The following is a 58,869-nucleotide window of genomic DNA, read 5'->3' on the forward strand; positions in this document are numbered from 1 at the left end:
ATCACTGTGCCCAGTTTCCACCCTGGCATTTTTCACACCAGAGTTAAGGTGGCACTGGCAGATGTATCCACCATTATGGCTCTGGCTCTATAAATCCCTAGAGCCTCCGTTGCTCATTAATCTAGCAGTGTGTTTAGGATGACTGGGACACAGATGGCATTGAACTAGAGCCACTGGAGCCCTGCTAGCTCTTCAGTAGGCCTGGCTAGTTGTCACCAATGGGGTGTGAAGGTGTTTAGAGCTGAGCAGACCTCCAGACCTCCATGTCCTGCAGAGTACCAGATAAGCAGCCTCTTTCTATCTCGCTTTGAGGGAGCCTGGAGGGGCTGTCTTGGCTAATTAGAGAGCCAGGAATCAGTGGTTACATTCCACTCACTGTACTAACATCATATGCTCAGTAAGCTGTAATCTATCAACTGGAATGAAAAGAAGGACACACCTGTATGGCAGGAACTGGCTGAGAATGTCATCTGTCCCTCGTTGTAAGATCGTAGATGGAATTCATTTGTATTGAATCAACAGACAATCTATTGTCAATCTAGTTCATGTTCAGTGGCTATTGTATACGTGTGTTCATATACAAGCCTGATGACTGCGCAGGTCGAAATGCACTCATGGTTTGTGCTTACAGCAGCTGAAACACTGTCCAAGTGGACTGTCTGGTTCTCTGTTTCTGGAATGACAAACTGTAGCAAGAGACCTGATTGGTTGACCAGAATGAGATGGCTTGATGCAACCTGGGCATAACAGGTGCCCCACTAGCTATTCAGGACTCATGGAGGTCCCACCCTGGTCCCTCCCCCTTCCTTCCCACCCACCCTTAGTAGCTGAGAGCAGCTGCTCCAGCATACAGTAGAGCTGATCTGCAGTAGCCACGGCTCCAGATGTCTCTGCTGGGAGGTATTAGTGGAGGGTCATGCTCTGGAATTTACTGCAAAACTTCCCCATCCTTCACTGCCACCAGAATGCGCAGACCCCCCTGGAGTTTGGCCCTGAGACGAGTTAGGGGGAAGCATTTCAGTGCGACACCTACTAGATTTTTGTAGACCCTAGCATTAGGCCTAGGCTATATGTGTATGAGGTATGGTGAGTTTTAAGGGAAAGCACTGATTAATAATGGTTTACTGACTGTAGTGGCTCCCACATGTGTGACAGGTCCAGTGAAATCCCCATCCAGTGAAATACAAACCTTGTTAAAGCTCAACTCTGTTTGCTTTTTAAAGCCAGGTGGTTATGGCGATGGTCACTTAAAGGTCAGTGGCCGAGAGAATGGGCAATCTATTACTCGGCACTGACGGGCACTATTTCCACCACCAGGTGTGGTGAGCGCTGTGACAGCGATTGTTAATGGATGGCATGCCACTAATATGGCGCAGATGTCTTCACATGTGGTTCCCCCACCGCCGAACGGTTTCATTGGAGTGAACGAATTAGGCAGGCGGCCGCAGAACTGAAACTCAGACACAACCGGAGGTTGTTCCTTAGGGCACATCGTAGCAAAACGCTTCGCAAGAAACAAAGATACATGTCTTATTGGAGATGTTCAAATAGTCCCTCCCTGTTTCAGTCAGTTTTCTTCCGTTTGGTGCCGAATGAATACAACCCTGACAATCAAAAGTGATAGGCCTACTTCCTCTCTCATAACTGTCTGTATGGATATTCCTTGAGAAAACCTATACCAACATGCTGTTTAGAGGCAGATCTCCATTATGGAATGTATGACAATGTATGCTATTACACCACATGTTTACTGAAGAAAATAGGCAGGTTGGTTGAACAGCTGAAAAATATAGGCCTACATCAGGAACATGATTGTGTCCAAAATGGCACCCTATTCCCTATATAGTGCAATACTTTTGACCAGAGCCCTATGTGTTATGATCAAAACTATTCCACTACACAGGAAATCGAGCGCTATTTGGGACGCAAACCTGGTTTGAGGAGCATTTAGCTAATGACAAGAACTGAGCCCTTGGTCATGGTGAAAGGATGCAAATTGCTGAGTCATAAATCCTCATCTTGTCATCCTCTCGATTTGTCTTGTCTGAGGTAAGAGGGTTTGCAGAGAAACACGCCATCAGGCCCACAGGGCTTTCATTCTCTCCCCTGTCTGGTCTTGTCTGGAGAGCCAGAGCAATAGGACAAATTGTTATTCTGTAGGGAAGACTGATGGTGCAGCAAGTTGAGCAGTGCTTTCACTTTTATCAGAAAGGAAGATATATTGAGCAATGCATACACGTATATGGCTTGGCTTTATGTCTGTCCTGCTTACGTTTTGCTTTTGGCTTTGCTATCCCCCTCTTTACCTGAGGATGGGATTGGAAGCCTCTTCCTTATAGGAAACATATTTCTGGCCACTGGTCTTATCACAAAAATAATGTCATGTTTAATAGTATTAAAAACCTCCACCACAATAATACATCTGTTGGCCGTCTGCTGTAAAGGGTTATGTGTAAGGGTTCACGTTGGTAGGACTATTTCAGTACATGGGTTCAGGGCACTTTACTCAGAAGTCAAATGGACTACGAAACAAATCAATGAAGTTGATATTACACACAAGTATGTAATACTGAACCGACGTTTTGGCACAAAGCCTGCGTTTACCCAGGCAGCACAATTCTAATTTGTCTTTTGACCAATCAGATCAGCTCTTTTGCCAATAATTGGAGAAAATATCTGAATTGGGCTGCCTGTCTAAACGCAGCCATAGTGACTGCCTGAGGGCTATGACTTCGTTGAAACAGGTTATTTGTATGCAGTGCAATCAGCGCAAATAATGGCAATAGTGAGCGGTAACACAATCTTAGTGGTGTATTCTGTGATTTTTTAAACAATTCATTTCTGGCTTCCATTCGATAATATCCAAAAGAATTGAATGAAATACTCTTTTATTGAGTGTTTATTGAGTGTGGTTTGTCTGAGGCTGAGGGAGGAACCAACATGCAGCCAACTAAGCCACATTCCCTCTCCCACTCCCCACCACAGAGTGAGACATCCGACCAGGTAGGATCATAGCCTGACAGATAGAAGCATCAGGGAATACCGGGGCCCCGTACACTGACATGGAATCTGAACCTTGGAAGGGCATTTGAGAACTACTTGCAAGCCAATTGATCCCATTTATTTTAGATGTCAGGCTTATGAACTCTACTTTCAGCCATTTATTCAACATAGGAACATAGCATAGGTCTATGTCAAATCCTCTTCAGTATAATGTGTGGCTTCCATAGTGTTCATCAGTATTCCAGTTAAAGTTCCGCAGTGAAAGGATTCCAATACAATCTTAGAAAAAGGGTTCCAAAAGGGGTTCTGCGGCTGTCCCCATAGGATAACCTTTTTTTTTTGTTTCAGGTAGAACCCTTACTGATTCAAGGTAGAACTCTTTTGGGTTCCATGTAGAACGCTCTGTGGAAAGGGTTCTACATAGAACCCAACAGGGTTCTATCCTGGAACCAAAAGTGTTCTACCTTGAACCCGAAAGGGGTTCACAAAGGGTTCTCCTATGGGGACAGCCTGTAGTGCTAACATCCTTCTTTGAGCCACTTAACCATAACATTAGCTTACTTAGAAAAGGGAAGAAATAGGTCAATGGAATGTACAGTACATAATGTTAAGTACATGCAAACAACAATACTGTGTGTCTACTCAGATTTACCTAGTGCAAAGGGCTTGGAGATATTTTTCAAATGTTTTCCCCTCCAGATAATCCAGCCAATATAGACGGAATAATCCATTTGTACGCATGCATGCACACACTGTCGGTATAGGTCGTGCATTGTTGTATTAATTCAATTACATAGCAAGATGATAGGAACGGGAGGAGGTGTTAAGTAACACGAATAAATATATACAGCTAATCATTTATGGTTGAGGCAACATCTATTCCTAAGGAGAGCTTTAATAGCATGGAGATGTGTGACTTTTAGTTTAGACTTCACATTGCATACACAGCGCAAGTGGCAAGTGAGTAGGATGCAGAGCGTGGAAACAGACCCTCAGGGCCTGCAGAGGCTAACATGGCCCACAACAACCCATTATTATTTACAGCTTTGATACAGGTGTAGGATCTTAATTGGATCACCCTGTTGCAAGAGAACTTTCCTGCATGGAAGACATTTTCAACGTGCAGTGTATTTGAGGTTTAAAAAGGCTTCTGAAGTTTGGCATTTCCACTTTGAAAATGCAGACCTGATTTTCCCTTACGAAAAATGTATCAACCCCTACAAAAATAGCCATGAATTTAAATCCACATAATAATTCAAATGTCCTGTTTGTTGCAGGATTATTTTCCTGTTGTTGCAAACTGGTTCAAATTCAGATCCTACGTTTGTATAGGGGCTGCAACTGTAAAAACATGAGGAATATGGCGGCAGAGGACGATAAAAAGCATAGCTGCTGACAAAGAAAAATGTCCTAGCTTTTGCTTTCTGCTCAACATCTCTCTCACAGACCTTCACCAGAACTGACAGTGGACATAAGAATATTATCAAGGCATTGCGAAGGATCACCTCAGAACCAGGTTATTTGTCCTATCGTACCAACACCTCGCCACTCATTGTCATTGCCAAACAATATTTGGCTCGACAATGAAAGCAACGGAGTTGGCAAGAGAACAGACAGATCTGGGACCAGAGTATGAGAAGGAGGCTTCAGGTGTAAGAATGAGAAAAGGATCTTACAGACGCTCCATGTACTGTATGATAAGATGTATTCTGGAGATAAGCAGCTGAACTGTTTTGAACAATACAATAAACCAATCCGGCCAGCACAGTTTAGGCTCTTCAGTGATCCATGTGTAATAGCGTCCTCTGGCTGAATGGCTGGGATTGCTTATAATGGCCTAACAGGTTAACAAACCATGCAGTGCTATGGTCAATGTCCATTTGACATAGTATCAGCCAGGTTGGACTTGTATTCCTATCTAGGGTGGTGAGAGCGACCCCCTACGTCACAATGATGAATGACCTCATGGCGATGACTTTAAAGAGAAAGAGGCAACCGACAGAAACCCTAAAATGCATGAATGGTGACGAAGTGCAATGCCCATCGCAAGTGAATCCGTCGTGCTACAGTGGGATACCCTCACGCAGAGATGGGAGAAGTGTGCTATTGTCATTTGGCACTCAAGCTCAAGGGCTATTTTGTAGTGGTTAAAACAGACTGATTGCCTCGCTCACCATTGTCTCACACAATGGGGAAGCACAGAACTCTTGTGTATTAGTATACGTGGCTCTGAGGCGACCTATTTTGCACTTTCCTTCTCTCAAATAGGATCATTCGGTCAGAGGAGACGCGGTATGAAGCTGACTCACAGGGCAGTGTTTCATTTGTCCTGTAAAGTAATTACATTTCTCTCAGTAGCTGCGTCCCAAATGCCACCCTATTCCCTATGTAGTGCATTACTTTTGACCAGAGCTCTGTGGTTCTGCAGGTAGTGCACTGAAAAGGGTGCCATTCAGGACGCAAACAGTCTGTCTGTAAAATAATCAGTCAGGCCACTGGCTAGATCCATGGGACTACAGTAGCCGGCTGGCTAATCTGGCACAGACATTTTCACACATGTGGATGAATGTGCATTGCCCCTGTCAAATACACCTAATAAAATCAAGTGAAGATGAATGGGAAACAACTACTATAACAGGGATATCATACCCAATGTGTGCATTTGTTTGTATTATATGCAATAAATGAAGAGAACAGCAATAACCTCCAACCTGTGTGCTCTCATAACTTACCCTCTGAACCACTGGGACACTGAGTAGCCAATGGTTACTCAAGCAGGATTAAAGACCTCAGATTCACGGTCGTTCCAGACATCTGAATTCTGTGCAGAATATATCATTTTGAGCCCCATATTTACTTGGCTCGCAGATGGAAAAGTCAACAGAAAGTCTCTCAATATGAGACCCAGAGAGACCTGTCATGGACATTTCATTGGCAGAACACAGTTGTTTTCTTAAGTTCTTTATTGTTCAATGAATCCAAAGACAATGGCTATTAATCTGAAGTGTAACAAACCGCAGCAAAAACAAAGACTACTCATTCACACAATATTCGAATAGATCACCCCCTGTAACACACATCTCAAAAATATACACACTGTATACTGTAAACGTACAGCTGAAAACAGCGTATCATAAAGACATGAAAAATAGCACTTTATCAAATAATATGGCGCTATATCGTATGTAACGTCACCTAATATGTGTGCATGTCAGCAACTGAAAGTAAAATTGAAGCATTATTAGTGCACAGATAGGAATGGGATAAGACAGACGGAAAGCGGTAGAGTTGTGTTTGATGATGCTTAGTACAATTGGAATAATGTGGATAAACGTGGGCTTCAACAAAAGCATGCTTTCACAGTATAACGATACAGCTGATGGTAAACGCTGTGAAGGGAGAAACCAGTGTATCACTGAGTGGAATTAAAAAAATGTCAAAAATAACATTTAACTCTCAGATTTTGTCCATCAACCATTGTGCTGTTCTACCAATAGAAAGCCTCCGTGATCTGTAGTCCTGCATTTTGCAAGCACGCACGCACGCACACACCAAACACACACACACACACACCACATTACCCCACATCAGCTATGTCTTGCCTACATTGGACACCTAATCAACAGCCAACAGCCCTCGCGAGGGCAGAGCAGTCACTGTACTGCTTCAACATAGCGATCCCAGATCCACACACGGCCCGTCTGCACGTCCTCCTGTCAGTCACCATCTAAACCTAACCCTGTCAGTCATCATCTAACCCTAAACCTGTCAGTCACCATCTAACCCCAACCCTGTCAGTCATCATCCTCTTTGCCTATCTCTTCAGGTAGCGGTGTGCTGAAGTCCTGAAAACATGTTCTGAAGTAGCCAACCAGGGACTCAGACAGGTGCTGTTGGCTCTGCAGGGACAGGAAGTGGCCCTCGTCTGGGTAAAGCTGTCTCAAACAAAGGTCCAAGGTCAAACACAAGGTCATTGGGACTGTCATTCCTGTAGTGAAGTGTGGTTACTCGTTTATCAGTTAGAAGGAACAAGAAAGTCAATTCATGTTTTTCGTATTGTGTGTGTGTGTGTGTGTGTGTGTGTGTGTGTGTGTGTGTCGCAAATATATTGGCTAGCAATCAAAATCACTTCAATAATCACATTATGTAATCACTCATTCAACATTTTCATTCAAATTTGTGGATCACGGCTCGTACCTGCATTGTGTAGTTCGCTCCAACTTTGATCAAGTGCTTAATCAACTCCGCTGAATGTTGGAAATGAACATTTGCTGAGAAAAGAACAAAAAAACACCAATTGGTTTCGCAAATTGTCTTTGAAAACAACACAAGGCCAACCGCTGATTACGACGTACTTAGGATCGTCTATTTTCCATTTCTGTTGGACAAAAGGGTAATTACCATCAGCTGTTCCGTGAATCAACAGAAAATCCGGTCCTTGGGGTCCTTTCATCATGTTTCCTTGCAGTCCTTTCATATTTGGAAGCACTCTAGAAACCTTAGAGAATAGACATGGGAGACAGTGTAACCTCAAGGTTTTCTATTTTATTGAACCTTGATCTTGACAGGGAGTCATGCAGAGACCAAGGTCTCTTTCACAGATGAGCCCTGTAAACACATCAATACACATCAATACACACTTCAATGTTCCCATCAATATTCACACCAATATACACATTAATATACAGCATACACATCAATATACGCATCAATAGTCACATCAATATTCACACAGCAATATTCACATCAATATACACTATAAACATCAATATACACATAAATATGCAAAACAAACCCTCAGGTTTGAAGAGAAAACAATATCTGAGGGAAAACCAACCACAGCAGTGAATAAAGGATTTGTGAAAAGATTACGATATACAACTAGCCTTGTTGAATCAGACTGCTCACTTATTCCTTCACTTCACAATCAATGCTGAGCACAGTGTCCAGTCTGGTTGAGCCAGGCTACAATACAGGACTGGATCAAACCTGTCTAGCACCCCCAGGGGATCCAGTGTGTTGCTTCATTAACAGAATGTGTTCATGTCTTTTTCCATCTACCTCTCAGGACTGTATGAGTGATGCCCTGCTGTTTGTTAACAATCATTTTGACCTGCTTCTCTGGACTAGCATAATTTACATTTTAAATGGCTTGAACTGTGTGGCCCACATATCAACAACCCACTTTCAGGGAGACACTTTCACCGATTACACTGTAATCTCACACAAGTTATTATTCTGACTCATGAACAATACCTGGCCCATGAACACCCAACACACACGCACACGCATACACACACACACACACACACACACACACACACACACACACACGCTTCAGTGTGACAGTTCCCACTGTTCCCCAATCTGCTGTGATAAACTGTAGAACCCACAAATAGAAAACCATCAATAACACCAACAGATTGACTGTGATAAACAACTTACTTGATATCTGTTGTCGTTCTTTGAAGTCAGGCCAAAGTACCGCTCTGAAAATGCCGAAGCTTCGTGTAGAGAAAGTACACAACGTTTCAAAAAAAGTATTCAGTTCTTTCAACTACAATTTCATTGATAATCAAATTTGTACAGTATTTCATGTCATTTGTTGTGGAAAATGTACTCACACAAAAAACACAGCACCGGTCTCCCAATCCTTGATTGAGCCTAAACCTAGACTGAAAAGCTATTTCAATGGAGATTGTCCATTCAGCTTGCTTTTCAATCCAGGACTAGGTTTAATCTGTCAAGGAAGCTGAACGAAAGGGTAAGATCATGAAAACATTACTCACCGTAAAGTTTCCAGTCAACCACTGGGGAATTAGCAGCTGCACACTTAATCAGCGCAGTGGACCTCAGAAGCATCAAGGTGAGGTAAGCACCGTATCCCTGGAAAGAGAAGAAACACCTTCACTTGTTGAACACGCCCGTGAGTGTGAAGCATGGTGATCAACTGAAAGACAGCAGTTAAACTTGCCTTTCCGTAGATTCCGATCCGCGCGCGGTCAATGTATGGGAGTGTCATCAAGTATCTGTAATAAGTCAATAAAAACAACCCAAAACCGAATGACTAATTATTTTTCCAGACATTTCATGAGGGCTTTAACACAGATGACTGACAGGGAAGTTTAAGAGTGTACAACCATGCCATACATTTTCAATGGATTTCAATGGAAAGGGGAAAATACTGCATCCTGTCTTATCTTATGGTATTGTATTATATCATATTGTATGGCATCGTATCACACTGTATATCACATCTCATGTATTGCATTGTATATAGTGTATTATCATCTAGTAGTGTATATTGCATCGTATATTTCTATTTTATTTTACCTTTATTTAACTAGGCAAGACAGTTAAGAACAAATTCTTATTTTCAATGAAGTCCTAAGAACAGTGGGTTAACTGCCTTGTTCAGGGGCAGACCGACAGATTTGTACCTTGTCAGCTCGGGAATTCGAACTTGTAACCTTTCGGTTGCTAGTCCAATGCTCTAACCAGTAGGATACCCTGCCACCATATTGTATATATATATATATTCTTTCTGTATACCGTCCATAATGTCTATACATCCCATCATATGTAATTAAATATATATATATTATACACATATATATATATATAGTTGAAGTCGGAGGTTTACATACACCTTAGCCACATACATTTAAACTAATTTAATCCTAGTAAACATTCCCTGTTTTAGGTCAGTTAGGATCACCACTTTATTTTAAGAATGTGATGTGTCAGAATAATAGTAGAGAATTATTTATTTCAGCTTTTATTTCTTTCATCACATTCCCAGTGGGTCAGAAGTTTACATACACTCAATTAGTATTTGGTAGCGTTGCCTTTTAACTGTTTAACTTGGGTCAAACGTTTCGGGTAGCCTTCCACAAGCTTCTCACAATAGGTTGGGTGAATTCTGGCCCATTCCTCCTGACAGAGCTGGTGTAACTGAGTCAGGTTTGTAGGCCTCCTTGCTCACACACGCTTTTTCAGTTCTGCCCACAACATTTCTATAGGATTGAGGTCAGGACTTTGTGATAGCCACTCCAATATCTTAACTTTGTTGTCCTTTAGCCATTTTGCCACAACTTTGGAAGTATGCTTGGGATCATTGTCCATTTGGAAGACCCATTTGCGACCAAGATTTAACTTCTGAGGTGTTGTGAAAAACGGAGTTTAAATGTATTTGGCTAACGTGAGTGTAAACTTATGGCTTCAACTATATATATATATACACACACACACACACACACACACTCTGGGCTCCAACATAGCTCATCCTAATATTTCTATGTATTTTTATTGCATTCTTTTACTTTTATATTTGTGTGTATTGTTAGATATTGCTACACCCGTAATACATCTGTTAAATATGTGTATGCAACCAGAAAATTATGTCATATCTCATCACGTCACATGCTGGTCGGAGGTTACATACTCCAATGCAGCTATCTGGTCCTGAACATCCACGGTACCCAGGCGCTGGTGGACCTGCTGCAGGACTCTCAGGCCCCGGAAGCCTGTCCCCCTGCCATCCAGCCTGGCCACAATCACCTCATCACAACTGACCAGCACCGAGTCCCAACCCAGCTCATACTCATCACTCACCGACTGACTGCCAGGCCCACCATCACTAAGAGAGGGGCGGAAGGGGGAGGGAGAGAAAGAGAGAGAGAGAGAGAGCGAGCGAGCGAGAGAGGGTGGTTGATTCAAGCTTCTCAAACAAGCTAACTCATTTAAAGTTCCATATTATGTGAAAACATCTTCCCTGAATTAAAGAAAGCGTAATCTCACATCATGGAGTTGGAGTTAGAAAACCATTGTGTTTGTTCTCAAAGTAAAGTTTTCAGTTCTAAACGTATTGCTGAATGAAAATGGACTGAAGACTGTGTAACTATGTTAGAACGCTAGGAAAGAGGAGCGATGCTTACACAATCAAAAGAAGGCCATAGAGAAGAGATTCAGAAAAGTCAAGGGGATAGGTGAGTTTCAAAGGCAGCTCTGTGAGAAGAAAATATTGAATTACAATAGTTATTAAAATAAAGAATATACTGTAGCGAGAGAGCGAGAGAACGAGGAATAAAGCGTGACCGGCAGACTATATAGCAGAGAGAGAGAGAGAGAGAGAGAGAGAGATAAAAATGTAAAAATAAAGAAATATACACAGAAAGAAATGGTTAGTTACCAAAGTCTTCACTTGGAATAACCCTGACATCTGACTTAGAGATCTTTTTGATTTCCAAGGCAGCTCTCAGAGGCATGTTGTTGTCCAATATAAAGTAAGCTGTGAGGATAAAGTGTGAAAGTAACCATTATCACACTGTGTGTAAAGGGACACAAGGACACTGATCATATTGGGTATTAAACTGTGATGGGAAAATCAATCAACAGATTGTTTCAAGAAGCAGATTCATTTGAGTTTGACATTTTTCTAATACAGCTGGCTGACTTCACATAGGCCACTGCATCTAAACCAGACGCCCTGTGATCCTTTGTTTTAGACGGTCAACAATCACATAATTTCAGTACAATTATGCCTCATATTCAGGATCATTGAAAAGCACCCAGGCATAAAAAAAACAACAACTCAATACCATTTGCATTAAAAACACTTCCCAGATGCTCGTTTAAACCTTGCCAGAACATTTCATTTGGACAGCTGTTGAAAATCTATTTCACACGATGTGAAACACAGCCAACAATCCCGTGGCCAAATATGAAATAGGAAGCATTAAAACAGACTGGAAACAGTACAGTACAGTACAGGAGACGAGAGTTCATATCAATATTTAGTATTACTCACTGTTTACATCATTAAAACTCTGCAGCATCACAGATGGAGCACCGGGACCTGTGGAACAGAAGATACACTAGCAATACTGCTTTGCATCGTTTTGAGACTGAACAAACACTATGATATTCTAACATGGTTTTATAGTAGTATTGTAGCTACCCTAGCCTATGTAAGCCCAACGACGTCACCCGTGGGATATAGTTATTAGAGCAGTGGTTAGGAGACCCGGGCGCCATCTGCTACTATATCATAAAATACATAATGGCATAATTGACATAATTACTCCCTAACCATATCTCATACATTACCCAGAATAGGTTGGGTTTTACTACAGTGGCTGTAATATATCCACATAAAGCTGTATTTCTCTGAATGATTTCCAGAAGGAAAAACACAGACCAGGCTCGTACCTTTACACTGTAGAATAACATGCTGTTTGTTCGGGCTGATGTCTGCATCAAAGAACGTGCATGCTTCCTGGTTCATCTCACAGGTCAAACATCGTTGAGAGAACAGACCAATAGTAGACGCACTGAAAGAGGGATTTATTTATTTTTGTTTAGCACTTCTTCACATTCTTGAGATAATTGCATTTCAACAATGTACTACATCTATGCAATACGAATTGGCAAGTCAAACTGGAGCTGAATAGGGCTAACAGCTACTAGAATGCGGCTGAAATGTCTGGTGATACTGAGCAGAATATTTTCACCATGCGCATTTCTTCACGGGGGAAAATGTTTTAGAATCATTTCTCACCTGTACACGTGTCTCTTTTGTGGGGAGTCTTGAGTACCGATAAAATATCTATGTAGGTGAAAGCAGAATGACTTTAACTAGGGCAAGTGCAGGAATCTATAGTAACCAATAGAATAGTTCCAACAGAAGAGATGTTTGAAAAGAGAAAGAAAGGTCAACACTTGTTGGAGCTCATATCTGTGACATGAAATATGACATGAAATTGTTCTCATAACTGATCTGAAAGGATCTGACACACTTACATGGTTTGCTCCCCCTCATCATAGGCTAATATCTTGGTGACCTCCCAGTTGCCTGACGTCAAGTGACGGGCATCATTTTGATCACTTCTGAACTGAGAAAAGACAAATTGTGATTTTTTTCAATAAAAAAAACATGTAAAAAAAAAAAAGGCAAAGTGAGCACTGAAAAAGCCGGAGAATGACAAGATAACCATGTGCTGTATGACAGCACCCACCGATTTGGTGAACATGGCAATATGATGGAAGTCTCCTTGTCCCCCCTGCTTCACCGGTATGGTCAGGAAAAACCTACTCCCGTCCTTTGAAAACACTGGCTCCTGGTTCTGAGGACATTGGATTTAAGGGACAGTCAACGTGCATCAATTTCCTCTTGACTATTAGCATATAGATACAATACTCACTGTTTTAAAATTGCAGCACAATTTGGAGCAAATCGAGCCCACAATAGCATTCAAATAAAATGCTACTCGGTGGAAATATGAATTGCTAATATTATAGAACATTTACATTTCAGTTTACCTGTCTGGTGAGCCAGAGATCTGAAGCTTCCTCATGTTTCTGAAATTCAAGTGAAGGAACACGTCTTAGATCCAAACATGGAGTACGACACTGACGACACCAATAAAACCCATTTCTAGTGAGGACCATCTTAGTGTAGGTGAAGGAAAAACCCACCTGTACACAGGATCCAACGGTGGCATCACACACAGTGATGAAGGACCCGTTCTGGGGCCGGTTGAGCCATCGAACCGCTGCATGGGTGTTGCTGATCCACTTCACCATACTCACATAGTGTTCTCTGGGTCGACGTCAGACAAACATTCAGACGTATAGCAACTACTTCTCTGGGCCAATTGAATCATATTTCTGAATGATGGTTGTGTACTTGTGAATAGCACTTGATCAAACATGCACTGTGTCATGACGTTGCCCTCTTTGGGTACAGCAAGCCCCATCCCCCTCTCCCTGTCTCCTACACACAGGCTGCTGTGGTCAGAGAGAGGTCGTAAATTCCCGGAGGAGATTATCTCCTCATGGCCATAGTATAGAGACAGAGTGAATTTTCATAGAGAACAAAGGAATTTCTTCCACCTCACAGAACTTGAGGTCCGAGCAACATTCATGTTCTGGAGAAGGTATAAAAGATCGATGAAGAATCCAGCTACGAACTGGTCCGTTTGGTACAATTGTGTGAAACTCATGGGAGACAATACGGCAACATTGCCATAATGCTGTTTATATAATAGCCTCAGATATGAGGTTTACATCTAATTGTTGTATAAGATGAATGAGTGAAGGTGATACTGTTTGATTTTGGACTGTTTAATGAAGGAAACTCCAATTCCCTTTTGAGTTTAACTAAATCAGAGGACCACCCATGAGCCCAGTTAGGGTCGGGCATCCTGGGACAGGCCCTTTTCTGCAACTCCCGAATAAAAAACCCACTTTGAGAATTTCTCAACAGACCATGTTTCTCTCCATTACGAGAGGACAAAGGTTGCAGACCAGCTTACCTCGATAACGAGAGGGCCAAGGTTTGAGACCAGACTGCTGAATCTCTTAACCATCCCACGTGGTTAAACTCTTAGACTATCGATACCGACAGAATAAGTCTTTAAGTCTTTGATATTAATTACAAGTCTGCAGCTAGGAATTCGGTATCATTGAATGCGAAGACCGACAACCGCCAAAACATCTATCCATAACGACATGAATGAATGTCACTCTGAACTATCCAATCTAACCACGACAGAGAGGGCGGACCTACTCTCCAACAGAAACTAACTTTTCATCAGAGATCCCGACGACACACTGAGCGTAAATATATATATATATTGATTGCAATTGTTCCCGAATGAGTGAGCGTTCATGTGCAAAGGATTAGCATTTCAATTGTTATAATTATCAACTGTGTGTTGTCTTATCTCAGCTGACCCCCACTTCCCTTTTGCACTTCCCTTTTGTAAACCGATCCATGCCGGTTTAGCCGACTAGGGCACATTCCCCTATCATTTCTTGTAACCATATTTACTTTGTTTGTTTGTGTGTGCACTTCTGTGATTGTTTAGTTAGTTAATAAATAAATTATTTTAGACAATTGATGTATGGAGAACTCATAGTGAAGACTGGGTTCGTGCAGATAACCAACAATTTACGATGCTTGGAATGAGACTAATGTGAGGTAAAATAAATAATTCATTAATTCAGAAGACTATTGATCAGATATGAAAATATCTGAAAAGTTATATTAGGAAAATTATAACTTTGACTTCCTAGTTAATTACAGTTACATGATTAATAAGTTTAATCGCGTAATAGTAATTACAGAGAATCTTTGATAAAAACTAAAAAGTCTTCATTTAATGATAGTAAAGACACGACAACTGCAACAATCAGGGGCAGACTGGCTGGTTCATTTTTAGTCTATGGGCCTCTTTAACTTGGATTTTTCATGCAAAATGATCAATTTCTGGCTAATAATGGGGGAATATAATTTATGAATATAATGGACAGGTGTGGGGGTATCAAGGAACAAATGGGCCGGTGTGTTAGAAATGACAATACCGATTTTTGGTCCCTGTCTGCCCCTGGAAACAATTAAACATGCATACATACAGATTCAATTGTTGAATACTGGTCAGAACGGTTAGTAAAGAAATAACATGCAAACACTAACCTGACATGCCTGGTGGCACCACAACAATTACAAATGTAGATTAAAAGAACTAAGGGGCTGCCAGAATGATGTGTCTTCCTCACCTTCCTTTCAAGCCATCAGGTGGTACCAGCTCCTGAGTGTGTGTGGGGCCGTACAGGTTCACCACCAACAGCCTGACTGTAGGATTGGGCTGGCCAGCCTGTCAGCAAACAGATCCTCATAAAGTCAATTATTAAGTATGCTGAGAAAAACAAATACTGTCGCTACACCGCTTTCAAACCAAGGTTCATAAACAGTGGATATTCAGCAACTCATTATAAACTATGCTAACTATCAATGTTTCAAATGACCTCACAGGTTATTATCTTCTTAACATCTTTGTTTTGCCTGGACCATTTGGATGTCTGTCCTAGCTTAACATCTTTGTTTTGCCTGGACCATTTGGATGTCTGTCCTAGCTTAACATCTTTGTTTTGCCTGGACCATTTGGATGTCTGTCCTAGCTTAACATCTTTGTTTTGCCTGGACCATTTGGATGTCTGTCCTAGCTTAACATCCAACCAGAGATCATCTCAGAGATGACCGAGCAAATCATACATTTTTTGAAAATCCCTGGAGGTAAGGAATGAACTGGCAGAATATCATTGTGAATACTTCATAAAGGCAGGCTTCTTTGTTCAGACAGATTTAGATGTGATAGAAGTAGGGCTGGCACGGTAAACAACGATTATGGAGGAAGAACGTTATGTCTAAGTCGACAAACTTCACCTAAAAGCAGTAAGTAAGAGTAAGCCTGATTCACATCTAACAGCCGATGTAAGGAGAGATGAGAGAAGATAAAACTAGCCCGTTTGGTGTTCTGGAACGAACAGCTGACTGTAGACAGCCGGGCATTCAAAAAGACCAGACGTGCAGTCAGGAGCCAGAGGAGAAGATGTGCTTCTTCTTTTTTTGTTGCTATTCGAACAGTTATACTTGTAACTATAACCGTGACCATTTGGCTGACAAATAACCGTAATCCAAAATTCCATAACCATCACAGCCTTTGTTAGAAGCGCTATTACCTCCTCCTATAAAATCTGAGCAGTGTTCTGATCATTTTGTCTGGTCATTTATTCAGTTTCCAATTTCCCTTTTGTTGAGGCTCCATAAACACTTGATCTATCAGAATATAAGACCTTGATGTGTGCAGTATTTGTAACCAACTCCGTGCACAGGATAATCAAGATAACTGGACAGCCATAGTTGTTGTTTCGACATGCCGTACACATAATACAACGCATCAGTCGATAGCACAGAGACATGACTTCCAAAGCTCAAATCTAGCATACTGTGTGTATCAACAAAGACACAAGTTATATCATCAGAACTGAAAATACTTTTTATTTTATTTTTTTGTTGTTGTTGTTGCTAAAAAACCAATAGTGTTGTTTTTCCAACAAACAAGCACAATTTCACCAATGGGGGGCAAAATAATGACACAGACAAATGCATGCACTTTCTACAACAGCATGCGGTCCCATTATATTGCGTCTTTCCATTACCTTGGGGTATGGGTACTCCTGTGATCTGGGGTAGGGGCTGCCAGTGAACCGGGGCAGGAACATGTTGGGTACCAGGGTATCGTTGATCATGAGGAAGGCCAGTCTCTCTCCGTCAGGTGACCACCAGTGGACAATGTGTGACTGCAGAATCTCCTCTAAAAACACAAGGTTGAAACTACACTATCATTTTGTCCCTCCAGATCTAGTCCTATCCACGTGAATATAGGCTTCTTCTGTACACCAGCACTTGAAGCTGCTATATACTGTATAAGATAAATTTGTTGTTGTCAGTGAAGTTTAAGAGAAAGTTCGAATTTGTATCTGCATCAATTGGAAATCTGTGTTTTACACAACCTCTCTGAAAATATGTCAAAAGGATGAAATTTTTTTTAATGGAACTTGATTTGGGTTGATGTAGATAAAAACATAAAAAAGTCAGGGCTACAATCCATCATTAAGGTGTAATTAATAAGTGCAAATGATGAATGCAATTGTCTCTGCTATCCCTGAGCATGGAACAATGTGTAGATTATGGCCCATTCATGAGGAGACTTAACACTGCTGTGGTGAAATAATGACATTCCTTCATCTATATTTAATTAACTTTGATAAAAAATTCTGAGTTAGTTCTCATTTATTCAATTATTCTTCGGAAATGGGACAAATATCGTTAGTAGTGTTAATTTTGAATTCTTATTCCATCCGTCCCCGAATGCGACTGAGAGCCGTTCAACTGTGAAAGTGATGAATTCCTTTGTGGCTGAACATTATTTATTTCCAATGCCTGGAATACCTTTCCTGACATTGTGTCCTTGGGTACGCCCTGAACCTGTAAATTGGCATTCAGACAAACCTTCATACAGCCAGTCTGCGATTCCATTAAATATGACTCCTTCCTCTCCCGACGAAGTAATCCTAAGAGAATTGCTCTGCACATCTGATTGGTAATAGATGTTGTTTTCAAAGATGTAGATCTGAAATGAGAGTAAGGAGAATTGCAATTGTGCTTTGCACGGTGGCTAAAAAACTATAACACAGCAAAAGCCAGACTCTGATTCCCATCAGTATCCTGCTTCAATACAGCACTAGCTCACTGCCAGGGAAATATGGTAGTGATTTTATTTTAAATTATGACTTATTTCTATCTTTGATCCATATCAGGAATTAAAGTGCACCATAATAGGTAGTACCACGCTCTCCGCAGTCGATGTGAGTAAAACCTTTAGACAGGTCAACATTCACAAGGCCGCTGACGGATTACCAGGACGTGTACTGCGAGCATGCGCTGACCAACTAGCAAGTGTCTTCACTGACATTTTCCAACCTCCCTGTTCGAGTCTGTAATACCAACATGTTTTAAGCAGACCACCATAGTGCCTGTGCCCAAGAACACTAAGTTAACCTGTCTAAATGACTACCTAAATGTCTGTAGCCATGAAGTGCTTTGAAAGGCTGGTCATGGCTCACATCAATACCATCATCCCAGAAACAATAGACCCACTCCAATTTGCATTCCGCCCCAACAGATCCACAGAGGATGCAATCTCTATTCCACTCCACACTGCCCTTTCCCACCTGGACAAAAGGAAAACCTATGTGAGAATGCTATTCACTGACTACAGCTCAGCATTCAACACCATAGTGCCCTCAAAGCTCATCAATAAGCTAAGGACTCTGGGACTAAACATCTCCCCCTGCAATTGGATCCTGGACTTCCTGACGGGCCACCCCCCAGGTGGTACAGTAAGGGTAGGTAACAACACATCCGCCACACTGATCCTCCTCACAGGGGCCCCTCAGGGGTGCGTGCTCAGCCCCCTCCTGTACTCCCTGTGATCCCTGCGTCCGACCGCAAGGCACTACAGAGGGTAGTGCGAACTGCCCAGTACATCACTGGGGCCAAGCTTCCTGCCATCCAGGACCTCTATACCAGGCGGTGTCAGAGGAAGGCCCAAAAAATTGTCAAAGATTCCAGCCACCCGAGTCATAGACTGTTCTCTCTGCTACCGCATGGCAAGCGGTACCGGAGCGCCAAGTCTAGCTTCAAGAGGCTTCTAAACAGCTTCTAGCCCCAAGCCATAAAACTCATGAACATCTAGTCAAATGGTTACCCAGACTATTTGCATTGCCCCCCCCCCTCCCCTCCCCTCCCCTCCCCTCCCCACACCACAGCCACTTTCTGTTGTCATCTGTGCATGGTCACTTTGATAACTCTACCTACATGTACATACTACCTCATCTGGCCCCGCACATTGACTCTGTACCGGCACCCCCCCTGTATATATTGTTGTTTTTTTGCTGCTGCTCTTTAATTACTTGTTACTTTTATCTCTTATTCTTATCTTTCCTTTTTTGAAACTGCACTGTTGGTTAGGGGCTCGTAAATTAGCATTTCACTGTAAGGTCTACTACACCTGTTGTATTCGGCGCATGTGGCTAATACAATTTGATTTGATTTGATATTGATGAATTATTATATATTGCTAAACTTCAGTATTCTCTTTTTCAATCAGTTCCTTGAACACGTTCACCTTTGTACCCTTTTAACAATCAAGTGTACTTCGTTAGGTCGCCAGATGTCTGGCCAGACAAAAATCACATGCTGGGTTTTGTTTGTGACCAAACAGAAGCTCAAAGATGTCTTGTCTGGATAAGTGTAGTCTGCATCCCCACCTGTAACAGGACCACCTGCTTTCAAAATGGCTGCCTGATATACAACAAATGGTGCTTTGTACTGTACCACAACTTGCCATCACAAGAATGATAAATACAGCAAATTTGATACCAACCCCTAGTGACACGACTGGGTTTAAAACCGGGCCTCCTGCATGCCATAAAAGCACATTCAACACATACTGATGGAACCCTGTACAAAAGCCGTCAATAATGCTCACACCTATCAATTTCTTTCATATTTGTGATGAGGCATCCATGACAGCCTAGGAGCTGTGCCCATAGGTTGATTTCCGATTGGGTGAGAGAGAGAGGGAAACGAGGAAGTGTATTGCATCAAAGAAGAGGAGAGACTCACCAGCTGCTGTCCCTTCACACCCCACGCTGCATGCTGGAGCACTGCATTCTGGACCTCCGGAGGATTCAACTCCCACACCTCCCTGAAACACAAGCACACACACAAAAGTACACAAAGACAGGCAGACAGACATGAACAAACCCCATCTGTTGTTGAACTAGAGGTGTCAAAGATGGGGTGTGTCATACATAATACAGTATGTTCTTCAGCATGCATGTCAATACAAGACACGAAGCATCAACCAGTCCATTCAGTCTCTTACCTTGTGTGGATGTTGTAAACAATGTACGACGCCGTATAGGAGTGTCTATACACCTGAAATGAAAAGTATTGACAATTAACGTTACAATAAATAACAGACGACAATAAAGCATATATGATGCAAATGAATCATGTTAGGAACCACGTGTCGGGATTCCACAGTGTAATTGTTTCCAAAAGGAATTGAAGACTGTGTTAGCCCACACAGCTCAGGGAGCCAACGCAAGTCTTCAGTTGTCAGGTAAGGTTAATCATCACGCAAACTTGGCTGCACACCAACGATACTGCATAATAACAATGCATAACACAACTAAACAACGTTTGCATCAGTCCATTCTCTAGGGAATCCCATTCTGGTGCAATGTTTCCAAGCCTTTGGTTGCCATGTGATCCAGCCATTAAAAAAAGAGGAAATCAATGAGAGATCCTTGGTTAGGGCCTAAATATTTAAAACGGAAAACCACATAAAGGATGAAGAAAGAATGAAGAAAGAGAAATAAGATAAAACTCATTGAGGTTAGTACACCTGCCGTTAACCCAGGTGGTACAATCCGATTTCTGATCAGAGCCTATTTGCTGTTTGGTCTCCTTCCCGGTCAGACTATGGGTGAATCTCAATTGTAATTTCCTTGAATCCTTGAGTCCTCTCTCCTCAACTCCTTCTCAAAACGCATTGAAACAGAAGATCGGCGACTTCTTTCGGACCATCTCCTGCTATGCATTCTCAGAAGGAGGCGAGGAAAGAGGAGGCGAGGAATCAAGGAATTGCAATTGAAACTATGCTTAGGGTCATGGGAAACACTGATTCATTCTGTAGCTGTTTGGTTATTTATATCATTATTTGTTTGGCTGAAAGGTGATCCATATCTCATACTGCTCTGGTGGAAGACAATTGAATTCAGTTGACATTTGGTGCACTAATAACGCCCTGTGACGTTGTACTGTATGTGTTGACATGTTTATCTCTCGTAACTGTTATTTAAAAGTGTAACGGTAATCAACAAACAACAGTCATTTAACGACTATTCATATCCTACCTGTTTCACTTCGTAAGCAAACAGCACATATTTCATGTCTGGAGAGAGAGAATATTTGGCTACTTTGAAAGACACCTAGGACAAGGGAAAGACAGAAGTCACAAATAAAACATCTCAAGGTGAATAATACATATTGTACATAGATCTAGGAAGTATCTTGTACATAGATCTAGGAAGTATCTGCACACAGCACATTCGGAAAGTGTTCAGACCCCTTGACCTTCTCCATATTTTGTTACGTTACAGCCTTATTCTTAATCTACACACAACACCCCATAAGCAAAAACAGTGTGTGTCAAGCTTGTTTTCTTAAGGTTGTTGTACAAGCTTGGCACAGCTGTATTTGGGGAGTTTCTTCCATTTCTCTTTGCAGATCCTCTCAAGCTCTGTAAGGTTGGATAGGGAGCGTTGCTGTACAGTTATTTTCAGGTCTCAGAGATGTTCGATCGGGTTCAAGTCCGGGCTCTGGCTGGGCCACTCAAAGACATTCAGAGACTTGTCCCAAAGCCACTCCTGTGTTGTCTTGGCTCTGTGCTTAAGGTCGTTGTCCTCTTGGAAGGTGAACCTTTGCCCCAGTCTGAGGTCCTGAGTGCTATGGAGCAGGTTTTCATCAAGGCCTTTTGGCAAACTCTAAGCGGGCTGTCACACTACTTTTACTGAGGAGTTTCTTCCGTCTGGCCACTCTACCATAAAGGCCTGATTGGTGGAGTGCAGAAGAGATGGTTTACCTTCTGGAAGGTTCTCCCATCTCCACAGAGGAACTCTGGAGATCTGTCAGAGTGGCCATCGGGTTCTTGGTCACCTCTCTGACCAAGGCCCATCTCCCGCTGATTGCTGTTCAGTTTGGCTGGGCAGCCAGCTCTAGGATGAGTCTTGCTGGTTCCAAACGTCTCCCATTTAAGAATGATGGAGGCCACTGTGTTATTGGTAACCTTCAATGCTGCAGACATTTTTTTGGTACCCTTCCCCAGATCTGTGCCTCGACACAGTCCTGTCTCGGAGCTCTACGGACAATTCTTTTGACCCCGGTGGCTTGTTTTTTTTCTCTGACATGCACTGTCAACTGTGGGTCCTTATATAGACAGGTGTGTGCCTTTCCAAATCATGTCCAATCAATTAAATTTACCACAGGTGGACTCCAATCAAAAATCTTGAGGATGTTCAATGGAAACAGGATGCACCTGAGCTCAATTTCGAGTCTCAAAGAAAAGGGTCTGAATACTTATGTACAGTGCCTTGTGAAAGTATTCGGCCCCCTTGAACTTTGCGACCTTTTGCCACATTTCAGGCTTCAAACATAAAGATATAAAACTGTATTTTTTTGTGAAGAATCAACAACAAGTGGGACACAATCATGAAGTGGAACGACATTTATTGGATATTTCAAACTTTTTTAACAAATCAAAAACTGAAAAATTGGGCGTGCAAAATTATTCAGCCCCTTTACTTTCAGTGCAGCAAACTCTCTCCAGAAGTTCAGTGAGGATCTCTGAATGATCCAATGTTGACCTAAATGACTAATGATGATAAATACAATCCACCTGTGTGTAATCAAGTCTCCGTATAAATGCACCTGCACTGTGATAGTCTCAGAGGTCCGTCAAAAGCGCAGAGAGCATCATGAAGAACAAGGAACACACCAGGCAGGTCCGAGATACTGTTGTGAAGAAGTTTAAAGCCGGATTTGGATACAAAAATATTTCCCAAGCTTTAAACATCCCAAGGAGCACTGTGCAAGCGATAATATTGAATTGGAAGGAGTATCAGACCACTGCAAATCTACCAAGACCTGGCCGTCCCTCTAAACTTTCAGCTCATACAAGGAGAAGACTGATCAGAGATGCAGCCAAGAGGCCCATGATCACTCTGGATGAACTGCAGAGATCTACAGCTGAGGTGGGAGACTCTGTCCATAGGACAACAATCAGTCGTATATTGCACAAATCTGGCATTTATGGAAGAGTGGCAAGAAGAAAGCCATTTCTTAAAGATATCCATAAAAAGTGTTGTTTAAAGTTTGCCACAAGCCACCTGGGAGACACACCAAACATGTGGAAGAAGGTGCTCTGGTCAGATGAAACCAAAATTGAACTTTTTGGCAACAATGCAAAACTTTATGTTTGGCGTAAAAGCAACACAGCTCATCACCCTGAACACACCATCCCCACTGTCAAACATGGTGGTGGCAGCATCATGGTTTGGGCCTGCTTTTCTTCAGCAGGGACAGGGAAGATGGTTAAAATTGATGGGAAGATGGATGGAGCCAAATACAGGACCATTCTGGAAGAAAACCTGATGGAGTCTGCAAAAGACCTGAGACTGGGACGGAGATTTGTCTTCCAACAAGACAATGATCCAAAACATAAAGCAAAATCTACAATGGAATGGTTAAAAAATAAACATATCCAGGTGTTAGAATGGCCAAGTCAAAGTCCAGACCTGAATCCAATCGAGAATCTGTGGAAAGAACTGAAAACTGCTGTTCACAAATGCTCTCCATCCAACCTCACTGAGCTCGAGCTGTTTTGCAAGGAGGAATGGGGAAAAAAAATCAGTCTCTCGATGTGCAAAACTGATAGAGACATACCCCAAGCGACTTACAGCTGTAATCGCAGCAAAAGGTGGCGCTACAAAGTATTAACTTAAGGGGGCTGAATAATTTTGCACGCCCAATTTTTCAGTTTTTGATTTGTTAAAAAAGTTTGAAATATCCAATAAATGTCGTTCCACTTCATGATTGTGTCCCACTTGTTGTTGATTCTTCACAAAAAAATACAGTTTTATATCTTTATGTTTGAAGCCTGTCATGTGGCAAAAGGTCGCAAAGTTCAAGGGGGCGAATACTTTCGCAAGGCACTGTAAATAAGGTATTTATTTTTATTTTGTATTAACAATCAATGTTAGAATAAGGCTGTAACGTAACAAAATCTGGAAAAAGGGAAGGGGTCTGAATACTTTCCGAATGCACTGTGAATCTAAGAAGTCATTCAGATGACGGTAAAACAATACACAGCCTGTGTATGCCCCTTAGGGCCACCGTACTATTTCAATCACAGGCATATGACCATTCCACCCAAAATTGTTGCTAGCATGTCTAAACATTAAACAGGGATTAATGGTGCCCTGCCTTCCGTCCTGTTAGATTATTAAATGGCAAATAGCAAGTCTGCCAATGACAGTACAAAGCCGCTTAGCCTTATGCAACACATAAAACATGACCTGTCAGATGTTGTTTTTGTTTTACGATTATTATTATTTTTTTTTACAAAAACTAATTCTCAAACAATATTAACCATACATAAACAAACGACAATAAACAGACAGACACAAATTTCAACAAACATCAATGACATCACACCTGCTCAGACGCACGTTCCCACCTCAATGTCTCACAACCACACACCCCCTCATCCTTCATCCCCTGGAACCTTCCAGTGCTTGTAGCAGTCTATGCCATATTTTTCGCCATAGCCCACACCTTTTCAATATTTAAATTGATTCATCACAATGCTACAGGAGGCAAATAATGACAATGTGCTGGGCTTTGATATTTGTATGCAATATGGTACTGTGTTATGAATGCTGATGTGTCAATATGGTATTGTGTTATGAATGCTGATGGATCAATATGGTATTGTGTAATGAATGCTGATGGATCAATATGGTATTGTGTTATGAATGCTGATGTGTCAATATTGTATTGTGTTATGAATGCTGATGGATCAATATGGTATTGTGTTATGAATGCTGATGTGTCAATATGGTATTGTGTTATGAATGCTGATGGATCAATATGGTATTGTGTTATGAATGCTGATGGTTCAATATGGTATTGTGATATGAATGCTGATGGATCAATATGGTTCTGTGTTATGAATGCTGATGGATCAATATGGTATTGTGTTATGAATGCTGATGGATCAATATGGTATTGTGTTATGAATGCTGATGGATCAATATGGTATTGTGTTATGAATGCTGATGGATCAATATGGTTCTGTTTTATGAATGCTGATGGATCAATATGGTTCTGTGTTATGAATGCTGATGGATCAATATGGTTCTGTGTTATGAATGCTGATGGGTCTATATGGCACTGTGTTATGAATGCTGGATGTGTCAATATGGTATTGTGTCATGAATGTCAATTGAGATTAGAGAGGGGGGTCCATAGGTGGCAAGCTACTTACAAATGTGCTATTTCTCAGGATCATTTCTGTTTCGTTTAAAGCAAAGTTGAACTTGATGACGTGGCCGTCTCGGTTCCTGTACAAAACCTCTGAATCTGTAAAATGATACAAGAAACATGTTGTCAAATGTTCATTGATAACCATATTTTAGACAAGAAGAAGAAAAATAAAAGCCTACACATTCTGATCCATGTCAGACCCCAAATAGAGAGAGGGAGAAGGAGATGGAGAGAGGGGGGAGTCCCCCATCGCTAGACTGACTGGCACTTCATTTTCCAGCAGTTCATTTCAAGAGTGCCTCTCCTCATTTCCACTGAGCAAAACCTTTTTGACCTGCAGTCAGCCAGCCAGCCAGGCACATTACCGCAATGGCTTCCTTTGATTTGGCATTACAAATCTCTCTCTCTTATCTTTCGGAATATGGCTCCCAATTCATTGTTGTTGCTCTGAGTAAAAATGTGATCTTAAATGCAGCTACATAACTGGTATGATAAATCATGCAGAACGAGTGTAATACACTTGATCAGCATTATATTACATTATAGAACTGAATTCCTCAAATCGACACAAAGCAACAATAGAACATTTCATACAAATCTACAAAGCCACCTGGCAATGCTCAAATGTGTTAAATGGCAAGGACATTGCGAGGTCTGGAACATTAGCTCACTGCTTGTAAATACGCTTGTAAATACACCTTTGTGTTTTCACTCAAAACATCTCACAAAAACGTGCCAAAGCATGAATTATTCTGGAGGGGCGGTTCCTCAGATGGTTCCCTAAAACATGGAGGATGTACTGTACATGTCTAACTGATCCATTGGGAGGTTGATGGAGAGGAGTAGAAAGCTACATGCTTCACAGATCCAACACAATTGTAATATTTGAATGACACCTCAGCTTGTACTTTTGACATGATAATACAGGTAAACCATGATGATATTCCAGCAACTATGGTGGATGTGTAACCAGGCCAGCGCAGTACAGCTTGGCTCAGACTGGCTCAGTAGTGTGAAAAGGGTAGCCTACTACAGGGTTTCCCGAAGTCGGTCCAGGGGCCCTCTGTGGGTGTACGTTTTGGTTTTTGCCCTAGCTCCCACACAGCTGATTCAAATAATCAAAGTTTCATGGTGAGTTGGCTATTTGAATCAGCTGTGTTGTCATAGGGCAAAAACCAAAACGTGTGCCCAGCGAGGGCCCCAGGGCCGAGTTTGAGAAACCCTGGCCTACTATAGACCATTTAGTAATACGTTGATTTCAGGAGAACTAGGAATAACACAACCAACAAGCCCAGTTCGCAGCTTGTAGCCTATGTGGTGAGTCACATTATCCAGCTGGAGCTCATGTGACTCTATAACCTTTAAATGGCCCGTTCGCTTAGCCACTGCAGTCTCTGCTTCAGTGACATCATTAGAAATATATTTTTACTCAGTTAATGAAAATCCCTCCTATGTCCACAAGGCTAGGCAATTATAATATTTAGATAGCCTTCCTCACATGACATTCAACCATTATCTGTGTAGACCATAATCAGGTAAAAGGTGTGTTCCCGTGTGGCTCAAACGAGGGAGTATGGCACTAGCAAGGTCAGAATTATAAGTTAGATTCCTGCTGGGGCCACCCGTGCGAAAATGTATGCACTTTGGATAAAAGCTCCTGCTAAAAATATGTCTTCCAATTTGAGATACTACTACGGTATTCATGATTAATAGAAATACTGTGTCAGTCACCAAAACTTGGACATGAGAATATATATGAATACAGAGTTGAGCATGAATAATGAATTATTACGGAGACATGTCAGAGGTTATGGAATCACATATGTTGGTAGTCATGATCACGCTGGGCACGTGTATGGACAAGCTAATAGTGTCATGTACTGTCATGTTGTGTCTTGTTTCTGTCCTTTCTCTTCACCCTGTCTCCCTCTGCTGGTCGTGTTAGGTTACCTTTTCTCCCCCTCTTTCCCCCAGCTGTGCCTTGTCTCCTCCTAACTACCTCGTCACCCCTTTTCCCACCTGTTCCCTTTTTCCCTCTGATTAGTCCTCTATATCTCTCTCTGTTTCTGCTCCTGTCTTTGTCGGATTCTTGTTTGTGTTGTTCATGCCTGAACCAGTCATGTTTGCTGCAACATTGTCCTGTCCTGTCGGAACCTGCCGGTCCATCTGAGCCTACGTTTTGTTTTGTTATTAAAGAAGCTCTGTTTACGTTAATTCGCTTTTGGGTCCTCATTCACGCACCGTAACAGAAGAATCCGACCAAGTGGTCCGTTTCCGCCCAGGGAGCTTTTGATCTCCTCAAGAATCGTTTTACATCCGCACCTATCCTTGTTACACCTGACGTCTCTAGACAGTTCATTGTCGAGGTTGACGCGTCAGAGGTGGGCGTGGGAGCCATTCTTTCTCAGCGCTCCTTCTCTGACGACAAGGTCCACCCTTGCGCGTATTTTTCTCATCGCCTGTCGCCGTCGGAACGTAACTATGATGTGGGAAACCGCGAACTGCTCGCCATCCGCTTAGCCCTAGGCGAATGGCGACAGTGGTTGGAGGGGGCGACCGTTCCTTTTGTCGTTTGGACTGACCATAGGAACCTTGAGTACATCCGTTCTGCCAAACGACTTAATGCGCGTCAGGCGCGCTGGGCGCTGTTTTTCGCTCGTTTCGAGTTCGTGATTTCTTATCGTCCGGGCTCTAAGAACACCAAGCCTGATGCTTTATCTCGTCTCTTCAGTTCTTCAGTAGCCTCCACTGACCCCGAGGGGATTCTCCCTGAGGGGCGTGTTGTCGGGTTGACTGTCTGGGGAATTGAGAGGCAGGTAAAGCAAGCACTCACTCAAACTCCGTCGCCGCGCGCTTGTCCCAGGAACCTTCTTTTCGTTCCCGTTCCTACTCGTCTGGCCGTTCTTCAGTGGGCTCACTCTGCCAAGTTAGCCGGCCACCCTGGCGTTCGGGGTACGCTTGCTTCCATTCGCCAGCGCTTTTGGTGGCCCACCCGGGAGCATGACACGCGTCGCTTCGTGGCTGCTTGTTCGGTCTGCGCGCAGACTAAGTCCGGTAACTCTCCTCCTGCCGGCCGTCTCAGGCCGCTTCCCATTCCCTCTCGACCGTGGTCTCACATCGCCTTAGATTTTGTCACCGGACTGCCTTCGTCAGCGGGGAAGACTGTTATTCTTACGGTTGTCGACAGGTTCTCTAAGGCGGCTCATTTTATTCCCCTTGCTAAGCTTCCTTCTGCTAAAGAGACGGCACAAATCATCATCGAGAATGTTTTCAGAATTCATGGCCTTCCGTCAGACGTCGTTTCGGACAGAGGTCCGCAATTCACGTCTCAATTTTGGAGGGAGTTTTGCCGTTTGATTGGGGCTTCCGTCAGTCTCTCTTCCGGCTTTCACCCCCAGTCTAACGGTCAAGCAGAACGGGCCAATCAGACTATTGGTCGCATCTTACGCAGTCTTTCTTTTCGCAACCCTGCGTCTTGGTCAGAACAGCTCCCCTGGGCAGAATACGCCCACAACTCGCTTCCTTCGTCTGCGACCGGGCTATCTCCTTTTCAGAGTAGCCTCGGGTACCAGCCTCCGCTGTTCTCATCTCAGTTCGCCGAGTCCAGCGTCCCCTCCGCTCAGGCTTTTGTCCAACGTTGCGAGCGCACCTGGAAGAGGGTCAGGTCTGCACTTTGCCGTTATAGGGCGCAGACTGTGAGAGCTGCTAATAAGCGTAGAACTAAGAGTCCTAGATATTGTCGCGGTCAGAGAGTTTGGCTCTCCACTCAGAACCTTCCCCTTAAGACCACTTCTCGCAAGTTGACCCCGCGGTTCATTGGTCCGTTCCGTATTTCTCGGATCATTAATCCTGTCGCAGTTCGACTTCTTCTTCCGCGATATCTTCGTCGCGTCCACCCGGTCTTCCATGTCTCCTGTGTCAAGCCCGTTCTTCGCGCCCCCGCTCGTCTTCCCCCCCCCCCCCATCCTTGTCGAGGGCGCACCCATCTACAGGGTCCGTAGGATTTTGGACATGCGTCCTCGGGGCCGTGGTCATCAGTACCTAGTAGATTGGGAGGGGTACGGTCCTGAGGAGAGGAGTTGGGTTCCCTCTCGGGACGTGCTGGACCGTGCGCTGATCGATGATTTCCTCCGTTGCCGCCAGGTTTCCTCCTCGAGTGCGCCAGGAGGCGCTCGGTGAGTGGGGGGGTACTGTCATGTACTGTCATGTTGTGTCTTGTTTCTGTCCTTTCTCTTCACCCTGTCTCCCTCTGCTGGTCGTGTTAGGTTACCTTTTCTCCCCCTCTTTCCCCCAGCTGTGCCTTGTCTCCTCCTAACTACCTCGTCACCCCTTTTCCCACCTGTTCCCTTTTTCCCTCTGATTAGTCCTCTATATCTCTCTCTGTTTCTGCTCCTGTCTTTGTCGGATTCTTGTTTGTGTTGTTCATGCCTGAACCAGACTATCGTCATGTTTGCTGCAACCTTGTCCTGTCCTGTCGGAACCTGCCGGTCCATCTGAGCCTACGTTTTGTTTTGTTATTAAAGAAGATCTGTTTACGTTAATTCGCTTTTGGGTCCTCATTCACGCACCGTAACAAATAGGGTATGACTGTGGTGATGAAGTTGAAGCTATATTGAATCACTCATCATATCCCCCAGGGTATACCTACCACAGCTTCCAGTCTAATGTCTCTAATTATAGTATCATTTACACTTCATATTCTATGTTTATGGACGACCACTTCACATTCTCTGTGTTCGGACAACCACATTTTAACGGGGTAAACAGAGTGTGCGTGGTGTTCACATTTCCGAGGCTATAATTGGCATGAACACTGTGTCCTCTTCCCTGATTAAAATGCATGAAGACGTGTTCTGACTACTATGTTGTGTGAAAATGTAGGGTTAGTTCTCATTTACATAAGTCACATATACAGTACATCCCACTGGCCAGAACAAACAGTTCTTTATCCTTCCCCAGACTGTAGAGAATCAATATATTCAGGAAATCGGGTTACACAAATGAATTGTATGAGATTGAAATCAATTGTTGGGATGCAGGTTGTTTGGAATTTCATGTAGTGTATGCACTAGAAAATAACAAGGGCCATACTACATATCATGATCAGCAAGAGTACGTTTACTACTACAACACTGCTTACAACATGTGAAATGAACACGACATGTGATACACAGTTAGTACTGATCATTTCAAACAAGGTGTTCAAAAAGTACAATTCAGTTAACGAGTTGTATGATGGTAATAGCCTAAACCTGAGCAGCTTTTCTAAGGGGTTCTGTCTACTTAGAAACAGTCTGATAGTGTTGTAGCATAGCACGCTAGCAGCAGGCAGACAGGGAGCACTCACCAAGATAATCCCCCCAAAATGTAATGAGTTCCTAGCAGGAACTGTCCCTGAAACTGTGCCATGGCAGACCACTGACTTTTACCATTACATGACTGTCTGTCTTTCTTTATGTCTGTCTTCATACCACCTGTTAGCTTGGCTCTAATCTCACCAATATTTACCACTATAACGTAATGTCAGCTAACATGAGAGAGGTGGTGATGATGAAATCACTAGTCATTACTTTTCTCACAGAGTTTTTTATGAGGGGGGAGGGGCAAAGTTTTATTGATGTGTCGTACAGAAGGAGAAACGTCGGCATGAGCGGACGAGGGGGCGGACGATATGGCTTGATCCATCACGGAAGGCGTTGTGAAAAACGACGGGAGGCCCATAAGAGTTAATGCAGTCCATCAGGTCAACACAGTGTGCGAGAAGGCATCACACTCCAATCCCCATAATGAGAATCAACAGGCGACTGAAAAAGTCATTTGTATTTGCTACCCTTGGATGGAAAAGCTCTCCGCAGGCTTCCAGGCCTCCATTTCATACACAGGCTGGAAGACAGCCCGCTCGCTGTGGCCAAGAAGATCGAAGAGGAACCACACTAGCTCAGGCAACAGAACAGACACCAGCGCTGCCACCCCAAATTATTCTCTCACACTATTATGAAACCTGCTAGGTTTTGGAGAAAGGGGTATTGTCCTGGATATGGGCTGGGAGATTTGACCTGAGAGTATATCTCAGAGGGGCTCCCAGTGATGGCTTGAGATAGAGTTCACCCTGTTTTGGCAAACCGGCCAGAGTTGAGGCATGACTGGGAGGCCATCTGTTTTACTGAGATGGGTCAGGAGGTGTTGCTCCCATGCCATGCTAAACTCTCAGCTGTCATTATAGCTCACGATGAGATGGAAGCTTGCAGGAATACTCCCATGCTTGAGCTTCTGAGTGAAACAACGTTTAAAATGCATAACAACAAACTCAAATCTATGATTTAATCGTTTCTTTATGATTCTAGGATCATATTACGAGAATAGAATCTCTGTCACCCTCATCCAACTATCAGATAGACTGTAGCGTAATATCTTCCAAAAACTAGCCAACCTGTCCACACCCTTTCTCTTACAATATAGTAGCCTCCTGGGCAGACCCTTTGTGGGACTGACGAGGGCTTAAAAAACCTTTTCATGTGAGACTCAATCCGATCGAGAGGGTAGGGATCAGTCTAAAGGCTTCGTTACAACAGGAACGTTAGACGGTTATCCTGAAAGTACTTACCACTTATCCACCTGGCCTCAGGATCGTGTACCGAGAACTCTGGTTTGAACAGGTCCAGCACAGTAAGTCTGGAGTTAGCCGCACCAGGAAGTTCCACTGCAAATAGGATAACAGTGTCAGGCCAGTTATCAAAATACGGATATTACAGCCTGATGAGGATAAAATCACACAGGAAAATAACTGATATTCATACACACATAACAGTTAATATTACCCTGATCAGGAAACTGTTTTGAAAACCTGACCAGGAAAAATTCTGATTCTTATATTCTGTTAGTTAGAATACAGGCCTACAGTAACTATGACCCTAAAAAAAATAAACCCAATGAGGTCTCTTGGTCCCCTGGTGGGTACAGTACCTGGTGTGAGAACAAAGACAGACATGGTGATGAGGGAGCAAACTGCCACTATGACCAGCAGGGAGATGGCTATTCCTTTGTAGTTCCTCGATTCAGGGCTTACTTGCACAAAGTCCTGGAAAAAACACACGAAGCAAACTGAGAACACTCTTCCAACTAACAAATGTAATGATTACTATCAGACATAAACATGTTTGGTCCTAGAGGTTCCGAGGAAACATAGAGGCTCTTGTGGAACGAGGAAATACTGTGTTCCCTATGCACTTGTGAATGGTTAATAAAACAATATTGTAAGATTCTAATTCTAAATTGTAATTAAGTAGAGTCCACTTTTGGTGTCAGCAATGGGATCCAACCCCACCACTTCCTACAATATAATCCCTAATATAATTACAGTGCCAGGCAGTCACTGCAAGCTTATGGTTTAATTAAATGTGATCACACTGCTATCAATGGACATGACTTGGTCTCAAAGCAGTAGGCGTCCACCTTTTCAGGATGAACATTCTGAATATGCCAAAGTGAATAGGTGTGTGTCGAGCAAATATTTTGACTGACCAGAGCTGACGTGATTCGAGCTGAGAGGTGTACAGATGGGTGTTACAGTACACCACCTAGCCTTCCCTTCGCAGTACATAAAGGACGCAGGGAGGGCAGAGAGTGGTGGAAACACAAACCATCGATTGCTCTCAAGGAGCTATCTCCAGAGAGAATACTCCCCGAGACATTCAAATGCCCCTTTCATTTCTCCTCTAAAAACACTGAGTCATAGCCACTGAGTCATAGAGGGAGACCGTTTTAACCTGGCTTGATGCATGGATTTCTGGGTATGTCTATATTCTATACATAAACACATTATGTCCATTTAATCTAATGTTGGTAATTATATAGAATTACAGCTGTACATGGTTGGTTGAATTGATTTGGGTAAGAATGCAGAATTACTGTAAAAGCCTACCGGATTAACGTGATTGGCTCACAGCCTGTAACCTATGACCTGTTAACGTAACATGTATAACAACTATAAAACCCAAACATATTGTTTGGTAAATGCGGTTCTAGGTGTTTTTTCATCCTTTGCTAGTTTGTCACGAGGTGGTCATAACAATTCATCAAAGAAAACCGTTGGGGACGGCAACATCCGGCCAATCACGTTTCCTGCCTGTTACATTTTGGAAACAAGACCATCCGTCAGAACGACGCAAATAGACAAGCAAGGATGCAAAACAGACAGGCAGTCCAGCGCAAGGTAATCAACACCGTAAGTAACACCCGTAACTGCTGAGACACTGCTGGGCAGACAAACATACTAACGAGGTCATGTTGCAGGCAATTGTGGCGTTCCATTAATCTAATGATTAGCACTGAGAAGCATGAGTCATGGCTCTGTGAGTCCGAACCTGTTCGTCGAGCCTACCATGGAGAACCTTCTGTGCTTTCCCAAGAAACCAGTTAAGGAGAACATTGTGTTCACTGGAAGCAGAACCTTACTAGCCTGGATTTAAAGTGAATTCACAAAATGTAAATAGAACAATTTAGTTTGGATCCAGGCTAGAACGTACAGCTGTAGATATACAGTCCTATATAATTCTGTGCTTGACGTGAGAAATCTACTGTACAAAAAAAACAACACTTTGTACACATCATCCAGTAGAATAGTGATTTTTTTTGACAGACCATCTTCAAGGCACTGGGATTTACAGAGAGCAGGGAGGATTCCCCATGCAGTCACTGAGTCTCATTAACTTCCTGACTATGTGCCAGCCACTACAAACAAGTGCAATTAGGGCGAGTGAGGCCTTGCCAAGTCCTTACAGAACACATCTCCCCTCCACTCTGCTGTCAGACTCTTCTTGTTTGTGACCACAGGGCCACCTGTCACTGCCTGGCCCCTAATGACCCCTTTTATGACTCCCAATTCATAACAGATATTCATGTAAAGCTAGCTCTGGTCCAGGGTGTTAGTGGGACTTGCTAATGCTGAGCCTGTGAAGGAAAACACACTCACACCCAGGACTAGAGCTAATATGAATATAATATGTACAGATACGTGCCAAGAAAATAGATGGATTTTATTTCCCAAGGACCCCGACTCAGCCTTAACTCAGTCTAACCTGTCATGAATGTATTGAATCAAACAGGTAGGTGGAGTTACCCCTGGGCCCTATACAGTACATACCCATAACTCCTTACTGGGCAGCTTTCAGTGAATTTTGAATTATTTAGAGGTTAGTTGTACTGTTGGAGTGGTTTCATTATGAGATCTGTTGGCAGTACATTCAGCTAGCCAGCCTCACCATACATCAGAGCGGAGCTGTAGACAGGTATAGACTAGTAATGTCTCACTCTCTCCCCCTAGTTCACTGTATTCAGCCCATTGAAAAGAGGACCATGATGTGAGTGCAAAATAGGCAGCCTATAGGGAAGTCAGAGACCTGGCAGTGTGGTGCAAGACAACAACCTCTCCCTCAATGTCAGCAAGACAAAGGAGCTGATCGTGAACTACAGGAAATGGAGGGGCGAGCATGCCCCTATTTACATCGACGGGGCTGTAATGGAGCAGGTCGACAGCTTCAAGTTCCTCAGTGTCCACATCACTAAGGAATTAACATGGTCCACACACACCAGTACAGTTGGGAAGAGGGCAAGTCAGTGCCTCTTTCCTCTCAGGATGCTGAAAAGATTTGCCTTGGGTCCTCAGATCTTTCTAATGTTCTACAGCTTCACCATTAAGAGCATCTTGACTGGCTGCATCACCGATTGGTATGGCAACGGCAAGGCACCCGACCGCAAGGCGCTACAGAGGGTAGTGAGTACAGCCCAGTACATCACTAGGGCCGAGCTCCCTGCCACCCAGGACACATTACAAAAAACTCCAGCCATCAAGCCGTAGACTGTTCTCTCTGTTACCTCATAGCAAGCGGTACCAGTGCACCAAATCTGTAACCAACAGGAGCCTGAACAGCTTCTACTTCCCAAGCCATAAGATGGCTACCCAGACTACCTGCATTGACCCTTTTTTTGCTCTCTTGCACTGACTCTATGCACACACCCTGGACTCTTCCCACACACTCACACATACTTACACTGACATCCCAACACACACATACACACACATAGCACACGCACGCATGCATACTGGCACCCCGCAACCACAATCACACACACATTCACACACACCATACGCTGCCGCTACTGTCTATTATCTGCATTATCCTGTTGCCTAGTCACTTTACCCCTACCTAACTGTACATAGATACTAGTGTTTTTTTTTTGTGTGTTTGTTTTTTTTACAAAACCTAAGTCTTATTTTACATACGGTGAGCAATATGTTTGGAACATCGAATCACAATAAAATCACAGTATCGATTTGTAATATACAAAAACGTATCATATATCATACATATCACATAGCATATCGGCCAACTAAGTATCGTGATCATATCGTATGGTGAGGTCCCTGGCAATTCCCAGCCCTAATAGCTACCTAAAGTCTCAGTACTGGTACTCCCACATTACCTGTGCCTGTTACTGTTATTCATTATTCACAGTTATTACACATTTGTTCCTCGTGTCACTATGTACATTTTTCATTACATTTTGTATCATTATCTTAACTCTACATTGTTGGAAAAGGATCCCGCAAGCAAGCATTTCACTGTTAGACTACACCGGTAGAAACATGTGACAAATAACACATTTATTTGATCTGAGAATAGGCTACTACACTATGACCTCCAGTCATTCGGGGCATTCTCCTTTGGTTGTGTCGGGACAACCTTCAGAGTTCAAATATGCATCTAGGCCACACACGTATGAGGACGGTTCTATCAATGTCAGAGTATTCACACAAACAAGGTTGGTGTAGTGTAAGGGAAAGGCTGAGCATGTCACACACACACACACATCACACACAGACAGACACACACTCGTCACACACACAGAAACACAGAGGGCCAGATTTGCATAATGCTCCTAATCCAGGGAAGATATATAATAAATCATGTTCTTTCCTACTGAGACTACATGTCTGTCAATAGGATTTCCACTGTACTCACCAGCTGCCTGAGCAGTCACTGCAGAGCACTGGGCTTTAAAAGTCCCAGAGTATTTGTTAAACACGCATCGGAGCTGTCTTTCTACTTAACAAAGCCAGATAAAGCCCAAGCAGAGAGCTAGCCAGATTCTCCTGAAAACGCCTAAAACTATGTTTGAAAACGGGAATCATGAATGAAAACCAGAGAATAAGGCCGGTAAGAACTGCAGTCCAGTGGTTTTTACATAACATTAAACAATCTAGATTAAACAGCAGGGGCTGGCTGAGGAACTCTACTCCTTCTCAATGTGTTCGGCTAATGAAAGAATTTGTACAACAAACATACAATGATTGTTGTGTAAGAGATCAGTTGTGTAAGAGATCTCAGAGATTCCCTGACATCAAATCACCAATTGGGGAGCGTTTCTCAGCTTGCTGCTAAGCATTTTAAACAGCATGCCTACATTTGTATACAAACCTGACCATAGTTATTTCCAAAATGTGCAATGGGCTAAATTATTTCCTTTGTCCCTGTATATGAAGTTTATCATCTTCATGGATCCCAGAGAGCTGGAGTTACCACATGGCAGGGTTGGTCGGACACACACACACAGGCACGCACGCGCTCGCACACACACACACACACACACACACACACATATTAAGAAATCTCCCTCTACTCAATAGCACTTCCTACTCAGACAACTACAATTGCAGTTAGAGCTTTGGGCCTAGAGCTGGGCGATATGGACAAAAATCCGTATTGCAATAAATAATTATTTTTAATTTGTGTGGTAATGATAAATAGGTTACATGTATAACATTATTACGCAGCATCCTTTAAACTAATGCTACTAGTTTGATGGTTGTAGCCTTTCATTGTCCCATTAACGATCACCCATATTAGCAATCACATTTCATTTCAAACTTCATATTTCTCTGGTATAGGCTACTAATCATAATGAATGATATCAGTATGGTCTGTGTCGATCATTTTCGGGTTTATCATCCCAGCTCTAGTTCAGCCAGTAACCAAAAGGTCGCTGGGTTCAAATCCCAGAGAATACAGGGTAAAAGATATGCTGATGTGTCCTTGAACAAGGCACTTAACCCTAATTGCTACAGGGTCGTCGTTGATAACCGCAGACCCTGGCCACGACCCAACTCTCCAAGGGTGTCTCAGAGGGAGTTAGCCAGGGAGGATATGCAAAAAAATGGATTTTCTATTCGCACATGAGTATAATGCACACTTGTACATGTGTGAAATAGGACAAATATAAGCACCCACCAAATGATTACTATTATTAGTTATTAATAGGAATCACTTTCAATTAATAAGATCTCACCTTGAAATAAGTGAATTGCCTAGGAGAATGATCAGTGTGTCTTGGTCTTGAATCCATGAGATGTACATATCTAATGTGAATATCAACTAAACTTATGTTCGATTGAAGCTACACGTAACTGAATGGGGGTTTACTAACTGAGGTTGACACATCTGTAATGAGACTAAGTATATGTGGCTCCTATGCATGCATGCTCTACTTCTCTGGGAGTTGGCTTAACAGCGTTCATATTGATTTGAGCATGTGCTGAACTCGAATGTTCAGGACATTGTTATTGCTGTAAGTTGTGATAACATAAGGCAACTTCAGAAAACTACGAAACAGTTCATCTTAGCAGTTAAGGTGTAGTAGCCAGGGTCGTGACGGGAAAGATGTCAATACAATACGCATCATTGGGAGTCAATGAATAAAACTACCATGAATGGTAGGCTAAATCTTAATTTAAAAAAGAGTGGATTAAAAAGAGAATGCCTATCCGAAGAGATAAATAGATCTCACGTCTTTTCCGGCTAAACGAATCCCTTGCATTATGACATCGGTTCTGTTTTGCATGATAACGGATCTGTTGCATCCATCACGCAGTTGACACCGACTCAACTGAAAATAAGCACTTCATCTCTACACAAATACAACGCCTCAATCAAAACCAGTATTAGCGTGTACCATCCTACCTCCTCTCCTTCCTTTGAAGCTGTCATTGTGGGATCTTGATTTTCTCGACCTCCTCGGTCAGATGGACTCGATAATGTGTGCAATGTATGCACAGATCTTTCGGAGTAGCTGATATATCTACGTATCAACCCAGAGAATGGCGAGGGGCTTGACGCACAACACAATCCAGAAATACTAACCCAAGTCAAGCAGGGGGCATCACGATTTCAAGAAATCTACCATAGCTCGCGTTTCAAATAAGCATATATGGAGAAAAGGTAAAACCCACAGTGTATCAAATATCCCCTCTCTCTTTCAAGCAGAAGAAAGCACGCAATATCCCGTGAAAGAAAGTGTGTGATGTGTGTTGCTGACGCTGTAAACATCCACGACCACGAGTAGAAATATCCCCCCTCACTACAATAAAAGAGACACACACTCCGCAAAGGGGGCGGGAAAATAATACACTTCGTGTTCATGACAAGAGTTTTCAGAGTACTGGATAAAATTAGACTGGCAAGGGGTTCTATCAATAGTGTGATGTGTATTTTCTTTGTATCATAATCCAGTTTAGTGTGAGTGTTAGATTGAATAAATGAATCTCGCACTTTGAAGGATACAGCGCTCAATGTGAGCTGTCCATGGTGCTGAAGTTCCAAACTACAGTACGGCATTGTGCTTGGAAAGAATGGACACTTGTTCACTGAAACGAAATCTATCTAACAAACCAGAAATATTACAAGGAGTATTAGATATCACCTACATGGACATTGAGTAAATAATCTTGCCAGCCTTAAACTAGCGGCCTATAGTGCCTTTCATACAGAGGCTTCATGCCCATATGGGGCACGTGGACCCTCAGATTATTTCTGTAAAAAAAAACTATAATAGAAAGATATTGTACCTTTTATTTTTTTTACATTGTTACTGTTTCTCTGTAGTACTACTGGTTCCTAGCAATTTTTTAAAGTTGGCTTTAGCTAGCCCAGGTAGGCTCCCAATCTCCCAACCTCATAACTAGGTTGTCATGTATTGTCATGTTGTGTCTTGTTCCTGTTCTTTCTCTTTACCCTGTCTCCCTCTGCTGGTCGTATTGGGTTGCCTTTTCTTACCCTCCTTCCCCCAGCTGTTCCTTGTCTTCTCTAACTACCTCGTTCACCCCTTTTCCCACCTGTTCCCTTTTTCCCTCTGATTAGGTCTCTATATCTCTCTCTGTTCCTGCTTCTGTCTTTGTCGGATTCTCGTTTGTGTTTCTCATGCCTGAACCAGACTATCGTCGTGTTTGCTGCAACCTTGTCCTGTCCTGTCGGAATCTGCCAGTTCATCTAACCTTGTCCTGTCCTGTCGGAATCTGCCTGTCCATCTGAGCCTACGTGTGTTTCGTCATTAAAGAAACTCTGTTTTGTTAATTCGCTTTTGGGTCCTCATTCACGCACCTGACAGAAGAATCCGACCAAGAATGGACCCAGCGACTTCGGATCCTCTCCATTCAGCCGTCGAGATCCAGGGAGCGATGCTAGGCAGACACGAGCAGGAATTGTCTGCTGCTCGACATGCCGTTGAGACCCTGGCCGCCCAAGTCTCCAACCTCACAGAACAGGTTCACCATCTCCGCCTCGATCCACCGGCCACTTCCAGGGCTTTCGAATCTCCGGAGCCCAGAATCAATAACCCGCCGTGTTACTCTGGGGAGCCCACTGAATGCCGCTCGTTCCTCACCGGACTGCCTTCGTCAGCGGGGAAGACTGTTATTCTTACGGTTGTCGATAGGTTCTCTAAGGCGGCTCATTTTATTCCCCTTGCTAAGCTTACTTCTGCTAAAGAGACGGCACAAATCATCATCGAAAATGTTTTCAGAATTCATGGCCTTCCGTCAGACGTCGTTTCGGACAGGGGTCCGCAATTCACGTCTCAATTTTGGAGGGAGTTTTGCCGTTTGATTGGGGCTTCCGTCAGTCTCTCTTCCGGCTTTCACCCCCAGTCTAACGGTCAAGCAGAACGGGCCAATCAGACTATTGGTCGCATCTTACGCAGTCTTTCTTTTTGTAACCCTGCGTCTTGGTCAGAACAGCTCCCCTGGGCAGAATACGCCCACAACTCGCTTCCTTCGTCTGCGACCGGGCTATCTCCTTTTCAGAGTAGCCTCGGGTACCAGCCTCCGCTGTTCTCATCTCAGTTCGCCGAGTCCAGCGTCCCCTCCGCTCAGGCTTTTGTCCAACGTTGCGAGCGCACCTGGAAGAGGGTCAGGTCTGCACTTTGCCGTTATAGGGCGCAGACTGTGAGAGCTGCTAATAAGCGTAGAACTAAGAGTCCTAGATATTGTCGCGGTCAGAGAGTTTGGCTCTCCACTCAGAACCTTCCCCTTAAGACAGCTTCTCGCAAGTTGACCCCGCGGTTCATTGGTCCGTTCCGTATTTCTCAGATCATTAATCCTGTCGCAGTGCGACTTCTTCTTCCGCGATATCTTCGTCGCGTCCACCCGGTCTTCCATGTCTCCTGTGTTAAGCCCGTTCTTCGCGCCCCCGCTCGTCTTCCCCCCCCCCCCCCCCCCCATCCTTGTCGAGGGCGCACCTATCTACAGGGTCCGTAAGATTTTGGACATGCGTCCTCGGGGCCGTGGTCATCAGTACCTAGTGGATTGGGAGGGGTACGGTCCTGAGGAAAGGAGTTGGGTTCCCTCTCGGGACGTGCTGGACCGTTCGCTGATCGATGATTTCCTCCGTTGCCGCCAGGTTTCCTCCTCGAGTGCGCCAGGAGGCGCTCGGTGAGTGGGGGGGTACTGTCATGTATTGTCATGTTGTGTCTTGTTCCTGTTCTTTCTCTTTACCCTGTCTCCCTCTGCTGGTCGTATTGGGTTGCCTTTTCTTACCCTCCTTCCCCCAGCTGTTCCTTGTCTTCGCTAACTACCTCGTTCACCCCTTTTCCCACCTGTTCCCTTTTTCCCTCTGATTAGGTCTCTATATCTCTCTCTGTTCCTGCTTCTGTCTTTGTCGGATTCTCGTTTGTGTTTCTCATGCCTGAACCAGACTATCGTCGTGTTTGCTGCAACCTTGTCCTGTCCTGTCGGAATCTGCCAGTTCATCTAACCTTGTCCTGTCCTGTCGGAATCTGCCTGTCCATCTGAGCCTACGTGTGTTTCGTCATTAAAGAAACTCTGTTTTGTTAATTCGCTTTTGGGTCCTCATTCACGCACCTGACATAGGTACAGTACCAAGAAGCCATTTCAGGCTATCAATCAAGTTAGAGTAGCTAGCTTGTCTAACTAACTATCTTAGGCGGCATCCCTGCTAGCAAGGTCGGTAGACTTTAGAAAAGCAAGCAATTACTAAATGTGCTAAATAAGACTCACATTCCTGTCAATTATTTACCCAGATATTATATTTTGGACATATAATTAAGCACAATGATTATGGCTCTAGATTACAGTAAGAAGCTGTTTCAACTCTCCAGCCTGAGTTAATGATGCAGATTGCAGGGTTCCTTTATCTGCTGCACTGCCAAGCAATCATGGTCCACATAGCAGCTCTCAGAATAGCCATCCATCCCCAGTCCTGTTGAATGACTCTGTGAGTCATACGCGAGCCTGCATATTCTTCACAACATCATTACTCTTCCAAATGAGCGCCATGTCCTGCAAGATTCTATTTGTGATTTACAAATTGGTACAAATTCCTTGTTGCTCACAAACACAGGGCTGATTTGTCATTGAGTTAGTGTTGAAGGTGTGTGTGGGGTGTGTGGAATGGTGTGGGTGTGTACCAGAGAGCGAGAGAGAGAGACAGAAATACAGTACCTTCAGAAAGTATTCAGACCCCTTGACTTTCTCCACATTTTGTTACGTTACAGCCTTATTCTAAAATAGATTAAATAATCACCAATCCACACAATATCCCATAATGACAACACAAAAAAATATTTTTATCAATTTAGCAACCTGTTTGGAAAGGCACACACCTGTCTATATAAGGTCCCACAGTTGACAGTGCATGTCAGAGCAAAATCCAAGCCATGAGGTCGAAGAAATTGTCCGTAGAGCTCCGAGACAGGATTGTGTCGAGGTGGGGAGTTTGGGGATCTTGGTCAGGGAGGTGACCAAGAACCCGATGGCCACTCTGACAGAGCTTTAGAGTTCCTCTGTGGAGATGGGAGAACCTTCCAAAAGGAAAACCATCTTTGCAGCACTCCACTAATAAGGCCTTTATGGTAGAGTGGCCAGACGGAAGGCACTCCACAGTGAAATGCACATGACAGCCCACATCGTGTTTGCCAAAAGGTGCCTAACATCTCTCAGACCATGAGAAACAAGATTATCTGGTCTGATGAAACCAATAAATAACTCTTTGGCCTGAATGCCAAGTGTCACATCTACAGGAAACCTGGCACCATCCATGCGGTGAAGCGTAGTGGTGGAAGCATCATGCCGTGGGGATATTTTTCAGCGACAGGAATTGGGAGACTAGTCAGGATCGAGGGAAAGATGAACGGAGAAAAGTACAGAGAGATCCTTGATGAAAACCTGCTCCAGAGCTCTCAAGACCTCAGACTGGGGCAAAGATTCACCTTCCAACAAGACAACAACCCTAAGCACACAGCCAAGACAACGCAGGAGTGGCTTCGAGACAAGTCTTTGAATGTCCTTGAGTGGCCCAGCCAGAGCCCGGACTTGAACCCAATCTAACATCTCTGGAGAGACCTGAAAATAGCTGTGCAGCAATGCTCCCCATCCAACCTGACAGAGCTTGAGAGGAACTGCAGAGAAGAATGGCAGAAACTCCCCAAATACAGGTGTGCCAAGCTTGTAGCATCATACCCAAGAAGACTTGAGGCTGTAGTCGCTGTCAAAGGTGCTTCAACAAATTACTGAGTAAAGGGTCTGAAAACTTACAGTTGAAGTCAGAAGTTTTACATACACCTTAACCAAATACATCTAAACTCAGTTAATCACAATTCCTGACATTTAATCCAAGTAAAAATTCCCTGTCTTAGGTCAGTTAGGATCACCACTTTCTTTTAAGAATGTGAAATGACAGAATAATAGTAGAGAGAATAATTTATTTAAGCTTTTATTTCTTTCATCACATTCCCAGTGGGTCAGATATTTACGTACACTCAATTAGCATTTGGTAGCATTGCCTTTAAATTGTTTAACTTGGGCCAAACGTTTTGGGTAGCCTTCCACAAACTTCCCACAATAAGTTGGGCGAATTTTGACCCATTCATCCTGCCAGAGTCAGGTTTGTAGGACTCCTTGCCCACACACGCTTTTTCAGTTCTGCTCACACATTTTCTATAGGATTGAGGTCAGGGCTCTGTTATGGCCACTCCAATACCTTGACTTTGTGTCCTTAAGCCATTTTGCCACAACTTTGGAAGTATGCTTGGGATCATTGTCTATTTGGAAGACCTATTTGCGACCAAGCTTTAACTTCCTGACTGATGTCTTGAGATATTGCTTCAATATATCCACATCATTTTCCTACCTCATGACACCATCTATTTTGTGAAGTGCACCAGTCCCTTCTGCAGCAAAGCACCCCCTCAACATGATGCTGTCACCTCAGTGCTTCACGGTTGGGATGGTGTTCTTTGGCTTGCAAGCCTTCCCCTTTTTCCTCCAAACATAACGATGGTCATTATGTCCAAACAGTTCTATTTTTGTCTCAGCTGACATATCTCCATAAACTACGCTCTTTGTCCCCATGTGCAGTTGCAAACCGTAGTCTGGCTTTTTTATGGCGGTTCTGGAGCAGTGGCTTCTTTGTTGCTGAGCGGCCTTTCAGGTTATGTCGATATAGGACTCGTTTTACTGTGGATATAGATTCTTTTGTACCTGTTTCCTCCAGCATCTTCAAAAGGTCCTTTGCTGTTGTTCTGGGATAGATTTGCACTTTTCACACCAAAGTACGTTCATCTCCAGGAGACAGAATGCGTCTCCTTCCTGAGCAGTATGATGGCTGCGTGGTCCCATGGTGTTGATACTTGCCTACTATTTTTTGCACAGATGAACATGGTACCTTCAGGTATTTGGAAATTGCTCCCAAGGATGAACCAGACTTGTGGAGTTCTACAATGTTATTTCTGAGGTCTTGGCTGATTTCTTTTGATTTTCCCATGATGTCAAGCAAAGAGGCACTTTGAAGGTAGGCCTTGAAATACATCCACAAGTACACCTCCAATAGACTCAAATTAAGACAATTAGCCTATCAGAAGCTTCTAAAGCCATGACATAATTTTCTGAAACTTTCCTAGCTGTTTAAAGGCACTGTCAACTTAGTGTATGTAAACTTCTGACCCGCAATAATTGTGATACAGTGAATTATAAGTGAAATAATCTGTCTGTAAACAATTGTAGGAAAAATTACTTGTGTCATGCACAAAGTAGATGTCCTAACCGACTTGCCAAAACTATAATTTGTTAACAAGAAATTTGTGGAATGGTTGAAAAATGAGTTTTAATGATTCCAACCTAAGTGTATGTAAACCTCCGACTAAAACTGTATGTAAATGTGATATTTAGCAAAACATTCTAAAAACCTGTTTTTGCTTTGCCATTACGGGGTATTGTGTGTAGATTGATAAGGGGGAAAAAACATTTAAACAATTTTAGAATACGGCTGTAACATAAATTTTTTTGCAACAAGTCAAGGGGTCTGAATACTTTTCGTAGGCACTTTAGAAGTGATTGAGAGAGAGAGAAATAGAAAAGATTGAGAGAGAGAGAGAGAGAGAGATAGAAGAGATTGAGAGAGGGACAGGGACAGAGCCAATACTGCTATGACAAGACATCTCAAGGCACCGCTATATGGAAAGTGATCCAACCCGCCAAATCTGCGTTAAAGAATTCTAACTTACAAATACGACCAATCAAAATATCAGAATAGCAGCCAGGTTACATCCGTGATAGAACAGCAGCAGGTGTGACTGAGATTTACCTTTACATATTATTCAAGCCAGCTCCCGAGCTCCTCTCTAAAAAATCAAAGGAGAAAGGAAAGGTAATCAACAGCCCGGGGATATTTTTCTTTAATTGGCTTTTTTTGGGAGTTGGGAGATGCTGTATAAGTGAAATTTTTCTCTTATTATTTAACTTTCATTTATTCTGGGAAGCCCATTTGAGACCAGGGTCTCATTCTCAATGTTGTCTTGAGAGCAAACAATTCCCAAATCGACATGATAACACAATAAAACAGCCAAAAAGGAACGACAAAATACTGCAGTTACGGATACACTACGTTTCAACAACGCAAATACTTTATTACAATCAAGCAAAAACACTCGCGGACCTCAGTGAATCCATTCCTCCCTTGTGCCCTATTGGCACCAGTGATTCAAGACGTAATGAGGTTCGTAAATTCTTCCAAACAAGTGATGTATTAAAGCTAAAGGCTGATTTAACTAGGCTGGTAGAGACACCAGGAACCTCAAGAGTTAACCAACCCCGTGAGCGGATTTGGTGCCTCTTATTTGTCTACTTCAACAGAGAAGTGAGATATGTTGGACGCTGGTGCAGCAGAGCTTTGCAAAAAAAAAAAAAAAAACGTGAATTTATAGAAGTCCAGCCGACTTTCTGATAAAGACGACTTTCTGATAAAGGATGCAGTGATGAGTATTAAAACCTGTCGCCTGTGATAAAGCGAAGCGCGCTATGGTACACAGTATCCAAGGGTTTTAGAGTAGTGGCTGCTGCGTTCTGATAAATGGTGTCACCACAATCAAGAGCAGGCAGGAAGGTTTCCTGTACAATCTGCTGCCTGCTGTTTAGGAAGAGGCATGATCTATTTCTATAAAAGAACCCTACTTTAGCTTCAGCTTCTTAATTAGTTCATCTGTGTGTTTTTTAAATGTCCATTTTTTTGTCAATTCAAATTCCCAGTTATTTATAGGCGGGAACCTTCTCGATGAAAGAACCATCCAATCCATAAATGTGTAAATTATCTCAAATATTTCTATGAGAATTAGAAAACAACGTGAATGTAGTATTTCCTGCATTAAGTATACATTTTAAATCAACAAGGTCTTTCGGCAAGGCGACAAAATCAGATTGAAGCTCTAACATAGCCCTGTCAGCAGTAGGGGCAATCGTGTACATCATGTACATATGCATACAGGTTTTTGCAGATAGACCAATATTGTTTAAATAAATAGTAAAGAGGACATGTCCCAAAATAGACCCCAGCGGGACACCTTTAGTAAAATCGAGATAACTTGACTCTGGTCGAGGCTCATTTCAGACAACCTCTGCATGAGTAGGGGATGTTCGACAGTATCAAAGACCTTGGATAGGTCTATAAATATGGCAGTGTAACACATCATTTAAGACAAGCGTAGCTGCTGAAACGATGCTATGTCCAGGTCTATAACCAGATGGGTGCACATTAAGAACATTATTTGGAATGAGCAGGAGAAGAGAGAGAGAAATCAAAACCACTCTCCCATTAAATATTTAAACAGAGAAATCAGAGACTGCGTGTGTGTGTGTGTGTGTGTGTGTGTGTGTGTGTGTGTGTGTGTGTGTGTGCGTGTGCGTGTGCATGCATGCGTGTTTAAATGCTCTTCGCTCGGACTCAAGGAGAGGTGTTACCTCCACTAGAGTGCTGAAGTTCAGTCATATCCTCTAGACCTCTAGAGTCCACGTTGTGTTGTTCTATTCTAAACGAACATGTATAGGGAGCCTTCCTCCCTTCTCTCCTTACTAATGCCCTGACTAATTGAGGCAATTTACATGGCGAACATCCGAAGAATACAATGCCAAACAATCCCGTATGAATATCTTGCTGTGGCAATTTGAAACATCGTAATCATCATAGCTCAATTTGAATTGACCTTGATGTGTCGGCTACACCATTTCTAGATAGTGGATGAATAGGGTTCGTCTATAGCTCCAGGTGGTTTTCTAAGTGTGATATCCTGGTATTTTTAGCCTGGTGTGCTCTCCCAGCGGGGGAGAGGCTGAGGTAGGGCAGGAGTCTCGTCTGTCTATTAGGATTGTAGGTCATTGGAAACGACTCAAACGAGAGCTTGCAAGATGCAACTCTATTTCCTAAGAGGTGTCGTCACTTAGACTCTACTTCTTTTTTATTTTTTTGCCAAGAATCTTCACACTGATCTTTGGTTGGGCAATGTCAAAGACATATTACCGTTGTGGAGAGACAAACCGCCTATAATCTTCATTTTCATTCCTCTCTTGTGCAAGGAGAAGACACATGCTTCATGTGTTACTCACGGCCCAGAGCTCCGCTGATGTCAGTAATCAAATATTCTCATCTGAAATACTCTCAAACGGCCGACCTCCAGGGATTTGTTCCAAATAACACCCTATTCCCTATGTAGTACCCTACTTTTGACTAGGCCGGCATAGGGTTCTGGTCAAAAGTAGTGCACTACATAAGGAATCGGGAACCATTTGGGATGCAGACCAGGAGTTCCTAACCGCCAGGGCCCAAATGAGAGCCTGCAAGACCGTGTTCCGGAAGACAATGCACAGACAATATTATCCCGCGGGAGGCTGTCGATCTCTCAATCTCAATTACGGCTGCAGATTATAGTCTCATAACTCAATCATGCATTAAACAGACTAGGCCCTACGCATTGGCCTACTTCGCCACTCTGAGGCACGGGGTCAAGAGTGCATCAACTACATTTACTTATTAAACAGACGCCTACAGTAGCGATGAAAACAGCAAAGCAATAAGACAACAGGACTGCAGAACAACATGAACTCTGAAACAGGTTACGTTGCCTCCTATCCAGAGGTAGACACTAGAGAGGAGGAAAAATACAAGATTCCTCATCAAGTCGTCTGTTATTATGGCAATAGACTGACCTAGCCAAAGAGCACTTCCTCTGAATACTTAAACAGGCAGTGGACATGTACTGGAAGACAATGAGCATGGTTGAGTCGGGATGTGCTGCCCACGGGCTAGCCTAGGCCTTTGAAAACCCCAAATACACCAGTGTAGAGAGTCTGCGCTCAACAACAAACTGAACACACAGTACCTCAGTTACCCTGGGTGCATCCCAATAATATCTCCTTTCTCCTGAAGTGTGCACTCGTTCACTACTTTCCAAAAATCGAAAATCATAGAATGAGGTGGAGGCACGGGCTAGTGGGAGTTTCCACCCTATTTCTGATGCCAGCCATTTCCCATTCAAACCAGTGAAGGGAAGTGAAGTGCACACTTCGGGAGGGAGGAGAGATAAGTGGGACATAGCCCCATTGCCTCACATAAGCACTATAGTCAGTGAACCAGCTCAGAAGGAGATGATCGGAGCGCCAGCTACACCGACTATATCCCTGACTTTATCTACTGTGTGCGGTTAATGATGAGGTGTAGAGGCATACAGATAGTTACACTGAAAGTCACAGACAGACAAATAGAAATATGAGGAAGTTTCAACAACTCTTACCCACTCCTGTTGACATTAATAATGCACAGGTCAATTGTTTTTGTTGACCCGTGCTGCCCTGACCATTTTAACAAATAGCACACCTCCCACCAAACACGAGTACAGCACAGCTAACATTTAAATCAGTATGCAGACCATTAAAAAGGTTCACTTTGATGTGGTGATGATCTGCTGTGACTAGAGAAATCGAATGAAACAAATGAGAAAGAATGGAAGAAGATAAACATGCCACTGGGATTCATCTTCGCCTAGAGCCAGTTGACATAATGATGCATTATAACAGGGAACTGAATTAACATCAAAATAAACGCCCAAAGCAGCTAAAGTACACAACCGGCAAAAGCAAAAGCACAACTATCAACAGCATAGTGATAATCGCTTCAAACCTTACATTTACATCGCAGTCATTTAGCAGACACTCTTATCCAGAGCGACTTACAGTAGGGAGTGCATGCATTTCCATACTTCTTTTCCATACTGGTCCCCTATTGGACATTGAGGTCTACATAGAATATAAAAATATATTGCCGTTCAACAGCTGTCTATGTATGTCAGTGCAGGGAGACAATTATCTCTGGGGTAGAACAAGTACAGCACTGACACACTTCAGATCCCTCAGGGTCTGTGTCTACGTTTCGCATGCACCTCTCTCTCACAGGGATCCATACCAGCCACCGGGCCTGTGTCTATGTTTCTCATGGCCCTCTCTCTTCCAGGGATCCATACCAGCCACCGGGCCTGTGTCTATGTTTCTCATGGCCCTCTCTCTTCCAGGGATCCATACCAGCCACCGGGCCTGTGTCTATGTTTCTCATGGCCCTCTCTCTTCCAGGGATCTATTCCAGCCAGATTCTTACTCTTCACATCCCTTTCCCCTGTCTACCCCCTCCTCTGTCCTGCTCTTAATCCAGCATTCCTCCAGGGACTACAGCCTGTCTGGTAGAAATCCAGAGGCTGTTTTCTCATAAGCAACCACTCTCTAAACTCCCTTCTGACATACTGGGGAAGGGGGGATGGGAGAGGGGGTAAGTGGGGTGTTGAGATCCGCCAAAAACACACTTCACCTCTGTAATGTCCTCCTCGGTCGTCTTTGGAAGCGTTTATCGAAATATTTCCCCCATTCAAATCATCCTATCAGAGCATTTTTTTCTTAGATCCCGTGACTCAGGACAGGACAGGATATATGCTGATTTCCTCTCCCCTGCCCGGTGTAGATTCACTTTTAGCACTGAGCTGTTTCGTCTTAACGGTTGAGTAATTTGTCCAGAGGTTAACACAGCCAGTAATGCAGTGTAATTTGTTCCAGTGTGTTTCCAAACATTGCGTCAGCGCCACTAATCTAGCCTGCAGATGTCACAGGGAGGAGCCCTGGCCTGGCCTCTTAATTTTTTATTTACATACCCAGAAATAATCCAGTACCTCAATATAAATTATGACAAGACAACCAACCATCAAATCTCCCTTCTATTCTGTTTACAGTACAAGTAAGATTGATTATAATTCCATTGTGTTCTTCCACATCAAATTATTGAAATGTTCCATATCAGAATGCCCTGGTCTGGACACTGATCCTCCTCTCCACCCCTCCCTGCCCTTTCACAGTAAAACAAACGAGAACAAGAATGGCTAATAGCAGCATTTCAAAAGATGAGGCTGCCAGGCAACATTGTATGTCCTATAGTGATGCTCTGCGGCTGGTTGCACCAGTTGGGCTTACACCTGTTCCTGTTTATACTGACCTGACAGAATGGGGGAACAGAGTGGGGAAGCTATGGGCAACTACTAAACATATAATGTCCCCAATATTCACATAACACTTATTCCTATACTGTAAACTGCAATGCTATGGATGGAACAAAATAGGGATTACTGATTAATTGACATAACACCAACAAATCGATTTCAAGATTTACTCGATTTCAAGTTTACAATTAAAGGAATCATCTTCTGTTTGCCCACAGTTTCATAACTCCCTTTAATTTCTCTCTTGGAACACAGACATCCTGAAGACCCAAACCCTTTGTGAAGCTTGCAGTAGGTAACCTTGTACATGAATTAAATCCAGCTGAATTTTACGTTATGAGGCACATTCTGAGTCAGGGCAACATCTACTGACAATGACAAAAACACAAACAAACAGGAAGTACAGGTCAATCTAAGGTGAAGATTTACATACTCCTACATATAGTCTATTACAGCCAATGTTTGCACAGAATTCTAGGTTTATTGCTGCCAGAAAATTGGTACTTTTAATGAAGTTTAAGGTTGATATAACAGTCTGGTACTCCAGTCTATCCGCACACTATCCACAGAGAATTCCTTCCTGTTCCAGAACATCTTGTAGAACTGATGGATACATCCTACTGTCATAACTCGGTGGAAAAACTGTATAACAACTCACAAAGATGTCCATTTATCCAACAAGAGCACCTAGCTGAGGGCTTTACATTTTCTCACAGATTGCTGTGAAATTGTCAATTTCTTACATCAGCCTTTGATGTTCTCCACAGTGATTTCATGAGCAGGGATGTTGGGTAGCCACAGAACGTTTCATATTTTTGTTTACCCTAAAGGGTACTCTTAACCTTGTATCCCATCAGTCCTCTGTCCCTGGCCTGTACACTGTGAAATGACATAATTATAATCCTCAATGTTGGGTTACATTAATTTACTTCAGCCATAAAGATGTAGTTCACTTTGATGGCAGTATAAATAAGATAGCGTTACCCTCTAGTGGCCAAACATGAGATGTGCATGTATGTGATTCATACAGCAAGGATGACTTCAATATAATGCATTACCACTATGCGACAGTATTACCTGCCTTAGTTCTCTTTCTCTCTACGTTTTCACTCTGTCTGATCGAAACGACATGGTCTGTGGATCTACAGTGTGTCGACTGGTGGGGGTGTGAAGCACGCTATGATACTCAGATACTTAACGGGCTCCCAAGTGGCGCAGCGGTCTAAGGCACTGCAAGAGATGTCACTACAGTCCCTGGTTTGAATCCAGGCTGTATCACATCTGTATCACATCTGGCCATAATTGGTCCAGCGTCATCTGGGTTTGTTTGGGGTAGGCAGCCATTGTAAATAAGAATTTGTTCTTTACTGACTTGCCTAGTTCAAATAAAAAATGATCTTTCTGTAACGACAAGAGACACTGAGAGCTTTTGTTGAGCTTCTGACAGTCTTTTGATCCTGCTTCGTGCATATACACTGAGTGTAAAAAACATTAGGAACACCTGCTCTTTCCATGGCGTAGGTGACCAGTTGAGTCCAGGTGACAGCTATGATCTCTTATTGATGTCACCTGTTAAATCCACTTCAATCAATGTAGATGAAGGGGAGGAGACAGGTTAAAGAAGGATTTTTAAGCCTTGAGGTAATTGAGACATGGATTGTGTATGTGTGCCATTCAGAGGGTGAATGGGAAAGGCACAATATTGAAGTGCCTTTGAACAGGGTATGGTAGTAGGTGCCCGGCGCACCGCTTTGTGTCAAGAACTGCAACGCTGCTGTGTTTTTCACTCTCAACAGTTTCCTATGTGTCTCGTGAGTGGTCCACCACCCAAAGGAGATCCAGCCAACTTGACACAACTGTAAGAAGTATTGGAGTCAACATGGGCAAGCATCCCTTCGACACCTTGTAGAGTCCATGCCCCAATGAATATAGGCTGATCTGAGGGCGAAAGGGGGTGCAACTCAATGTTCCTAATGTTTTGTACACTCAGTGTACATACTGAGTAGATGAAACAAACTTGTGAGCAGGGTGTTAATCTGTGAACTTGAAATCATGTTAAAAGTAATATCCGAATTACATAATTTCTCATAATTTTGAGAAATGTCTTTGTTACTGAAGTGTCAACACTAAAACAAACACAAATTAGTTGCTGACAATCGTGCAGTAGTCAAGCCGCAATAATACAATTATTTGGTCACATCTACCCTCCAAAACCTGCTGCAGTCCACATTAGCATTTCTGGAGCAGAATTCTGAACAAGAATCCACACTATAAATCGTGCATTTAAATGAGGGGATTAAAACCTGCCTGTCACACTCAGAGACAGCTTCACTGCATAGAGTTAAACACTTCCTTGGGCAAATCCTAATACCACAGCTCTTTTAGAGGATCATGGTTTTCCTTCTAGTTTTATTTGTCACATGCACAAGTACAGTGAAATGTTTAAGTTGAAAGCTCTACCCCACAGTGCAGCATTCAACATAACAAATAATATATATTAAATACTATATCATATATATATATATATTATTTGTTAAATGATCCTGTGTGTAGTGTAGTGGCTATTATATGAAGGTTTGATTTGGAAAGGTTTTTTCGTCCACAAGTCCACAAGCAAAGGGAAAAGGTGAGAGGAGGAAGGCGCGTAGATGCGAGAAGGAATTATCCAATGATTAAAGGGGTAGAGCTTTCAAGTTAAACATTTCACTGTTCTTGAATATAATATATATAATGAAAACACAAGAGAAGTAAGAGAGGAAGCTATATGCGGGGTCAGTGCCAGTACCAAATGTACAATGTGCAGAGATGTGAGGTAAATATGTATTATTTGTGGAACAATCTTCAAAATGTTCTTTAATTTGTTGTTTGGAGGGCTCTATGGTGCAGTCGATGAACAGCATTCTCACATAGGTATTCCTCTTTTCCAGGTGGGAGAGGACAGAGTGGAGTGCAAATTCTGGTGGTACGCAAACTGGAGTGGGTCCAGGATGTCTGGGATGATGGAGTTGATGTGTAGTGATCAGCTGTTCAAGGCACTTAATAATTACAGATGTGAGTGCTACAGGGTCATTGTGGCAGGACGCCTTAAAGTTTTTGGGAACAGGAATGATGGTAGTCCGCTTGAAACATGTGGGAATTCCAGACATGGACAAGGAGAGGTTGGAAATGTCCATGAAGACGTCTTACCAGCTGGTCTGCACATGCCCTGAGGACATGCCCTGGAATACCGTCTGGCCCTGCGACCTTACAAGTGTTGACCAGTTTAAAAACCTTACTCACGTCAGCCTCGGAGAGAAAGCTCCCTATCTCCCTTCCAATATCACAGATTTAAATGTACAGTATATCTGTGCCAAATATGCTCTATATCATTCAGAGGTGAAGATAAACCAAAACAAACAAAAAAATTATTATCTTTGGATAAGCCAATGAAATGTGTATATTACTTGCCCAAACATAACACTTGCCTTGAATAGATGATGCAGCCTTCTATGTCTCTAGCAGTGGAGGCTCCTCCTCAGAGGGAGGAGAATCCTCCTCAGTGAATTTCAGAAAAATATAAATAGTGAAACATTAAAAAAGTTCTCCCTTTTAGATAAAACTATACTAAACATACAAACGTCACCAAATAATTGATTAAAACACATTGTTTTGCAATGGAGGTCTACGATAGCCTCAACAGCACTGTAGGGCAGCACCATCGTGTAGCTGGAGGACAGCTAGATTCCGTCCTCCACTGGGTACATTGACTTCAATTCAAACCTAGGAGGTTCGTGGTTCTGACCCCCTTCCATTAACTTACACTGTAATTATGACAACTTCCGGAGTACGTCCTCAGATCTCTTGCAGCATGAACTGACATGTTATCCACCCAATCAAAGGATCAGAGAATTATTCTAGTACTGAAAGCATAAACTACAGCTAGCTAGCACTGCAGTGCATACAATGTGGTGAGGAGTTGATTCAAAGAGAGAGAAAGACACTAGTTGAACAGTTTTGAACAAATTAATTTCTTCAAAAATGAAGGAGAAGCGAGAGAGAGAGAGCTATATTCACATTTTTTTCACTTTCACTTACTTAGTGAATGCAGATAGCTAGTTTAGCTTACTCAAACACCCGGCTCAAGCAGAGAGTTACCTAGCTGGCTATGGCTATCCAACACGGGAACTCTTCCAAGTCAAGGTAAGCTGTTGGTTTTACAAATGTATTGCCACCGGTGCCTGCCGGTGTAACTGCTAAACTGCTTGCTAACTGTACACTGTACTGCATGATTGTAGCGGGTTTACTAATGCGTTAGTTCAAGTAGCTGTGTTGACTTGACGTTAGCTAACATGGTGATAACCATGTTGGCTGTGTGTCGTGGTTAGTGGCTATGATATGAAGGTTTGACTTGGAAAGGTTTTTTCGCCTGGTCACAAACAGCTGATGTGCTGTACACTGAAGTCCACAAGCGAAGGGAAAAGGTGAGAGGAGGAAGGCGCGTAGATGCGAGAAGGAATTATCCAACGATTAAAGGGTTCATGCTGTTTGTATGTCGCTGCTATGAAAGTGAACTGCGTGTGAGCAGGGGTGTATTCATTCCGCCAATTCTTTCTTAAATGGAAGCAAACGTAACGAAAAAGGGATAAGCAAACCTGTAGTTGACTAATAGAAACTTTCATTTGCAACTGTTGGATTAATAGGGGATTTTTATCAATATATTTGGCTCTATTTAATCTCAGATTTAGAAAATGATAATTAGCGTCAGTAGACATCATGCAAGACTACAAATCCTAGCAAGCTCCTGAACGTCATCTCTAGCTGAGAGGTATTGTGAGGTATTGTGTCAATCTAAAACTTGCATAAGACAGTTCACAGAATTGTCTATTTAAAGTAATTTTGCCAATTTATTCGTTACTACATTTAGCTAACATTTGATCAGTCATCAACTTAAGTAGCAACCTCACGATGGGTATAGGGAAAATGTGATTACCACGTATGTTACATTGAGCTGGGTGAATGGAATATGGATGACAGTCATCCAATATGCTGTAATAGAAAAAAGGCCATGCTCATTAAAAAATAATAATCGTCCTCCCTGATCTTAAACAGCACCGACCGCCACTGGTCTCTAGAGGGACTACATTTGCAGACATAGAAAGAGAATCCATTGGATTGTAATTCTGTGGTGCAGACCATGCCATCACCGTTGTTGCTAAGAGACCAGTTGTGGTCACTTTATTTTTGGTATTTCCGATGTTGATTAATATACTGTAATATCCATTTAATATGCAGCCACCATAATCATTTCATATGACAGGGTTTAATTGTTTGCATAGAGTCTCTTGACAGATTTATAAATGACACACACAAGATTGGGTTCTGGGTGATTAGATTGTTTGAATAACTATTTTCTATAAAGGCAGAAGCTGTGCAGATACTCATTCATCTTTCAAGTCCAGAAGAGACTACTTTTAGCCTGAGCAACCCACCATTGTGATTGACAGTGATGGATAAACGGAGCTATGAATACGATTGTTTGCACACACCTGTTCAAACCATTGATCACAATGCCTTTCTTATACAGGCAACATTGTAAGCTACAGGATTAGGCTACTGTAGACTTTAGGTATAGGAAAAATATGACATATATCTGAATTTATAAGTAGGTTGTGCACATCGTGCATTATAAAATAAACACACTTACCATATCCTTAGATGACTGGCATGGTATTTGATGAGAGACGCAGGCTGTTTGATTCATCTTGGACACAGTTTCCTTTGACGAAGGTAAAGACAAATTGATAAAGACAAATGAAATGTGGTCTAGACTTTTCCAAGCTCAGGGTGCGTGTTGCTATCAAATGTGTTCGGTGTCTAGAATACTTTGCAGTTGCTGCATTCAATCTTTGTTGCCTCCTGGTGATGAGTTTTTCAGTCGCTACTCCTCTCTCTCCCTCTGTGAAAAATATATCTGACACATCTCGCTCCAAAGCAAACTCGGAATATGTTACTTGTTTTACTGGGGTTGCTTGACGTGGAGAAGGGATAGTAAAAAATAAATAGCTACAGCGGATTTTTCAAAAGATATTAAAGCTAAGGAAAAGGGTTATTCAATTGTTTTGTCAAGTGTTTGTCTTTTTTGGTTCCTCTGAATTTTAGAAGTAAGACTTGAAATGTAATGTTTTGATATGATGTATTTCTTGGTTCAGATTAAAATACTGTTATGCACCGCTGAAATACTGTTCCGTCGCCTTCACTGATCTGCTTCGAGGACCACAATCTGTTGAACACTGCAGTAGCCTAATACATTTCTCACAGCGTTTCACTCACATTCCTTGAAGAGCTAACCTTAGATTAAGTCCCACTGGAGAAAATTGTAAAACACGTGGACTGGAGGATTTTTAGCGTGCCTACACACTGCCTGAATATGTACATGGGGAGCTATCTTCAAGATCCTCAGGCTGTTCCCAAAGGCATGTTGAGCCCACTCACTTCTGCCCTCTCTTTCCAAATACATGTTACATTTACTGAATGGTCGTCATCTACACGTGGAAATGATGTTACTGTAAAATAAATCAACAGAGCGCATTATCTGTTTGGTTATCACATTCATGGGATGTGCATTGCACTTGCTGAGATGATCCATGACTGCTGTACATTAAGTACACACTGATTGTATAAAACATTAAGAACACCTTCCTAATATTGAGTTGCAGCCCCTTTTGCCCTCAGAACGGTGTCAATTTGTCGGGGCATGGACTCTTACAAAGTGACGAAAGCGTTCCACAGGGATGCTGGCCCATGTTTTCTCCAACGACTCCCACAGTTGTGTCAAGTTGGCTGGATGTCCTTTGGGTGGGGGGACCATTCTTGATACACTCGGGAAACTGTTGAGTGTGAAAACCCCAGCAGCGTTGCAGTTCTTGACACACACTGATGGAAGTGGTTTTAACAGGTGACATCACCTGGATTAACCTGGTATGTCTATGTCATAGGAAGAGCAGGTGTTCCTAATGCTTTGTACACTTAGTGAACAGTACCTTTTTAAGGACAACCCATTGGGCATCAGTTCAATGTCTAGTTTTGATTTACATTTGGCTGAGTTGTCAACTAATGTGAATTCAACGTGAATCCAAAATTCACTTAAATTGATGGCTTTTTGCAAATCCAATCAGTTTTCCATGTATATTCGAACTCAATACAATTTTTGGTTTATAGTTGAAATGACGTGGAAACAATGTTGATTCAACCAGTTTTTGCCCAGTGGGAAATGAATCATTGCCAGCTTCTTCACATTCTTACATAACTAACAATACCGCTGCTTTATCAATGAGCTATTATGCATATCGTCATGATGAAAAATAACCAATACCTGAAAGTCGTGAAGCTGGCGGAGGTAATATTAATGCATGTAAATACTATTCACATGACTATTATTCACAGTGCAGACAACACAATTATTTTAAAACTGTAAGTGTACAAGTAGGTTTTCACTTTGTAGCACTTCCATTTAGGCTTCCATTCATCGGCAACATTAATAATTGCCACATTGATCCTAATAGTTCCCTTTTTTTTTTATTTCACACTGAGGTGAATTTTTATGATGAAGAGACACACATGGAGAGGAGGCAGTGTGTCAACAGAGTGGGCTGAAGCTGAGAGAGGACTCAGAGGATGAATACTGGCATAATTATAGAGAATACATGTTGATCTCCAAATAGCAGCAGTGCAAAAACCACTCTCCTCAATCCAACACTGACACTTACATTACAGGACCAAAAGTATGTGGACACCTGCTCGTCGAACATCTCCTTTCAAAACCATGGCCATTAATATGGAGTTGGTCCCCATTTGCTTTTAAAACAGCCTCAACTCCTATTGGAAGGCTTTCCACTAGATGTTGGAACATTGCTGCAGGGACTTGCTTCCATTCAGCCACAAGAGCATTAGTGAGGTTGGGCACTGATGGTTGTGAGGCCGGTTGGACGTATTGCAAACTTTTCTAAAACAATGTCGGAGGCGGCTTATGGTAGAGAAATTAACGTAACATTTTCTGCCAACTGCTTTAGTGGACATTCCTGCAGTCAGCATGCACTGGGCCTTTACTAGTCCTGTATTAGCAGACCGATATAACCTGTCTCAACCCCCCCCCCCCCCCCAAACTACTTCCTGCAGCTATGAATATTACACTTTATATACATCACAGAAGACTGAAATAT

The 58,869-nt window shown here is 42.8% G+C and overlaps 1 protein-coding gene across 3 annotated transcripts; it reads right to left on the bottom strand.

The window, feature by feature from the left end:
• Positions 1 to 5,951: 5,951 nt before the first annotated feature.
• LOC110495837 (inactive dipeptidyl peptidase 10) lies at positions 5,952 to 56,693 on the bottom strand. Of its 3 annotated transcripts, XM_021571306.2 has the most exons (26): positions 56,355 to 56,693; positions 32,489 to 32,603; positions 32,130 to 32,225; positions 25,527 to 25,621; positions 21,337 to 21,411; positions 20,301 to 20,353; positions 20,039 to 20,120; positions 17,861 to 17,981; positions 17,008 to 17,162; positions 15,565 to 15,662; positions 13,480 to 13,603; positions 13,324 to 13,362; positions 13,020 to 13,127; positions 12,805 to 12,896; positions 12,563 to 12,610; positions 12,214 to 12,335; positions 11,813 to 11,860; positions 11,195 to 11,293; positions 10,941 to 11,010; positions 10,448 to 10,642; positions 8,978 to 9,032; positions 8,793 to 8,889; positions 8,449 to 8,507; positions 7,405 to 7,501; positions 7,201 to 7,274; positions 6,573 to 6,938 (listed from the first exon to the last, which is right to left on the bottom strand). In XM_021571306.2, the coding sequence occupies exons 1-26, from the start codon at positions 56,409 to 56,411 to the stop codon at positions 6,798 to 6,800; spliced, it is 2,415 nt and encodes an 804-aa protein (XP_021426981.1). In that variant the 5' UTR covers positions 56,412 to 56,693; the 3' UTR covers positions 6,573 to 6,797. The 3 variants fall into 3 exon arrangements, with proteins under 3 accessions (XP_036808172.1, XP_021426981.1, XP_036808173.1); XM_036952277.1 differs by having other exon boundaries at positions 5,952 to 6,938; positions 13,324 to 13,603; positions 56,355 to 56,691; XM_036952278.1 differs by lacking the exon at positions 56,355 to 56,693 and adding an exon at positions 38,542 to 38,926 and having other exon boundaries at positions 13,324 to 13,603.
• Between the last annotated feature and the right edge of the window lie 2,176 nt (positions 56,694 to 58,869).

Source organism: Oncorhynchus mykiss, chromosome 18, assembly GCF_013265735.2.
Source record: "Oncorhynchus mykiss isolate Arlee chromosome 18, USDA_OmykA_1.1, whole genome shotgun sequence".
NCBI lineage: Eukaryota > Metazoa > Chordata > Actinopteri > Salmoniformes > Salmonidae > Oncorhynchus > Oncorhynchus mykiss.

Coding starts and splice junctions, on each gene's coding strand:
- LOC110495837 (XM_036952277.1), bottom strand. CDS start 56,411: ATGAATCAAACAGCCTGCGTCTCTCATCAAATACCATGCCAGTCATCT. Junction 17,163..17,860: donor CGCAGACTGGCTGTATGAAG/GTTTGTCTGAAT, acceptor TTGTGTTTTTAG/AGGAGATTCTGCAGTCACAC. Junction 13,128..13,323: donor ATCTCTGGCTCACCAGACAG/GTAAACTGAAAT, acceptor CAATGTCCTCAG/AACCAGGAGCCAGTGTTTTC.